We start from the raw sequence: 72,089 nt of genomic DNA, 5'->3' as shown, positions 1-72,089 counted from the left end.
TGCTGAGAAATCTTCTGCTTGCCTGATGCATGTTCCCTTATATGTGAATAGATACTGGTCTCTTGCTATTTTTAGGATTCTCTTTGTCTTTAACTTTTGATTATCACGTGCCGTGGAGAAAACTTCTTAGGGTTGTATTTATTTGAGAGTTTCTGAGCTTCCTGTATCTAGATGTCTAAATCTCTTGTCAAACTTGGGAAGTTTTCAGCTATTATTTCATCAAATAGATTTCCTATGCCTTTGGCCTTCTCTTAATCTTTTGAAACACTCAAAGTTTGAATATTTGGTTGCTTGTGTCCTATCACATAGGTCATTTCTAAAGACCTGTCTTTAAATTCTAAAATTCTTTCTTCTCCTTTAGTTCATCTTTTGTTGAAGTTCTCAAATGTATTTCTTATCTTATTCATTGAATTTTTCTGTTCCAGAATTTCTGTTTGTTTCTTTTTTATGATAGCTATCTTTTGAGTGAATTTCTCCTTAATATCTTATTGTATACTAAGACACTAATATCTAATGGTAACATACTAAGATATATTAATATCTTTAGTATACTAAGTATTATAATCTGTAAATATGGTATGTCTCTCCATTTATTTGGACATTATTTCATTACTTTCATCTGTGTGTGTAGTTTTTGTCATAAAAGTCTTGTACGTGTTTTGGTATATTCACACATAAGTATTTCATCACTTGTGATTTTAAATGGTATTGTATTTTTAGCTTTAGTCTTCACATGTTTATTGCTAGTATATCAAATTACAAGTGATTTTTGTATGCATGTCTTGTATCCGGTGACCTTGCTGAAATCTTTTTACTTTTAGGAGATTTTTGTAGATTCTTTGAAATTTTTGATGTAGATAATCATGTCATCTACAAAGAAGGACCCTTTTTACTCCTTTTATAATAGGTATGCCTTTTATTTTTTTTCTTGCTTAATTGCACTGGCTAGAATTGTAAATACTATATTGAATAAGATTCATGACAGCAGATAACCTTCTCTTATTCCCAGACTTAGGGAGAAAGTATATATTCTTTCACTATTAAGTATAATGTTTGCTTTGGCTTTGTAAAGACTTTTTATCAATTCAGGAAGTACTCTGGTTTCTATTTTATCTGAGAGTTTTTATCATATATGAGTGTGAAATTTTGTCAAATAATTTTTCTTTATTCATTGATATAATCATGTGATTGTTATTCACTAGCATATTAATATGGTGGATTACACTGACTGATTTTCAAATATTAAACCAGTTGAAACATTGTTGAATATACTGCTTAATTTAATATGGCTAACATTTTATTAAAGATTTTTGGGTATATATTCATAAGGAATATTTGTCTGTGGTTTTGGGGGTCTTTTGGATTTTGTTTGTTGTAGTTTTGTGTATGGGAGTTCTTTGTTGGTTGATTGTACTTTGTATGATTTTGATATCAGGACAACATTAGCTTTATAATATGTATTAAGAAATGTCTCCTCCTTTTGTATTTTCTGGAAGAGATTATATCAAATTGTTGTTAATTCTTCTGTAAACATATGATAGAAATCTTCAGTGAAGTTATCTGGGCCAGGAGATTTAGGTTGCAAGGTGCTTAAATTCATAATTCAATATCCATAGTAGTTATAGGCTAATTCAAGTTACTTAATATTGGATGAGTTGTGATAGTTAGTGTTTTTTAAGAGAATTGGTGATTCATTTCATCTAAGTTGTCAGATTGACATATACAGAGTTGTTTGTAATAATTCCTTACACTTTTGATATCTGCAAATTCTGCAGTGATATGTCCTGTTTAATTTCTGATATTGGTAACCAGAAAATTCTAATATTTTCTTTTTATCTTTATCAGCCTTTGAGATCTGTCAATTTTATTGATCAAAGAAGCAGCTTTTTCTTTAAATTTTCCTGCTTTCAATGTTATTAATTTCTACTCCTATTATTATTATGTTTGCTATTATGCTTATTCTTTCTTATTTCTTTATGATTCTTTATTCTTTACTATTCCTTTCCTAAGTTGTTGAGGTAGGAGTTGAGATTGTTGATTTGAAATGTTTCCTCTTTTCTAGTGTAGGCAATTAGTGCTATAAATTTTCCTTTCAGCATGCTTTATCAGTATCTCACAAATTTTGATATTTTATATTTTAATTTTTCTTCCATCTAGTGTAAATTTTATTACCCTAGAGACATCCTTTTTGTTTCATGGGTTCTTTAGATATATTCTTTATTATCATTTGTTTGAATATTTTCCTATCTTTCTGTTTATTGCTTTCCAGTTTGATTGCATTGTGGTCAGAGAACACACTTTGTGCGATTTTGTGTCTCTTCAATTTGTTGAGGTTTTATAACCCAGGATATCTTCCAACTTGGAACAAGTTCTGTGGGTGCTTGAAAAAGAATGTGTTGAGTTTTTCATCAGTTTTTGTTTTGCATATTTCAAAGCTCTGTTGGTTGGTGCATACATATTTACAATTACTATGTCTTCTTAGTGACTTGACTTTTTACCATTCTGTAAGGTTCCTCTCTTCTCTGGTAATTGTATTTTCTCTGAAGTCTACTTTATCTGATATGAATATAGCCATTTCTTTTTTTCTTTGACTAATGTTTACATGGTATATCATTTTAATCTTTACTTTCAACTTGCCTATGTCATTATATTTGAAATAACCAGGTCTGTCCCCCAACATTGGGGATTACAATTTAATATGAGATTTGGATGGGGACACAGAGCCAAACCATATCATTACTCCCATGGCCCCTCCCAAATCTCATGTCCTTCTCATATTTCAAAACACAATTATGCCTTCCCAACAGTCCTCCGAACTCTTAACTCAAAAGTCCAAGTCCAAAGTCTTATCAAGACAAGGCAAGTCCCTTCCACCTATAAGCATGTAAAACCAAAAAAAGTTAGTTAATTCCAAGATACAGTGAGGGTACAGGCATTGGATAAATGTTCCCATTCCAAAAATGGGGCTACAGCCCCCATGTAAGTCCAAAACCCAGCAGGGAAGTCATTACATCTTAAAACCACAAAATAATTTCCTTTGACTCCATGTCTCACATCCAGGTCACACTGATGCAAGGGGTCAGCCCCCAAGGCCTTGGGAAGCTCCAACCCATGACTCTACAAGGTACAGCCCCTGAAGCTGCTTTCAAGGACTGGCATTGAATACCTACAGCTTTTCCAGGTGTGTGGTGCTAGCTGTCAATGTATCTACTAATCTGGGGTCTGGAGCATGGTGGCCCTCTTCTCAAAGCTCCACTAGGCAGTGCCCCAGTAGAGGTTATCCATGAGGACCCCACCCCTGCATCAGACTTCTGCCTTGACTTCCAGGTGTTTCCATACATTCTTTGAAATCTAGGCAGAGGCTTCCAAACCTCAACTCTTGCCCTCTATGCACCTGCAGGCTTAGCACCATGGTGAGGTCACCAAGGTTTGGGGCTTGCACCTTCTGAAGCAATGGCCCAATCTGTACCTTGACCCCTTTTAGTCACAGCTGAGCTGGAGCAGCCATGATGCAAGGTGCCAAGTCCCGAGGCTGCACAAAGGAACTGGGGCCTGGCTGCTTCTAATAGCATACAGTCATATGCATGCACTAAGAGATTATCTGAAACTGGAACTTATATTTAAAAGGGAAACAGAGCATAAAAGTTTGAATAATTTGCAGCCTTCCCATGTGGTTTAAAAGAAAACTGCATTTTCTGGGGTAGAAATTAATGCCTGCTAAAGAAATTTGCATAAGAGGAGTCAAATGTTAATAGCCAAGACAATGGGAGAAATGCCTCTGAGTCATTTCTGAAATCTTTGCAGCAGCCTCTCTCATCATAGGCCTGGGCCTAACAGGGAAAAATGGTTTTTTGTATAGCCAGCCCTCATCTTGAATACTTTGCTGCTTAGAAATTTCTTCCACTAGATACCCTAAATCATCTCTCTCAAGTTCAAAGTTCCACAGATATCTAGAGTGAGGTGTAATGCCACCAATCTCTTTCTTTGCTAAAGTATAGCAGGAGTGATCTTTATTCCTTTACCCAAAAAGCTCCTTATCTCCACCTGAGACCTCTTTAACCTGGACTTCACTATCCATATCACTACAGCATTTTGGAGACAACCTTTCAACAAGTTTCTAGGAAGTTTCCAACTTTCCCTCATTTTTCTATCTTCTTCTAAGCCTGCCAAACTGTTCCAACCTCTGCCTGTTACCCAGTTCCAAAGTTGCTTCCACATTTTCAGGTAACTTTATAGAATTGCCCACTTCTCTGGTACCAATTTTCTGTATTAGTTCATTCTCACACTGCTATAAAAATCTACCTGAAAAACTGGGTGATTTATAAAGAAAAGAGGTTTAGTTAGCTCATGGGCCCTCCTTCTCTGATCCTTCCTAGGCTTCCATAACCTAAATGTTTGATCTTTTGTGACAATATCCACAGGTCCAAGGGGCTCTATTTGTTTTCTCAATTGCTTTTTTCTCTGTGGGTTACATTGGATAGTTTTGATTGTTCTATCTTCCAGTTCACTGATTCCTCTTTCCCCCCTGTTTTGCCATTGATCTCATCCACTGATATGGTTACTTTAGCTTTTGCACTTTTCAATGCTATAATTTTCATTAGGTTTTTTGTATCTTCTATTTGTTTGCCAAGTCTCCTTTTTTCACCTATTTTAAATATGTTCATAATTGCTCACTGAAATCATGGCTGCTTAAAAATCTTCATTAGAAAAAAAGTTGTTAGATATTTCTAACATCTCTGTCATCTCAATGTTAGCATTTATTGATTGCCCTTTTTCATTTGGTTCAAGATACTTCTAATTATTTTTTTTTTTTTTTTTTTTATAATTAAAAATATTTTATTGCTAAAAATTCTAGCAATCATTTGAGCCTTTAGGGAGTTGTAATGTTTTTCCTGGTGGAAGGTCTGGTCTCGATGTTGATAGCTGCTGACCGATCAGGGTAGTTGCCAAAGGTTGAGGTGGCTGTGGCAATTTCTTAAAATAAGACAACAATGAAATCTGCTGCATCAATTGACTTCCTTTCACAAAAGATTTCTCTGTAGCATACGATGCTGTTTGATAGCATTTGACCCACAGGAGAACTTCTTTAAAAATTGGAGTCAATCCTCTCAAACTGTGCTGCCACTTTATCAACTAAGGTTATGTAATATTTTTTTTTTTTTTTTTTTTTTTTTAATTATACTTTAAGTTGTAGGGTACATGTGCATAACGTGCAGGTTTGTTACATATGTATACTTGTGCCTTGTTGGTGTGCTGCACCCATCAACTCGTCATTTACATCAGGTATAACTCCCAATGCAATCCCTCCCCCCTCCCCCCTCCCCCCTCCCCATGATAGGCCCCGGTGTGTGATGTTCCCCTTCCTGAGTCCGAGTGATCTCATTGTTCAGTTCCCACCTATGAGTGAGAACATGCGGTGTTTGGTTTTCTGTTCTAAGATACTTCTAATTATTGACATAAAAAGCAATTATTATTGAAATGTAGGCATTTTATATTATGTTCTGAAATGATTTTATTTAAATTTCCTGCTTTATATGGCTCTCTTTGACACCACTCTGTCAAGGGAAGGGTTACTGCCACCTTGTTACTGCCAGGTAGGAGTAGAAGTATGGGTTCTCCACTTTGTCTCCATGACACTCAAGGCAGAAAGGGCTCCTCACTACTGACAAGTGGAGATAGAAGTTCTAACTCTCCCAAGGGTCTCCAGTGACATTGTGTTGGGTGAGAGCTCATTTCCAGTGGGAATGAAGGTCCTGGCTTGCTATTTGGCCTTTTCTGATGCCACCATGATGAGGCTATTGGGGTATCTAATTACAGCCTCATGAGAGTGAAAGTGTGAAAGTCTAAGCTCCCCATCCAGACTTTGCTGGAGTGGTTAAGAGCAAAGTCATTGTTTTTGCTTTGGTGTTTGGGTGGGGTAGAGTGAAATTTTGTCTTGCTAGGTTGCCCTGTTTCTGGTCCTTTGGTTAGAAACAGAAACCTTTTCTTGAAACTATTTTATCTGTGCCTAATGGTGCCCCCAGGTTACCAGTTTTTTCAGCTCCAATTAAAGGGCATATAAGGCAAAAAGAACATCTAATAAACTCACCACCACGTCATTCCTCAGGTGCTAAAGCCACCTTTCAGAGTCATCTTATGTTTGTTTTATATGTAACATCCAAGATACTTAATGTACTTACTGTAAGAAGAAGAAAAGTACATCTACTCCATCTTCTCCTGTATCATGTTCTTTAATTGGAAAATCCTTGAAAATGAGACCTGAGGAGATTTTAACATTTATATGAACTCATTTTGTTTTACATAAGTAAGAAGCTAGAGAGGTTGAAAGTTTATCCAAATTACACAGCTGGTCACTGCTGGATTTGTTTCTAGAAGCCAGGTGACCTGATGTTTAGCCAGAATTCTGTTATCTTTAAGTCACACCCTAAGATAGCTCTTCAACACCAGACATGTTTGTGATATGACCAAAACTTCTGTGCTGACCTCAGCAACTCCAATGAAGTCAGACTAAGGTGATCTGACTTTGTGGTACCAAGCTCTAGGCAGCCAAGCCAAGCAAAAGCCTGTCTACACTCAGCCTTAGATGCTCCTGGGGAGAGTCTTGGGTTGGAAGACCCCTGGAGAGGGGAAAAGGGAATCAACTATTAATTTTTCCAGAACAAGGAAAAATAGCTTCAATGTGTCCTGTGTCTCTACCAGCTCTAAGGGTATACCAGTTGGTGATTACTTTAATGGTCATAGATGCCAAAGGCAGAAAATTCAACAGATACTTCTAGCCTTGTAGAGATATTAAGCAAACCTTTTTCATTAAATTTCTATTCTCTGCTGTGGTCAGAGTTTTCAATATTCTAGTGAAACCATCTTAATTATTTTCAGACAGACAAACCACAAGCCCAAACCAAAGAACATGTGGGAAATGTTACAAGGGTGTATCTCTCAATAGCCCTCCCTAAAACTAGCAAGGGCTCTTGTTGGAGTGACCATTTAAAATTATTTCTGCATTAATCCAAACAAAATGGCAATGCCGAAACTTTCAAAGATGCAAAGTTGCTGTCCCCCAGAGTAGGAGTTTCAGAGAACCAGAGCAAAAATACAAAGCTTAGTTGTTCTTTTTGTACTTTATGGTTGTTCTGACTCAGATAATCATAGAGTTGTAAGGGTCAAGGGAGTCTTTTAACCCCCAACCTAGGGGTGAGGAAGGTGCAGGAGCACTCACCATTATGGCATGTGCAATGATTCCTCCCAATTAGTGAGGTGTTAATTTCTTTTTGCCCTTCCTGTCCCTCCCTTAGTCCAGCAGATAATAAGCTGATGCCCACAGCTCTTAATCCAGTAGATAACCAGTCACAGATTTGGGCAGAGCAAAGGTATAGCCCTTCTGCAGTGGTTCCCAGCAATTTTTCCCTAGGGATTGGAGAGTGATTCAGAAATAGCAGTGTCTTGACCTCAAGCATAAACAGATTTCCATGAAGCTGATCCAGGAGCAGTGGTGGAGGTGGCCAGGATATGAGGAACAGAAACCCCTTTGTTCTCTAAACACCAGGCAAGAGAAAGGGTGACTGAAAGTGTTTCTGGGCACACAGGGTCTCAGGCACCTCAGAAAAGTCCCAGTGTTCCTAACAGAAGCTCTGGACTGGAAGGTGCTTTGTACACCTGGATGGCAAATCATTCTCTTTTCCTCTGATTCCAGAGACCTGGTACCATTTTGGAAGGGGTAGTCCTACAAAGGATGATTGGATGAGGGATTAGCATAGAAATTGCTATTTTAGAAAAGGCAATGGTGCTTGTTACTTCTCCTCTGGGTTTGTGGCCTGTAATTTATACCACAGAGCACTTCATAGTATACTCCCATTAATCCTGACAGCATCCTGTGATGAGAAAAGTCAGATTCACAGAAGTTACATGATTCCCCTGAGGTCCCATGATCAGTCTGCAGAAGAATGGGATCTGTAATAAAATCAGACTCAAACCTACACGCTTTGCTCCACTCAAGTACCTTACTAAGGGGTCCTTAGTTTTTGCTGAGTTTAATCATTACTTCCTGGAGAGCTCCAGGGATACAGAGACATGTCCAAGGGACATGGGCAAAGAAACTCACTAGGTTTTTCCCTTTGCTCCCTTAAGAAATAGCTGCTTCTCCTAAGTCCCTGTTCCTTTTTATTGGATGAGAAGAGGAATGGTGTCTCTTTAACAATCTGTTCATTGCCTCAGCTCATTTCAACTCATATGCATTTGCATGTGAAAATTACCTTCCTCAGCTCCCAAATTGATGTTTGCATGTGCAAGGAGAGAGGCTCCTTTCTTTGAAGCTTGAGAAGACATTGGTATAAAAAATAATTATTATTTCCATTCTGATGCTCACCCTCTGGCCTCTTGTACCTCACACATCAGAGTGTGCCGACCAGAAACCACACACTCCAGCAAACATTTATTTTATTTTAAGTATGGGGTCTGAGAGAGAAGCAGGTATTGCTTACCTCGAATTTAGTCTGACAAAACCTATACCCTGCAACTAGTTTTCTTGTTTTGTGCCACTTTCTGATATCAGTGGTAATTTGATTTCATTTTTACAGAACCAATTTACCAAGAGGTGGTAGGATTCATCTTTTTCTATGTAGATTGAAATTAAAATGAGGCACGAGGTACAGAAAGAACTTGGCTAAAGTCACTGACACCATAATCTGCTGACTGATGCAGATGCAGAAGGCTGCTTCCTCCAGGTGCCAGAACATTCATTCAGAAGCCAATCTGGATCCCACAAGCTCCTGAGAGGTCCCAGCCTCTGCCTTCCCAACAGCAGGACCCCAGACCCTACCATTTGGCTGAACAGCATCCTGAAGCTTTGTTTTCCTCCCTGGTAACTAGCCATCTACTGGCATCCTCCTTTCCAAGACCTGGCTCTCACAACCTGGCTCTCTTGACCCACAAATTGCTCTGGATTTCACCCAGGCAAACAGAAAGGCAGGGACTAATTTGCTAGCACCACCTGCCTATGGTGATGATAACGAGGTTGATGAATCAATCACGTTAACAGGCCCTCACTTTTGGTTTTATAAAAATGGCTTTTAACCACGGTACTCATCTTCAGATTTAATTCTAACAACAGTCACTGGGTAGACATGGCTATCCCCATTGGAAATATGGAAAACCAAGGCTCAAAGAGTAATTTTTTTCAAGATTCACAGCCAGTTAGGTGTAAAGACATAATCTTGGCAAACTCCCCTGAGGATAATGCAACTAGGGGAAGCAAGGAGTGTTCATACATTCACCCCACACCCCATGCCTTCCCAAAGCAGGTCCAGAGGGTATTGAAGGCCCCATCCCTGCTGCCTTTCTGCCCAAGTCTCTGAAAATCATGGGGTACCAAAGAAAGGAGAATGACAAGCTCTAGAGATGGAGACAGCACCGAGGCTAAACAAGGGATCATCTGTTTATCACATCACATGTGGCTTCATCGCTTTTCTACTTTCTTTAAACTCCTTCTTTTGACTGGAGAGGCTGGGAGCCAGAGCCCAGAGGGGTCTTTGCCTTGAAGAAGGCTCTAAACATCCAGACCGTGTAGCCAACAGCCCCTTGGCCATGTTAAAATAATTAACTGGGAGGCCATTAGACTAAGGCAGCTCCAGCACCCTGGGTTCCTACATGAGCAAACTAAAACCTAATTCAGTATAAATGGTAAAACTAACCTTAAGCTTAATCACTCAGAAACTGCCAAGCAACCTCTCACTAGGGAATTTCCACTGGAATAATCCAAATAAGGCTATGGCTCCACATTAATCAATCAATAATTTTCTTTGACTCACTTCCATGTTCACCCTGTAAAAGTCTTCCCCTCATGCTCCTTCAGCAGAGCCCCCAAAGGCTTGCAGTCTGGAGCTGCCCAATTCATGAGTCAGTCTGCTCAAATAAAGTCTTTAAATTTTAATGTGTCTCAATTTATCTTTTAAAGGCTACCAAGAGGAACTGAGTAAGAATCAGTCTCTGCATAGAAGCAACACTCTTCAACTGGCATGCAACAGCAGCAACTGGGCACCTGTCAGACAAAAGCACTATGAGCTGTGCGGAACTCCAGAAACTAAGAGCAGCACAGAACACTAGTGATGCTGTGGGTCCCCCTAGAAGCATTTCCACAAGAGGAGCTTCACTGGATTCTCACTGAATGCCTCTGAGAAGTTTGTTGAGCAGAAACAATTACCCCCCAATTAATACGTGAAAAAAACTGGGGCTAAGGGAGTTTACATAAACAGGTAGGGAGATATCCTTCCTTCAGTATTCTCCATGGGACAGGCATTACAGTGTCCATTTCCATGAATAATCTTTCAATCCTCACAACAGTCCTATGGTGTCCACCTTAAAGAGGAAAAACTCAGAGGTTTGGAGAGATTATGTGATGTGCCCGAGGTCATTAAGCCAGCAGTGGTGGGATGAGGTCCCACACTCAGGTCTTCTGGCCTCAAGTCCAGAGCTGTGTCTACAATTCAGCAAAGGCCAAATTTTATCCCCAAGCCTCCTAGAGACCCCTAGGTAGTCACTAACACAGCATATATCCTTTATAGGCTTGTCAGAGCCCCCAAATAGACACAATGACACAACATGTTAAGTGGCAGGCTTCAAAGAAGAAAAATATGAGTCTGCATGTTAATTTGGGAAAGCCTATTCCCAGTAAATAAGTGTTTAGGGCCTGGACTTCCAGGAGTTTCCAGGATGGATGGTACATAGAAATAGGCAGGGGTGGGAGGTCAGACTTTCCCTTGAGTTGAATTTTTTCTTGGATATTTTGGTCCAATTAATGGTAAATTCTGTTTAAACACAAGGCCTTCTGAAGTGGATTTTAATCTCTCAAAATAATCTGGAGTTAGAGCATGCAGCAGCAACTGCTTTATAAACTGCAGAGGAAGTGAAAGATGATAGCTATAATATAACCATTTCATTCAGCATAATAGGAAATAAAGTGGAATGGGTGATTGGAGCAGATACGGCACAAAGTAAGTACCAAGCATTACTCACACTCTTGAAATCATCACAATTACATGCATCTCCTCATGTCTATGGGCAAAATAACCCATGAAAGAAAATCTGCTGAATGTGAAGTGGGGGGAACAGGAGGTTTTTAGGAGGGGAACAGGATTCATTACACTCTACATCTTAAAGACACAAATCCACTTGACCAAGGGATGTCTGTGCATTAGCTCCAGTGCACCTCGGAATCCCTGGAGGGTGACACAGCACTTCACAACTCAGCCATGGGATGAGAGGCTGGTCTGGATCTCTGTCCTGGACAAGAGAGCCTGCTGTACCCAGGCTGGTTAAAGCAGTAATCCTGGAGATGCCAGTGGGAACTCCCACATGGCCTCCAATTTCTTTACTCTTTATACTGAAAATGGGTCTGACTGAGTTATCTAAATGAAGTTTCTTCTTGGAAGATGCAGCAGTTGCTTTGAGTGTGGCTGCTGTAAAGGTGTAGATTTCCAAATCCACTCAATGCCTCCTGTTTTTCAGGTAGCGGTCACAATCCCTCCATGAAACTGCCTGCAAGCCCTACCCTCACGCACTCACTGTAAAGCGCAGCACCACTGTACTCCGGTCAAGGAAGGGCTCTGATTGGAGACAACTGCTATATTGCATCTATGGTCGCATAAGCGAAGTCTCTAAATTCCAGCAGTCCTAAAGAGCAGATGATAAGGTCACAGAAGACAGTGACTCAAGGCCAACGTCACACAAGTCACAGATCTTCCCTACCCTGCAGCCCTGAGCTCTAGGTCTATCCCCAGAAGTCTCACCTCTTATAAGCTTTACCTGGAGCCTAAAATCATGAGAAGCCTCAGGCTTCCTGGATAAAGACCAAGAGAGCACGCCAAAGAGGACACCGTTTCTCTAAACCCAACCTGTGAAGGAAGACCTGGGATAAATTACTTGACCCTCTGCTAAGGAAATATGTCATGTGGGGGGATATTTGTCACCTGCCAACTTCAAGCCCTTCAGAATCTGTCTACCACCTTGGGTATGCAGTGCACACCCAACCAAGCACCAACCCGAAGAGTGCTCTACTTCCAAAAGGCTCTGTGGTTCAACTTGTTTTACATGCACTCCCAGGTCCAACCTCCTCCTGGAGACTCACAGTGCATGCAAGCATTGCAAAGGCTCTAAGAAGTCACAAAGTACATAAATCCACTCCTCCTGCAACCTTCTTTTGATTTGAGCATCCCGTCATCAATTTTGCAGAGCACAGTGAGCTAATTTATTGAGAGAATCTGATACAATTCGATGCTGGTGGAAGAGTCAAATAAAAGAGAGCTCTGCTCCCCATCTTAGGCCACTGTGTTGCAGACTTGGGACTTCCCTTGTGTCTAAGGTCAAGTTTAAATATCTTTGCATTTTAAAAAATTAACTAGTAGAATGGGCTCTAGAGTTTGAAGGAGATAGACTTAAGCATCAAGCCCTAATGAGAGAGATGTTTCAAACAAGAAGAGGCCTCTAGCTTGGAGTTTGGAGTTTCCGTCTTGAGAAGGGGCAGTCTCTGAGTGAGGGGATGGTGGACATACAGGTCCTGTACATCTGCAGCTAAGCCTCAGGAAAGACTCAAATGGAAAAGTCTGGCTGGAAATGGGGAAGCTATCCTCCCACCACACACAAACACACACCACCACCACCATCAAAAGGGGTCATGCTGGCTTAGCAACTCAGCATGGCAGTGGAATTTAGTGTGCACCAATTACAGAAAGCCCTCTTCAAGCATTCCAATATGTGTCAGTTCCCTGCAACCTTCCCATGGTGGGTGAGTAGGAGGACGATGCCCCTTAGATAATTGTGCTTAAATTTTCTACCTCACAAGTGCATGGTAGTTCAGTCAGATTTAATTAGATTTGCAGAAACAGAGTAATAAGACTTTCCTTACACTTGAGTCTCACTGTGACTGCATATTCAAACTGTACCCCAGGAGTTACACATATCAACACTCCGTGGAACTTGTTTTCTGCATATTACTCATTAGGTAATGCTTGAGAGGTTTGACTTTAGACTTTTCCCCAAATCTTTACCTCCTTTCCGACCCTCTGTAAATAAGTTGAGGAAAAATGGTATTCTAGTAATTAAATCAATACGACCTCAAATAGAGCTTAATGTCAACATTCTTTCAAACATCTGGACCAAAAGTAAAAACCTGATTTGGCCATCTTCATTTCACATTTTGGAATACCCGGATATTTGACCTCTCACACAGACAGCCAAATTTTCTTCCATTAACTTCTTCACTACTTTGACCTGAAGGAAAATTTTTAAATCTATTCACCCTTGTTTTATGAAAGTAAATTACCATGAATTGAGTTTTTAAAATAATCTTAGGATTAAAGTCCTAGAAAAAAATGTTCATGATATATTGATAAGCAAAACGTAAGTCACCAAACAGAATGCTCCACATATACAGTCATGTTCTATAAAGTTGCTGCCAACACTGAATTAGCAAATATTGAACCACTGCTTCTAAAGGAAACAAAGGGTTAGGTTCCTGTGAGCCTCTGGTCACACAGTATTTTTGTTAATTGATCAATACATAATCTTTGTTTCTTGTGTTTCTGCTTAAAGACGCCTTATTTACATTATTGCTTCACTAACTGGAACTCACTACTGACAGCACTGTAACTTATTTATGTCTGAAGGAAACTTATCTAATACACATGACTTTCTCTGTGCCATACATTACAGCCATCCTGAGTGCAGGAACACTAGACAGCACTTCAGCACTACTCTTGGGGGCCATTTCAAATGGCAAGATCGCCAGCAAAAACACAGAAATGCAAAATATGTGGCCCTAAACAGAACATGAAAAGCACATTTGTTTACAATATGAAAGCTCCAACAGTAAGGCAGAGCTTCTCTGTGTTCAGCCTCAGCTGGGAATGTGGCCCTCGGAGAACTCAAATATTTTGCCTCTCTGCACATGTCTGTGAATGGCCATGACAACAGCATGAGTATTGATTTGGGGGCTACAAATACATTTCGATAAGTGAATTTGCAAATACAGAATTCACAAATAATGAGAAACAATGGTACTATTTTTACAATCATAAAGAATGTTATTAAACTTAAAAAAGTCTTAGCCCCCATGGGATGACAAGAATAGTGATTGTAGTATACTGGCCATGTACTCAGTGTGTTCTGAGCAGCTCAATTCAAATTTCTCTCCTTGAATTAGGCACAAATGCTCCATTTTGCTGATAATGAACACAACTGGATTTTCCCTTCTGATTCTGCCCTTTTCTATTGATCCTATAGACATCACAAGAAACAAATGTGGCCCCATTTCCTTTTACCACAAATTTATGATTATAAGAAGACACTCTCCCATTTTCCCAATGTGAACATTTTAATATAGCATCCTTAAATAATGCAAACAAGATTGTAATATTTTAGATCAAGTAGCCAAACAATGTAGTTGCACATAGATAATTTAAACTTTACATATCACAGAATAAGGTGTTATTTTTAAAAGATTGTTTTTTGTTGCTCCCCAAGTATTTCATACGATAATTTTACTCAAACTGCTCACCTCTTTTAACATCCATTTCTCTAGCATCCCTAGAACCAGATTTTTACCCATTACATGCCATTTTGCATTTGTGTCCATTTCCTTTCTAAGTTGTTATACACACTTTTAAAACATGTAAATGGCACAATCACTCTAATTTTTATCCCAAGCTTCAAGTATCCATTGGCGCATTAGGATAGTACTATGCCTCAAACCTTCTGTGACGATCTGACAAAATATTTCTTTTTAAAGTGTCCTTCAAAAGCTAATTTACAATTAATGACACTTGAAAAGCTGAACTCTTCTTCCTAAGGATAATTACTACTCAAGTATTAATATTCTCTCCCACTCCCACTCCCACTCTTCCTCTCTTATTCTTCCAGATGACCTATGAGTATCCTAAACTAGAATTGATTGAGATCAATTAAGGCTAAGTGTGTCTTCCTTACACAATACATATTGTTCAAAGTGAAACAACTAAGATTACTGTCCTATAATAGAAGATAATTTGTAAGGGTTTGAATACTGGGCAACTCCTTCCTTTCGGAAAAATAATTCGAGGGAGGGGAGGAGGGAAATTTTTCTTACATCTGGGCACATATTATAATTTTATTCCAATAAACTAACAAAGCCTCTCCATGGGCCATAGGCCCCTCCTAGAAAATCTGACCTCCTATTTCCCAAAGCTGGATGAACCATGGCTTTACCTGTATATCTGGTGGTGAGGAAAAGCTAGCAGGGAATTAGTATACAGGGTGATGGAACTGGATATTAGATTTTTGTCAGTTTGCAAATATTTTCTCTCATTCTGTGAGTTCTCTGTTTACTCTGTTAATAGTTTCTTTTGCTGTGCAAAAGCTTTTTAGTTAATTAGGGCCCACTTGTCAATTTTTGGTCTTATGGCAATTGCTTTTGAGGACTTAGTCATAAATTCTTTGCAAGGCTATGTACTGAATGGTATTCCTTGGGTTTTCTTCTAGGATTTTTATTGTTTGAAGTCTTACATTTAAATTATTGATTCATCTTGAGTTAATTTTTTTATATGGTGATAAGTAGGGGTTCAATTTTATTCTTTTTGGTTTCATGTGAATTTTAGAATCGTTCTTTTCTAATTCTGTGAAAAATGACATTGGCAATTTGATAGCACTGAATCTGTATATTGCTTTGGGTAGTATGGCCATTTTAACAATATTAATTCTTACAATACACGAGCATGGAATGTTTTCCCATTTATTTGTGTCATCTCTGATTTCCTTCAGCGTGTTTTGTAGTTCTCTTTGTGGAGATCTTTCACCTTCTTGATTAGATGTATTCTTTGGTATTTTATTTTTTGACTCTATTATAAAAGGGATTGGGTTCTTAACTTGGCTCTCAGCTTGAATGTTACAGATGGATAGATATGCTGCCATTGTCATTATATGTGGGCTTTGTATCCTGAAACCCTGATGAAGTCATTTATCAGGTCAAGGAATTTTTTGGATGAGTCCTTAGGGTTTTCTAGGTATAGAATTATATCATCAGCAAAGAGAGATGATTTGACATCTTATTTTTCCTATTTGGATGCCTTTTATTTATTTCCCTTTCCTGATTGCTCTGGCTAGGACTTCCAGTACTATGTGAATTAGGAGTGGTGAGAATGGGCATCTCTGGCTTATTTTTGTTCTTAAAGGGAGTGCAGCCAGCTTTTTCCTTTTCAGGATGATGTTGGCTATGGGTTTGTCATAGATGGCTCTTATTATTTTGAGGTATGTTTCTTCAGTACCAAGTTTGTTGAGGGTTTTTATCATGAAGGGATGTTGGATTTTGTGGAAACTTTTCTCTGTGTCTATTGAGATAATCATATGGTTTTTGTTTTTAATTATCTTTATGTTTGTGAGTCACATATATAGATTTTCATATGTTGAACCAACCTTGCATCCCAGGAAGAAAACCTACTTGATTGTGATGAAATAACTTTTTGGTGCACTGGTGGATTCAGTTTGCTAGTATTTTGTTGAGGATTTATGCATCTATGTGCATGAGGAATATTGGCCTGTGGTTTTCTTTTTTCATTGCGTCTTTGCATACAATCAGTTAGGGAGGAGTTCCTCCTCCTCGATTTTTTGGAATAATTTCAGAAGATTTGGTACCAGCAATTTTCTGTATGTCTGGTAGAATACAGCTGTGAATGTATCTGGTTCAGGACTTTTTATGGTTCACTTCTGTCTGACTGATTCGATTTTGGAATCTGATAATGGTCTGTTCAAGATTTTAATTTCTTCCTGATTCAATCTTGGGAAGTCGTGTGTTTCCAGGAATTTGTCCATTCCTCTCTCTACATTTTCTAGTTTGTATGCATAGATGTGTTCATAATAGTCTCTGAGGACCTTTTGTATTTCTCTGGAATTAATTATAATATCACCTTTGTCACCTCTGTGCGTATTTGTTTTTTGCAGTCTATCAAGCTTGTTTATTTTTTCAAAGAGCCAACCTTTGGTTTTATAAATCTTTTGTATGAAATTTTGGGTCTCAGTTTCATTCTGCTCTGCTCTGATTTCAGTTATTTATTTTCTTCTGCTAGCTTTGGGGTTAGTTTGCTCTTGCTTTTTAAGTTCCTCTAGGTGTGATGTTAGAGTATTAATCTGAGATATTTCTAACTTCTTGATGTAGGTATTTAGAGCTATAAACTTTCCTCTTAATACTTCTTTTGTTGTATCCAGAGATTTTGCTATGTCATGTTTCTGTTTGCATTTATTTCAAATACTTTTTTAGTTTCTGCCTTAATTTTGTTGTCTACCTAGAAGTCATTCAGGAGCAAGTTGCTTAATTTCCTTGTAATTGTGTGGTTTTGAGAGATATTCTTGGTCTCTTCTTCCTGGTATTCATTTCCACTTTTATTCCACTGTGGTCCAAAAGTATGGTTGGTATGAATCCGATTTTTTTAAATTTATTGAAATGCTTTATGGCTGAACATGTGGTTGATCTTAGAGTATGTTTTATGTGCAAACAAGAAGAATGTATATTCTGTAGTTGATGGATAGAGTGGTCGGTAGATATCTATTAGATCCAATTAGTCAAGTGTTAAATTTAAGTCTAGTATTTCTTTGATAGTTTTTTGCCTCAATGATGTGTTGAACACTGTCAGTGGGGTGTTGAAGTCTCCCACTATTATTGTGTGGGCTACATAAGATTTTTCGTTGGTCTGGAAGTACTTGCTTTATGAATCTGAGTACTCTGATGTTGGGTATTGATATATTTAGGTTAGTTAAGTCTTTTTGAATTGAACCCTTTATTATTATGTAATGCCCTTCTCTGTCCTTTTTTATTGTTGTTAAAGACTGTTTTATCTGATATAAGAATAACGATCCCTGCTCTTTTTTCTTTTTCATTTGTGTGATAGATCTTTCTCTACCTCTTTACTTTGAGCCTATGGGCACTGTTGCAAGTGAGATAGGTCTCCTGAAGATGGCAGATGAATGGGTCTTACCTTTCGTCTTTATCCAAATTGCCACTGTGTGCCTTTTTATTTTTTATTTTTTTCTTGAGATGGAGTCTCGCTCTGTTGCCCAGGCTGGAGTGCAGTGGCGCGATCTCGGCTCACTGCAAGGTCCACCTCCCGGGTTCATGCCATTCTCCTGCCTCAGCCTCCCAAGTAGCTGGGACTACAGGTGCCTGCCACCACGCCCGGCTAATTTTTTGTACTTTTAGTAGAGACGGGGTTTCACCATGTTAGCCAGGATGGTCTCGAAGTACTGACCTCGTGATCCACCCGCCTCAGCCTCCCAAAGTGCTGGGATTACAGGTGTGAGCCATCACGCTCAGCCACTGTGTGCCTTTTAAGTGGAGCATTTAGACTATTTACATTCAAGGTTAATATTGGTATGTGAGGTTTTGATCTTATTGTGGAGTTGTTAGCTGGTTACTTTGTAGTTTCTATTGTGTAGTTTATGTTTAGGGTCTATGAACTACCTACTTACGTTTCTTGAGTGAAAAACCCATTTTTTAAAAAATATGGAATGCTCCATGAATTTGTCATCCTTGTACAGGGGCCATGCTAATCTCTGTATTGTTCCAATGAAAACCCAGTTTTGAATGGCCAAAAAAATTACTCTATGAACAGACTCTCTAAAGAAGAGCTTTCTATGGCAAATAAACCTATAAAGAGATGCTCGGTGTCATGAGGAAAATAATCAAAACCACAAGGAGATACCACTATATACATATTAGAATGGTGAATATTTTTTAAGTGACAATACTTAAAGTTGGTGAATACATGAAGCAACTGGAACTCTCCTAAATAGTACTTAATATTGGTAGGGATGAAAAATGGTACAGCTACTTTAGACAAGAGTTTGGTAGTTTTTATAAAAGTAAACCTCCACCTGCCATATGACCCAGCAATCCCACTCCTAGGTATTTGCACAAGAGAAGTAAAAACATACATTCACACAAAGATCTGAATGTTAATGTTCATAAACACTTTTTGGAATTGCCAGAAATTAGAAATGACCCAAATGTTCCTCAACTGGTGAATGGATAAACACATTTTGATATATCCATGCACTAAAATGTTACTAAAATAAAAGAACAGAAAAGAACTTATGCTGAAACAACATGAATGAATCTCAAAGCATGCTATGTGAAAGCAGCTGGATACAAAAGCCATCATGCTATCTGATGCCATTTATACAACATTCTGGAAAAAGTAAAACTATACAGAGAGAAAATAGCTAAGTGGTTATCAGAGGCTGGGAATGAAAAAAGGAGGCTGACTGCAAAGAGGCAAAAGGTAACTTCTTAGGGGAGGCAAAAGGTAACTTTTTAGGGGATTCAGTGGTTATTACACAATTGAAAATTTTACTGTATGTAAATGATTCCTCAATCAGTATGATACCTCAAAGTTACTATGGGCAGCATGGTTGGCTATCTAAACCCTGTTTATCAAAGAGAGAAGAAAGAATAATGAAAAACTCATGACTTCCTGGAAACATTCCTGGCCATCTCCCTTCAAAGATGCTAAAGTCTCTACAAGTTCAGACAAGACCTTGGTTGAACTATGTTTCCTATGGGGAAAAGCATTAATATCATCATCCACCCCAAATACTAAGTGACGATATTATCTTTCCCTACTGGGGAGAGATATTTCAAGTATAAATATGATCTTAATTAGATGCTCCTCTTTCCAACCCAGTTATGAATTCAGTTTCACCTATGTCAGAAGTAGATGGGAGAACTCAATTAAAGCCAGTCACTGGGAAAACAGTATTAGCATAGATGTGGAACCTCAAAAGCATATGACAGGTATACTTCTATAACCTCATCCATGACATTGACCATTATGATCTCAATGGGCATTTCTATTTTGCCTTTTCAGTATGTTCATAATATACAACAAAAACAGTCCATTTGAATGATGTTCAATTTTAAAATATGAGCTTAAAGAAACACACAAACCTATTCAAATCCTGTGCTAAGTTGCTTTGTCTTCAATAATACTGAATTAATACGAGCTCTTGGCTATTGATTTCATTACTTTGACAGCTGAAATAACATGTTCATGCCTTCTGTCTGTCTTGACTGTTTGGGGTTAGAAAAAGAATGTCAGGTTATGCATGGTATTTTCTAAATTAACTTGAGCTCTGCATTTGTCTACAGGCCTACAACGTTCAATCCGTAGGCTTGGTACCTGAGGAGGTGGCAGGCACAAGTGGAAGTTTCCGCTTGGCTAGCTGGCACTGTCATAAGAAGCCACTGTCACCTTTTGTAATGTAAAGGAATAAAATAATTTAATCTTTTAAAACAGATTAAATAATGCATTCTGCCCTGAAAGAGATAAATTAATGCGTAAAGTACAAAAAGTAATCCCTTTGATAAGCATGCTATCATGCTTATCTATTTTCTCTCATGACTGTGAAATCAGAGTGAAAATTTAGCACTGATTATAAACATCTTAAAATTTAAAGTTGCAAGGAAAAAAAAAGAGGTAATGATGGTGATGAAAATTGCAATGTCATGGCTAGTTCAGAAAAGCTTCTTCAGAATGCAACAGCCTTCCAGGAACAGTAGAGGGAGGGGCTGTGCCTGTCAGACCAGAAATAGCAGCAGGCCAAGGGGCCTGTTGTCCATTCCTCCCAAACCTCCACCAACAGAAAACCTCCTGGATGATCCGAGTAACCAGAATATCTTTCCTTTATTTCACTTGTAAAAGAAAAGGCAAATTTCAACACAGGAAGTTACCCTGACCTCCAGGGATGGTGAATTGAATCCAGAAGATGGACTGCTCAAAATGGTATGAAAAGACTGAAATGATTTATTTTAAGAAAATGACAAAGAAAAAGAGAAGGAGAGAGGAAGCCACCATGGAGAAGAGAGAGTGATAAAATTTTGGAATTTGCGGAGACCTGGGCCAAAATGCAGGCACTCAATTTGGAGGGTAGCGGGCAGGAGCACAGCAGTTCTTCTCTCTGACCCTTCCTGAGGGCTCAGGGCCTGAAGACACCTGGCACGGATGGGGAAAAGGGCCTACGAACAGATGTGCATTTCAGCCCAAAACAGAGGAGTTGTGAACCCCAGGATCCCATCCAACCCCATGCAGTGACTACCACCCTCCAAGCCCGCAGGGCCCCAGGGCCCATTCTGGAACAGCTAAAACAGAGGTCTGATCTCCTGCTCTGGAGTTCAGGGAAATGGATACAGAAGTATAAGGCAGAGGACTGGAAACAGGGATCAGGGAATGGTAGTGAGATATGGAGTTCAGGGAATGGTAACAGATACAATGTATGTCAGAGTTATGAGGCATACTCACAAAACCAGTACCCCAGTTCAACCACCAAGCTTAGAAAGAGACCATGCCCAACACAGGGAATCCCCTTAAGACCCCCTGACTGCACCCCTCTGCCTCTGCCTCTGCCTCAGAGGGAACAACTATTTCTAGTTTTGTGCTTATCCTTCTCATTTTAAAAAAAAAAAAAAAAAAGGTTTTTTCTAGATTATGTCTGTATTCCTAAACAATATACTGTTTAGCTATGCTTGGATTTTAGCATGATAAAAATGGTATCATCTCATATTACTGACTCTGAAGTTTTGAGGCTCACTGTCACCCATCTATCTCCTGATGGTGGCAGCTTTGGGTCATTCATTTCCACAGTTGTATCATATCCCACTAAGTAAATATACCCAGCTTTTATTCATCTATTTTCCAGTGGTTGGACATCTACATTATTCTCATTCTGGCTACTACCAAGCCTGCTAAAAACATTCTGTTGTACATGCTTTTGTAGTACTCAGGGGCAGGAATTTCTCCCAGGTATAGAGAGAATTAGTGGGTTCATAGGACTCACTTATATTCAAGTTTATAAGACAATGCTTTTTGAAGTGCTTATATCAGCTTACACTCATGCCAACAGTGTATGTTCTGTTTTGATATTTCTGAGTACTTGATCTTATCAAATTTCTTAATGTTTATAAATTGAAGAGTATTTTAAAAGTATCATATGATGTCTTAATTTTCATTTTCCTGAATACTAGTATTTTCAATTAAAGGCAGTCAAGAAATTTTTAAGAAATGTAGTCAAGAAAATAAACTTTTCCTCATTTTTTTTTTTTTACTATTTATGTTTCCACCTATGAGAAATGTCTATCTGTATCCTTTTTTCCTCTTTTTCATTAGGTTGTTTTTATGAATTTATAATGGTTCTTTATATATGCTGGATACTAATCCTTTTCCAGCTATACATGTTACAATTACATCTATACGTTTTAGATTTGTCTTTTCCTATTTTATAGTGTCCAGTGTCTTCTAAAGAGTATCTTTTTCTTTTCCTTTTTTTTTTTTTTTTTTTTTTTTTGAGATGGAGTCTCACTCTGTCACCCAGTCTGGAGTGCAGTGGTATGATGTTGGCTCACTGAAACCTCCACCTCCAGGGTTCAAGTGATTCTCCTGTCTCAGTCTCCCAAGTAGCTGGGATTACAGGTGCCTGCCACCACACCTGGCTAATTTTTCTATTTTTAATAGAGACAGGGTTTCACCATGTTGGTTAGGCTGGTCTGGAACTCCTGACCTCAAGTGATCCACCTGCCTCAGCCTCCCAAAGTGCTGGGATTACAGATGTGAGCCACGCCCCTGGCCTAAAGAATATCTTAATAACTAAAAAAGTAATCCACATTCAAGGTGAAGAACTCTCAATATCATAAAAATGTCAAGTCTACTAAAAGCAGTCTATAGCTTCAGTCCACTTCCAGTCAAAATCCCAACTGGTTTTTAAGGTAAGTTACCTTGTAATTCACCTTCCTGTTTGAGTCAATAATTATTTTATGCAAAAATGAGCATGGAATGGAATAAGCAGCCTTTCCCACACCTGAATAGTGGAGCAGGCATGAGTCACATGGATGCAGGTTTGAGTCCGGGTCGTGTGTTCACCAGCTCCACACTTGAGCAGAATACTTCTCAAAGTGTCTATTTCCCTGTTTTTATTGGAGATAAGAATACCTAATGATAGCATTGCTAAGCGAGATAACATATATAAACTCTTCTAGAGTCATGGTACATAGTAGGTGCTCAGTAACTGCAGACTGCCTTCTTCCCCATGCTTCCTTTTGTCTCACCATCCTCCCTAGAAGCCTAGGGCTATATGGGCTTCCTGAGCCCAGCAGCCCAGCCCCTGTTAGAAAACAGAGGCTCCCAGAGGCCCTGCCCTTGGCTGGACACCCTGAAGTTCTCATGGGGGAGTGGGCTGCACACACCTGCAGGGACTGGGTACCTGGGCATGGAGGAGGCAAACAGACAGGCAGGGCCCACAGGTCCAGGTCATCCTACCCCCATCCACAGCCATTGAGACTGATGTAATAGTAATATTTAAAATAATGATAAGCAATAATAAATAAATAAATAATAATGCTATTTATTGTAAAACCACTTAGCAAAGTCAAAGTAGCCCCTGTCTAAGATTAGTGTCACTTTCATTATTGTTATTTTTACATGTCAGTTGCTTTACATGGATTATCTCATTTAATTCTCATGACCACGCTATGAGATCAGTCTTGTTTCTCTTTTTCTTGGCATTTGGCAGCCCAAGATGCAGAGGCTCAGAGGGGCCAAGGAGGTTCCTTGTGCAGGGTCATGTGGGTACCAAGTGTTGGAGGCAGGATGAGAAGCAAACAATCCACTTCCACTGAGGCTCCACCTCCCACTGTTGTCAGCTCAGTTCCAATAGCTGCCTTTTCCTCCATGTCATGGACAGTCTAGCCCATGGCACGCTGCCAACTGGCCTCTCCATCTTGACCAAACCTCCACAAGGCCTCTGTTTGCAGGGTCCTGTAGACACAAAATCTATGCCTCCTGTTCAGACCTGAGCCTTTCCCTGCAGGGTGGACACTCCACAGAACACCTGGTAGGAACAGACCCCTTTCCCTTTTCCTGGCCAGAGTGCCCTATGACTCTTCTGCCCTCAAGCCCAGTCCTGTAGTCCACAGTCTTCACGACCCATCACAGCTGAGCCTAAGCAGAGCAGACTTTTGCCAGGTACACACCTGGCCAATACGCAGCCTATCTTGTGGTATGGTACTGTGGGTCAGGAGGGGGACATGTAACCCACAGACTGGAGAAAATAACAATAGTGACTAACCAAGACAGGTGTATATAAAGTATTCAGTGCAACATTTTATAATAAACCTTCAAGTGGCTTCAGTGTAAATGTCATTGTTTCTCCTAGACATCTGCATCTGTATTTGTTCTGTGCATTAACTCAAAATGACTTCTGATGAGACTTTAATTGCTTAGTCATGCAAAGGCAGAGTGTACTAGTGCACCTTGCCATGGGCTTCATCTCTGTCATTCACTGTCACCTTCAGACAGTCATTCCCCTTCCTGGCTTTTCTATCTGTAAAAATGAATAATCAGTGATCACCAAGGGCCCTTCCTGGTCAAACATATCTCCTTCCATTAGCTTTCCAATTATGCATCCAGTTCAACCAATTAAAAAATATTGATTAAATGATGTTCCAGGGCCTGCCAAAAGTGAAAATGCTTTTCATCTCTGTGCTAGAACATGATATACATCTGTTTTTGTATCACGCAGAATGGAAAATACGGAGCACTAAGATCAAAGATAATAGCCAGAAGGCCTTGACTGTCTCTTCCTTTCCCCTGGAATGTGATACCAAGCAATACCTGGGTCCTCCCCTGAGCAGATAAAACTTACACTTCCGGGCATCTCACTTGCACTCACACAGGCGCCTTCCATGGCCTGGGGAGGGGATTCAGCAGTGTATGCACGTAGTCATATGTTTTTGTCCTATTTTCAAAAGTAAGACATTTTAACTGCAATCAGTGAAGGCTGTGTCTCTTCCCACTGATGACGCCCCCCTCCAATCAGGCTTTCCATCATGTTAAGTGGAAGGGGAGTGAGAGACTCCCCATGAGAACTTTTGGGGTCTAGCTAAGGACAAATTGAGTTGGGGGCACATTTACTTTGACTTGACTTGAGTAGAATATGTGCATGTGGTTCACAGTAACTTCCTCAGACAGCTGAGTTATTGCTGTTCTAGTGTAGGAATGATGCCCAGGGATACTTCTACCACCCTTCAAGCGGGCTCACTCAGCGTCATGACACCAAGATGCAGAGCCAGAAGTCATGTCCTGACATGGTCATGTGTTACTATCCACAACACTAGGAGCATGTGATTAGAGAAGGAGAAAAAAAAATAGATACAGAAGCTGGTCTGAAATATCCTTCCAAATCTCACAACTCATATGTGACATATGAAAGAAAATTGATGGAGGAAATTTAAAATTTGGCAGCGATTCTAAATATTCACCTGACATTAAAGTGCTTTTTATCTGTATAGCAGGTTGAGAAGCTAAAAGAAACATCTCAAATTATGAATAACATCAAAAAATGTTTAATTAACCACAACAGAGTAAAGACTCCATTATCTTGAGATTCTCTCTATAAAAAGCAATATCAAAAAAAACTCCTATCAAAGACGATGTAGGCAAAAGATCAAAAAAAAATTAGACTATTCCAGGCAGATAATTAATTTAAAATATTATGTTATTTTGTGATGTTTGTAGTTTTGTCAACTTAAAAATTGTGTAGCTTGTGATTTATCTTCTCTTCTACATATCCTCTTTCATACCTAATTTTATTAATTCACAAATTGTATTACTATTCTGAAAGTGGATCCTCCAACTACAGAAGAACAAAGCCCCCCACCACCAGTACCTGCCCCCACCTGCACCTGAACTTGACAATCTTCAGTTTTTCAATTTTTCTGAGTGGCCTGGGGCCTCAGAATGGATGTCACTTGCAGGACAGTAAAGGGGATGGCAGAGGGATGGCCACCAGACAGCCAATCCTAGGAGACATAAGCAAGCCAAGCATGGCAGTGGACCTGATCCAACCACTTCTATTGTCTTCATGAGACCAGATGCTGGGAGACACCTGATCCCTGCTCTCTTGCCTCATTGAGGGCAAATAATAAACGTGACACCACACACACACACACACACACACACACACACACGGCAAGTCAGCAGGGCCCATCCAAAGGCTTCAGGCAGGAGCTCTGCAGGCACTCCTCCGTCTTCCTCTTCTGTAGCCTTACAGCCCACCTCTGACAAGAGATTCGGACGCCTTGAGTTCCTGTGCTTACCAACACCCAGGCCAAGGAGAGTCCAGGAATACCATCTGCTTTCCATGAGAAAGGAATTTCTCACATGACACAGGGAGAGTATGTCCACCCGCTGGAACTGGGAGGATGACATGAGACAGAAGGGGTGGGAGCAGAGTTTCTAGAATGCTGAGCGTAGGTGCTTATAGAGTCCACACGAAAGATGGAAACAAAGTCCAAACCCTGCACTTAAGCTTCGTTTAACCAGTACAATTTATCTTTTCATCTGAGCAAGCTCCAGTTCTGCCAAGTAGTCACCACTCTATATCCCTGACCCAGGGCCACTGTGAGTATTAATGTTACCCGTCAGGGCTCAGAAATTATTGAAACTTGCAGATAGGCTACTTGAGTCTGCAAGGACTTGGGGTGCTGCAGCCAGAGAGGATGCAAACACGTTACCTCCACTATGTTCTCAGACTCTCAGACCATTTGCTTTGGTTCCCAGGAGCTTCTGCCCTGCCCAGCCCAGCTCCCCTGTTGGCCCCATGGAAGTTGAACTTGAGGCTCCAGAGGCAGGCTACGCAAGGAGCTCCTTGCTGGCATGCCTCCAAACGGTATCCATCAGCGCCTGCTCCGATTCACGCCAAGGTGACATGCACACATTTGAGTTGGTGAGATACTTAAGAGGCAGGACTTCTGGTTCATTAAGCAGCGCCCTGCAGGACTAGGTACTTGACAGAGGGGATAAACAACTCGGTTAGTAAAGACTGTCTGTCATCTCCAGCTTGCCAGGAAAACAACTATCAAGAGCTTCCTTCTGATGAAATATCAATTTCTGTGCATCACTATGCAGCAGTGACTTCCTCCGCCCACCCTCACCCCCCTGTATCCATCAATCTTCCTTACAGAAATGATTACAGATAAAGGGACAGTGAAAATCACAACTGCCCCAGGCAACTCTAACTCCCTGTTGCAGTTTTCACATGCAGCATGCAGTGTGAGTTTTGCCCTCAGAGGGGCTCTGTCTGCAGGCTGCTCTTGCCTTTCCCAGTGGGAAACAAGAGTGGAGCCTGCCTCTGTTATTCGCTAAATCTTTCCAATATGCAAGCCTTTAGCTTCACCTTCGACAATGCTGGACAACTCAATGTCAAAAATAGCCTGTTTCATCGCCGATACACAAGGCCAACCCTAGGCACCAACAATGAAGATGAATGCCAAATCTCAATTCCTGGTTCCTCACATCCTTCTTGATTTTTAAAAAAGTGAGAAAAAAAATCTGAAGTGGACAAGAAGTTTATTTGGCCTCCTGCTGAAAAGATACTAGTTTAATACACATTTTTTTAAACTTTATTTTCTTACAAGCATTCGGCACCTAGCATGTACCAGGCCATATACTGAGCATTTTGCACACATTACCTTCTTTAATCCTTGCAATAACCCTTGAATTAAGTAGTGAGCTAGAAAGAAAGAGGCAGAATGGGCGTCTTGGTGCATAATTTTAAGAATCGTGGGTATCTCCCTTCAAGAACCTTCCCCACTTCCACCACTTCAGAAGTACATCCTGGAAGAGACCAGGTAGAGGCAGAGCCAGCGGCTGGCTGCTGGGAGCAGAAGTAGAGAGGGCTACTTAGTACTCTCCTTCACCTCTTGGCAGAGATGATAAAAAGGAAAATTAAAAGTATAGACTTAGATAGTCCCAGGTTAAGAAAAGAGAAGAAAACCCAAAGTATATTAATATTAACCAAAAGGAATAAAAATATACACCTGGCTGGGCACAGTGGCTCACACTTGTAATCCCAGCACTCTGGGAGGCTGAGGCAAGCAGATCACCTGAGGTCAGGAGTTCAAGACCAGCCTGACCAACATGCAGAAACCCTGTCTCCACTAAAAATAAAAATTAGCTGGACATGGCAGTGCACGCCTGCAATACCAGCTACTCGGGAGGCCGAGACAGGAGAATCATTTGAACTTGGGAAGCAGACACTGCTGTGAGCCGAGATCCCACCATTGCACTCCAGCCTGAGCAACAAGAGCGAAACTCTGTCCCAAAAAAAAAAAAAAGAAAGAAAGAAAAGAAAGGGAAAAAACCATATACATCCCTAAATCTGGGATGCTTGGCTCAAATCCGCCCTACAAAATTGACCCAAGTTGACATTGTATCTCTTAAGAAAGAGGTCTTTCAGTGTTTAGAACCATAATATATACACACAAATACAAAAAGTACAGAATATAATGTAATACACACCATGCATTCCCCCTCCAAAAATGAGTAAGTATTGTTTCCACCTCTAAAAATCACAGGTTTACTAACCTCTTCTAAGAAACTAGACGAAGGGGCCTTCTAAGAAATGTTTTCGATGGTGCCACCTGGTGGATTCATCCTAAAAGTGCTATCTGCTCTTGCTCACTGTTAAACTGACTTAAGAGGACAAATTCTCATACATAATGAGATATTCAGCCCACTAATTTTTCCCCCCAGCTTTCCTTTATTTTCTCTCTGGGCATCCTCAGCCTCCCTTCCATTCCACTACAATCAACTGATCCTTGGAGTTCCCATTTCATTTCATAGCCTTTCTGCGGCATTAGAGCAATTTTACAGCAAGATTTACAACAATGTCAGGAATAAAGAAAACTGTTGTAAAATAGCCATGGACAACATTATAAACTGGCAATAAAATCAACCATAATGCACAGCTGGTATTTATGTAGGCCACCTGTTCCATTTTAGCTACTCCTGATCCCTCCTTTCATCCCATTCACTGTGCTTTGAAAGACTTTTTACTTGTCTCCTTCTCCTTTAAGGGTCTTTAGAACTGATAAGTTCCAGAATGTGCTCAGTCCTCATATTGGGGTACCCTTGCTCATCTATGAGCCCAAAGGCCCAACATGGCTGAATCTTGCTTCTCAGTCTTTGAACTCTGCCAAAACCTGGATATTGAACAGAAGAAATGTTTCAGCAAAACCCTCATGCAACTGCAAGATACATTTAAATATAAATACATATACTCATCCAAAAAAATTAAATAGTCAAGGAACTATGTACTGTTTACCCACTATGGAGAAAATGCTAGAGCCATAATTTGTAGGAGTGCTTCCCATTTAATGAGCAGCCTGTAAGTATGAGCTTAAAATTTTACACATTATCTCTAATCCTTGCAGCAACTCTTCAAGGTTGCTTGAACCAATTACTCACTACCTCTGCGACTTCAGTAAATAATTCCATCAACCTCAATTTAGAATTTGGCCTGTCAGGACAAGATGTGGTGGCTCACGCCTGTAATCTTAGCAATTTGAGAGGCTGAGGTGAGCAGATCACTTGAGGTCAGGAGTTTGAAACCAGCCTGGCCAACATGGTGAAACTCCATCTCTACTAAAAATACACACACACACACACAAATTAGCCAGGCGTGGTGGTGCATGCCTGTAGTCCCAGCTAGGTCAGGAAGCTGAGGCAGGAGAATTGCTTGAACCCAGTAGGTGGAGGTTGCAGTAAGCCAAGATACCACCACTGCACTCCAGCCTGGGAAGCTCTGTCGAAGAAGAGGGAGAGGAGGAAGAAGAAGAAGAAGGAGAGGATGAGTAAGAGGAAGAGGGTGGAAGAGGAGGAAGAGGGGAAGGGGAGGGGAAGGGGGAGGAGGAGGAGGGGGAAGGGGGAGGAGGAGGAGGAGGAAGAAGGAGGAGGAGGAGGAGGTGGCAGCCTACCAAGTGTATGGAATTGTAGTGAAAATTTAGAGTAGCTGTCATAAAGGTAAGATTCACCAAATGTTTATTCTGTACTAAGCATCCTTATAGGAACTCTTCACATATTAACTCATTTTATATAGTCACAACCAACCTATGAGATGAGTACTATTAATATGCCCAGTTCATAAAAGAAAGCTGATACACACTAAGTAACTTGCCAAAGGCCACAAACCGGTAAGCAGCAAAGCCAGGATGTGAATCCCCCAAAATCATATTCCAGAGCACTGTGTTCTTTATACAGAGAGATATGACTGTTATTTAGATCATTAATTTTTAAAAATCAAGAGGTGAATTCAGCATAAATGGTGGAATAAATACTGACAAAGCTTCTGTTCTCCATAGAAACAAGGATAAAGTTGGCAAAGATTATTAGAATCAACTTTTCCAGAACTCTAGAAATTGACCAAAGGCTTGTAGCAACTCAAGAAGCATGTATTTAAGAAAACCAGCCAATGCTCAGTAAGAACAGTAAGCTTTGTGGCATTTTACCTTGATTCACTCTCATGCCTCACTTTCCTTTCCTGCAGTGTCCTTGAAAAATAACACCCCACATTCCTGGGGCAGTATTGGAGCCACCAGAGTGAGCAGAATGAAGCTCTTTTTAAAGCCTCATTCCCAAAGATTTGTCCTTATCAGAACTGTCTGGTCAGACCTGTCTGGTAATAATCTGGAAGACTCCACATGCAAGATTGTCCGTATTTGACCTGACTTGGAGATTTACTGGTTTACAGTATTTACAGAAATCTCTGTCCTATCCTTACTCAACAACCAAGCTAACCAAATAGAGACTTCAGTTGCCACAAAACAAAGAGTACAGACTTTGTAGAATTAGTTCAAAAAAATACTAAATATACAAAGCAGCTAAAAAATTGCAGCACCAACAATATACTCTGGGGAGGGAGAGAATGATTTTAAGAGGTGTCACAATGTATTATTTTAAATAGTCATCAACAGAAATTACAAGGCATGTAAAGAAACAAGAAAGTATGGCTCTATAATAGGAAATTAAGCAACTAATAGAAACGGTTCCCTGAGGAAGTACAGACTTTAGACTTACTAGAAAATACTTTAAATTAGTTATTTTAAATGTGCTCCAAGAGCTAACAGAATGTGTGTCTAAACAACTGAAGTAAATCATGAAAACAAGGTCTCACCAAATGCAAATATTCACAAAAGGATCAAAATCACATATTTTTGAAAAATTGAAATTCTGGAGTTAAAAAGTACAACAACTAAAATGAAAATTTCACTATAGGGGCTGAGCAGAAAATCTGAAGAAGCAGAATAGAGTATCAGCAAACTTGAAGGTAGGTCAATTGATATTATCTAGTTTGAAGAACAGAAAGAAAGTAGAATGAAGAAAATGAACACAGTTTTGGAGGCCACTGGGACATCAGCAACAAAGCAAGACATGGATAAGAAGAACTTCAGAAGGAGGGGAGACAGAGAAAGGGAAAGAATATTTGAAGAAATAACGAATCAAAACTTCCCAAACTTGATGGAAAACATTAATCTACACATCTAAGATGCTCAACAAAGTACAAGTAGAGTAAACTCAAAGAGATACATAGCCAGACACATCATAATCAAACTGTTGAAAGAGAATCTTGAAAGCACAAGAGACAGACAAGTCATATTCAAGAATCCTCAGCTGATTTCTCATCATAAACCACGGAGGCCAGAAGATACTAGATGATATATTCAAAGTGCTGACCAATGTCAACAAATAATTCTATGTCCAGCAATATTATCCTTCAAAAATAAAGGAGCTTTCCGGTGGGCCGAGCCATTGAAACCCGAGACATGGGGAAGAGCTGTTGCGGTGCGCCGGGAGGGAAGCGGGCGGCCCTGTGTCTGGCCCTCCCCTTACCCGTGACTCCACGGGCGGCCTCAGCCCCGGAGGCTGTCCCTGTGCCCCTCGCCTCCTCCTCCCTCTCCCATTCCTCCCCCGGGGCTGCCCCCGCTGCCCGCTCCCTGCTCCCCGCCCCCTCCTCCTCCCCCAGAGTCACCACCGAACCGTCTTCCCTGCTACCAACCCCTGGCTCTCCAGACAGTTTGCAAAGAGCGTTGGCTCCACCTTCCCACCTGATTCACCGCCCCCAGGAGAATTTACTATTTCTCTTTCACTGTGGGGAGAAGAAACCGTCAACGCCCCCACGCCCCACTCACACGCACACCCTCGCCAGTGCCCCGGGCCTGAACGGGCACATCTCAACCCCTTCCCACGCCCCTTCACACTTCTATTATTTCTATTTCTTTGGACAAGAATTATTTGCGTTAACCCTTTTTGAAAATGTTTCACTCCAGTAAGCTTACTAGAAGGAAGGAGGAGAAGCAGGAGGAGAGGGAGGAGAGAGAGGAGGAGGACGAGGAGGAGGAGGACAAGGCAGCGGCAGCCGAAATTTACACAGTTGAAAAATAGGCCAAAGCACACTGAACCTGCAGGACATCCAGTAATCTTTTCTGCCCATTTCAGTCTTTCCCTGTCCTCACCCAACTATTATAAGCCCGCTTTTGCTGATACCTAACAATGTTATTTAGTAAATGTTCAGCTAGTATTCATTTGAAATAGAAATATACAACAGCAGGTAATTTTTTCTCCTGTATTTCTTCTTGGCCTGTTTCAGGGTGTTATCCAAGAGGAGGTGGAATGCAGTGGTGGTTTTAAAATGCCAGAAGCCTAGGAACCCAAAGGCCTCAGCAGGCTGGCACCTCCCCACCCCCGCCGGCGGCTCTTTGAGGCCAAAAGATTGAGGGTCGTGATCAACTCACTATACCACTGGAGGCCACGTGAGTAAGCAGCAAACTTTCTCATGAGAGCAGGGTGCTGGCAAACTGACAAAGCGTGTCTGCCGCCCAGAAGGACTGCTGAGGGCATTCACGACCCAGGCACAAGTGTTTTTATGATTAGACATAATTGAAGCCTGTTAGTAATGGGAACTGGTGATCAATCAAGCCAGCTGACCAATCTTATCGCCTCCTCCCTGCTCATTCTACCCAATAAATACCAAGGGCTGTGGAAGCTCAGGGGGGCTGCCTTTGCCCACTAGAAGCAGGGCGCTCCCTTCTTCTTCCCCATTTCCCCTTCCTTTAAAACAGTTTATTTTTTTATCATTTCTACGTTTGTCCCTTCGTTCAGTCTCGTAATGACGGTTTCAAGTAGTAAGAGTAATAACTGTCGTAGTGACAGTCTCAAGTAGTAACAGAAATAACTGTCGTAGTTATAGTCTGAAGTAATTGTGGCAGTCAGCCACAGGTACACAGGACTAAAGTTTCATTAATGTCTGCTGTAAAAATGTAAAATATATTTCTTCAAGGTATGAAGAAGTATACATTTTTTGGTGCATGTTTTTGTTACATTTTTTAAAGTTCTCTTGTTTTTAAAAAATTACATGTATAGGGCCAGCCGCAGTTTTTACGCCTGTAATCCCAGCACTTTGGGAGGCCGAGGCGGGTGGATCACCAGGTCAGGAGATAGAGACCATCCTGGCTAACACGGTGAAACCCCGTGTCTACTAAACATACAAAAAAATTAGCCGGGCATGGTGGCAGGCACCTGTACTCCCAGCCACTCCAGAGGCAGAGGCAGGAGAATGGCACAAACCCAGGAGGCGGGGCTTGCAGTGAGCCAAGATTGCGCCACTGCACTCCAACCTGGGCAACAGAGAGAGGCTCTGTCTCAAAAAAAAAATTACATGTATAGTGCCTGCACAGTTCTTTTAAAATATGTGTGTGTGCATGTATACAGTATACATAAAGAATAATGAACTGAAAAGTTCCCTGCTTCTCATTCAACTCCTATTTCCAAAGTAAGTATTAGTCAAATACCTCCTGTTTTCCTTTTAGTTTCCGAGTTTTGTGTCTCACATGAGTAACTTGAAACTACTCCAAAACTAGAAAATAATTCTTCTAAATTTACCTCCAGTATTTTTACTGTCTTGATTTTCAGATTTGAATTTTAATCCAATCAGAATTTACTGGCCTATATGGCATAAGGAATGGATCTAACTATTTCTCATGGTTCCCACACCATTAAATGGCATATTCTTTCCGCTACTAATTTGAATTATCTCTTTAACCATATATTAAATTCTCATTTACATTCTAGCTGTTTGGCAGTTTTTCTAATTCTACAACAATACTGCACTATTTTAATTACCCTAACTTTTAGCATATATTTGGATATCTGGGAAGGCAAGCCAGTTACATCTAGTCTTTAACATCAGTTTGCATTAACATTTTTAAAGTTTTGAATCTTCCCATTATAGAACACAGCATCCTTTGGTTTACTCGGGTTTTCTATGTATTTTTTTCCTGAAGTTCCAGTTTTCTTTTCTTTTTCTTTTTTTGAGTTTTTTTGTTTTGGTTTTGTTTTTGAGACCGAGTTTCACTCTTGTTGCCTAGGCTGGAGTGCAATGCTGTGATCTCGGCTCACTGTAACCTCTGCCTCTTGGGTTCAAGCGATTCTCCTGCCTCAGCCTCCCAAATAGCTAAGATTACAGGCACGAACCAGCATGCCTGGCTAATTTTTGTATTTTTAGTAGAGAACAGGGTTTCACCACGTTGGCCAGGCTTGTCTGGAACTCCTGACCTCAGGTGATCCACCTGCCTTGGTCTCCCAAAGTGCTGAGATTACTGGCGTGAGCCACTGCACCCTGCCAGTTTCACAGTTTTCCACAAAGGAATCTCATACATTTCTTGCCAGGTTTATTCCTAGAGATTTCTGATATTTGAAGGGTATTATGGATGGGCTCTTTCTTTTCTCCAATTACATTAGAGTTAGTTATTGCTGATATATAAGAAAACTCTTAGGCCCTGAGAGGTGGCTCCCACCTGTAATCCCAACACTTCGGGAGGCCAAGGCAGGAGGATCGCTTGAGGCCAAGAGTTCAAGACCAGCGTGGGCAACATAGCAAGACTCCATCTCTACAAAAAAGAAAAAATTAAAAAATTAGCCAAGCATGGTGGCACACACCTGTGATCCCAGCTACACAGAAGGCTGAGGTGGGAGGATCGCTTGAGCCCAGGAGTTTGAGGATGCAGTGAGCTCTGATAGTGCCACTGTACTCCAACTCCAGCCTGTGTGTCGTCAGAGAGAGACACTATCTCTTTAAAAAGAGAAAGCTATTAGCTTCAGTATATACCAGTCTCATATCCAACCATTTTGAAGAGGTCCAGTAGTTTTTAAAAATCAATGATCGTAAATATTATAATCAGATTGTCTATAAATAAGCTGGATCTCTAAGCCTTCCTCACACCTACTCAGCCACTTAGCACTCACTTCTGACACAAAAATTACCCTTGGCCCCAATCAAGGAAAAAAGAAAAATGCCTCTTATGTGTGTATACTGGAAAATAGGGGCCCCTGGAAGGCCTGGAGCATGTTTTAATATGGCCCCCTCCTTCCATTCCAGGAGGATATTAAGCTCTCTGCTGCACCCTCCATCTGGCCTCATTTGTCTACACAAGGATTTCCTCAGTGTTAAGAACACAAATGTTCCAGTCATTCCTAAGATATTTGTGAAATTTGAAAGAAAAATCCAGTATTTAAACAACAGGGCTAACAAGCTACTGGCTTTTAACAAGTAGAAAACTTCCTTTTGCAACAGTTGTTACTTTGCAGTCAAGGAGCTGTAGTCCCTAAAAAAAAAAAGTGATCAAGACTTAGCAAAAATCTAAGGGAAAAATATAAGACAGAAGAAAAATAAAGACAAGTCCTTCTCCTACAAAATGTAAGAGAAATATCACCTTGTGATATATCATAGAAAACTGCCAGGAATTTTATTTTTTATTTTTTATTTTTGAGACGGAGTCTGGCTCTGTCACCCAGGCTGGAGTGCAGTCGTGCCATCACGGCTCACTGCAACCTCTGCCTCTCTGGTTGAAGCGATTCTCCTGCCTCAGCCTCCCAGGTAGCTGGGACTACAGGTGTGCACCACCACACCCAGCTAATTTTTGTATTTTTAATAGTGATGGGGTTTCATGATGTTGGCCAGGCTGGTCTCGAACTCCTGACGTCAAGTGATCCGTCTGCCTCAGCCTCCAAAAGTGCTAGGATTATAAGTGCAAACCAGCATACCTGACCCTGCCAGGAATTTTAAAACATCCATTTTCAAAACTATTAATTCAGAATTCACAAGTGAAGCTGTAAATTCCAGTATCTTCAATATCATTTTCCTACGGGATGTTGAAGATGATCCCAGCAAACCAATTTCTTGATGGTTTTAAAACCATTTTGAATGGTTGTTTCAGAAAGTTATAAAAGTCTCGTCTTTTTCATTTTTATTTTTTATTTTTTTCATTTTTAGAGACAGGGTCTTGCCCTCCCATTCAGGCTGGAGTAGAGAGATCATAGCTCACTGCAGCCTTGACCTCCCAGGCTCAAGTGATCTTCTCTCAACAGCTGGGAAAAGCTCCTATGTAGCTGGGAATACAGGAGCATGCTACCATGCCTGGCTTCAAGTTTTTAATTTTATTGATTGATTCATTGATTGAGGCGGAGTCTCACTCTGTCTGTCGCCTGGCTGGAGTGCAATGGCACAATCTTAGCTCACTGCAACGTCTGCCTCTTGGGCTCAAGCAATTCTTCTGCCTCAGCCTCCTGAGTAGCTGGGACTACAGGTGCCTGCCACCAAACCTGGCTATTTTTTGTATTTTTTTGTAGAGATGGGGTTTCACCATGTTGGCCAGGCTGGTCTTGAACTCCTGACCTCAAGTGATCCGCCTGCCTCAGCCTCTTAAAGTGCTGGGATTACAGGCATGAACCACCACACCCGGCCTCAAGTTTTTAATTTTAAAAAGTAAATGGTGTAAGAATTTGAGAAGCATGCTTCAGTATAAAGTTTAAAAACATGAATGTACAGTGTCCAGTACCTCCAAGAAGATGAATTAGAGCTTCAGGTTCCTAACCTACCTGGGCACAGCAGCCAGATCCCACCTTGAACAATCAGCAAATTCACATCCTGGTTGGAGTGCTGGGAGGTGGGAGAATATTCTTACCAAATTTTTAACAAATTAATTGTACTAGGAAAAAATTGTTTGTAAAATAATTACTTGTAAAAAATTAATTGTACTAACTGCTTCTGTTAATTCCTAGTACACATCATAAATAGTATAATTTTGAAAACGAAACTTTGGCCATGCCTATTCTGATTGCTCTTCTAATTTAACACCGGATGAACCTAACAAAAAAGAGAAAGCAATGGGTTTTTTGATGAAATATTCAGAATCACTTTTAGTTCTTGTTTCCATTTTAATTATAATCTATTTACTCATTTTATTGAATATTTGTTAATTGGATACCATAAGGTCAGCATATCAGCAGCCATATCGTGTCCCCTAAAAGAGTGCAAGATTTTACAAATGACAGCTCACAGCCCCAATTTAGCCCATTGCCCGTTTTTGTACAGCCTAAGAGCTAAGAATAGTTTCGACACTTGTAACTAGCTGAAAAAATCCAATGAAGACTATTTCATGTCACATCAGCATTATATTAAATTCAAAATTCAGCATCTATAAATAATTATTGGAATTCAGTCACACTCATTCACTTACATATTATCTATTGCTGCTTTCACACTGCAATAGCCAAGTTGCACCTGGCCCACAAAGCCTGCAACGTAGGCTGGGTGTAGTGGCTCACGCCTGTAATATCAGCACTTTAGGAGGCTGAGGCAAGCAGATCACTTGAGGTCAAGAGTTTGAGACCAGCCTGGTCAATATGGTGAAACCCTGTCTCTACTAAAATTAGCTGGGTGTGGTGGTGTGCACCTGTAATCCCAGCTACTCAGGAGGCTGAGGCACGAGAATCGCTTGAACTGGGAGGCGGAGGTTGCAATGAACCGAGATTACACCACTGCACTCCAGCCTGGGCCACAGAGTAAGACTCTGTCTCAAAGACCCTCCTAAGAGGGTCGCACCTTGCCCTCTTAATCCTAGAGTCCAATCTGATGACAAACATTTTCCTCTCGGGAATCCAGCTTGTAAGGAAGATCACTGTGCTTTCTGTTAAATAAAACAGCTCCATTTAGTTGCCTTATTCGTTCTCAGGCTTACTGTATTTCATCGGCCTGAAGACTGTATTTGACATCAACTCTTAGAGACCATTTGTTTTCACAATGAAAAAAGAAATAAAAGTGCAGATGTTGAACCTCAAAATCCATACTTCTCGGAGCTATTTTCTTTCCAGAAAATAGGAATGTGCTGGGGGTTTCTCGTGTGGGAAGAGGGGAGGTGAATGAATACAAAAATAGACATATCGCTGTGACTAAGTAAAGTATTTTATATCTGTTGTTCTCTTTTTCTATTAATTTCAAAATTAGAGAAAGTTTCAGAACAGAAAAAAAAAAAAAAGTGAATTACAGGAAAGTGAAAACTCCAGGACAGATTCCAGTTTAGTTAAAATAAGAATAGCTCATGTCAAATCAAAAAAATAGTAATGATGAAAATTTCAACTTTGTTATCAGAAAAGTAGTATGGTTAAAGATGGGCAGTCTTAGCACTTAGGGAGTCTGCCTAAACATAGGTTCCCATTCCCAGATCCCATCGGTGAATGCTGACAGCGGAGTTGGACCCTAGCAGCAACCAACTTTACAAATGTGGGCATTTCTGGCCAGGCACTGTGGCTCACGCCTGTAATCACAGCACTTTGGGAGGCCAAGGCAGGTGGATCATGAGGTCAGGTGTTCAAGACCAGCCTGGCAAAGATGGTCAGACCCTGTCTCTACGAAAAACATAAAACATAGCCAGGAGTGGTGGCAGGTGCCTATAACCCCAGCTACTCGGGAGGCTGAGGCAGGTAATTGCTTGAACCGGGGAGGCGGAGCTTGCAGTGAGCTGAGATCACGCCACTGCACTCCAGCCTGGGCGACAGAGCAAGACTACGTCTCAAAAAAAAAAAAAAAAAAAAAAGTAGGCATTTCTTAATGACCCAATCTCTTCCTTTAACAGTGCAGGGGAAGCCAAGCCCCCATGATGGAACTAGGTAAATGATAGGAGCCAGGAGAGCTGCTCACCAGAGGAGGTTGAGACCAAGTCCACAAGTGCCTCAGGGAATGTGAGAAACTGGGTAACTTCCATGAAATAAGGCAAGTCCAAAGTCCTCTGCATCCCACTCAACACAAGGTGGGCCCCAGCTTCTCAGGGCAGGGAGTGGGAGACCAGTGGGAGCAAATGGCACTTCCCACCTGTTGTTGGCTATAAAGAAGCCTGCAGCCCACACCAGGAGCCAATTAAAGGGAACTGAGCCTGGTTCAGAATCCCAGAAAGCCATCAAGTGGGGTCTAATCCCTGGAGGTGATCCCAATTAAAAGGGAGCGCTTTATATCAGGAGGACAATTCAGAAGATGCAGCCACGTGGTCCTGCTGTCACACTGAGCTTTCTAGAGGCCGCAGGGTGCTTGAGAGGCTCTGCCTGCTTTCCTGAAGGGAGCTTCTCCTACCCAGGCCTAGATGGGAACAGAGAATTATGGCTCTTCTTCCTCTTATTATACAACTTTGGAAAAATAGTATTTTTCATTTAAAAAAAAAAGTTCTTGAGAATATTTTTAGAGACAGGGTCTCGCTCTGTCACCCAGGGTAGAGTGCAGAGGTACAGTCATGGCTGACTGTAGCCCCGAACTCCTGGGCTCAAGTGATCCTCCTGCGACAGCCTCCCTGAGTAGCCAGGACTACGGGCACACACCACTTTTTAAAAAATTTAATTGACGCAGTCTTGCCATGTTGCCCAGGTTGATCTTGAACTCCTGGCCTCAAGCTATCCTCCCACCTTGGCCTCTCAAAATGCTGAAACTAAAGGCATGAGCCAATGCACCTGGCCAAAAGTTGTTTTGTTTTTTTTTTTAATAGTATTCTCTGAAAGATCAAGATGTTGTATAACAGCTTCTTCAGTAGAGGGGATAGCCCCAAATGTTAGTTTTTTCGGTTATTCTGACACAAAAAGAGGAGGACTGTCTGCAGAGCCAGGTGGCATGCCACGGCTGTGGCTCACTGTCAGTGGCACATTTAAGGAGTCCAGCAGAGTGTCAAGCAAGCACTTTTCGCAGGCAGAACGCAGGGTGGTGAGTGCAGAGCTACCAAGCCTGCACAGACACTAACTAGGTGGCAAGCCTCTGTCCCTCAGGGCTGATGAAGCTGGGGACAGTGCCGGGGGCACAGAAAGAATCCATACATGATCCGGTGCTGTGATTCTCGTTTCCCAAAACAGGAAACCTGAGCACAGAGGTTAACCTCCCTGAGGACCCACAGCTCCTAGGCAGCGGTGCTTGCAATCAATATTTTAAAGGCAGGTGCCATAAGATTCAACTATGGTTTTGTTTTCTTTCTCTTTTCTTGTTTTCTTTCTTTCTTTTTTTTTTTTTTCCTGCTCACATCTCACATATTTTGTGGAATCAGTTTCCAGAGCAATCAAATTTTACCAAATCATAATGGCCAAACACAATGAGGGGCTCTGGCAGGGAGCGGGGATTACTAAAGAGGAAAAAATAAGTTCTAAATAAACGACGTACAGGGTAGCCCACAGTGCCCAGGACGGCACCCCTTTGAGCACATTCTAGTGTCCCGTCCCAGACACCCCTCCATCCCAGGCAAACCAGGACAGCTGGTGGCCAAACCCTTAGCTCACCTTTGAACCATCCCGAACAACAAACTGACCCACGCCCAAATGTCCAGAAAGTCCCTGCTGGCGCTCCGACCCGCTGTCCTAAGCTTCATAGTTCTGCTTTCAAGGGGCATCGCCTTAACACTCTCCCCCAGATCCTTGGCCTTTTCGGGGCCCAGAACGCTACGGAAGCCCGGCGGCCGGGAGGAGTTGGGCTCCCGCTCCATAGCGACCCCACGGCCAGCACGCGGCCAGGCCTGCAGAGTGCGCAGAGCCCGGCCACCCACCTGCCACCTGACCCAGGAAGCGTAACGCGAGCTCCCACTTCATCTTCTGGATTCCCAGCCCAGCTGCGTGGTGGTGACTGGTAAGACTATATACTTTTTTTCTCTATTTGTTGCTGCTTTTAGCCTGGTCTTGGAATGCGCACTGGCTTGATCCTGGGTCTTAAACAGTTCCCTGAGGGGAAAAAAGAGTGGCAACTGGTGGTGCTGCTAATTCCAGATGGAAACGAACTTCCTGCTGTGCCCCATTAATAAACAATCAGGAACACAGGCATTTCTGCTTCTGTGGCTCATTCGCTTCAAATAACTCTTGAGTGGCACGCACGAAGGTGCCGCTGGTGGCTTAGGCTCTGACCTTGCCTTTCAACCCAGCAGGGAGGAAGCTGAGGCTGGTACCTGCTTTCCCTGAGTGGGGCCTGAGGCACGTGAGGTATCCCTTGGGGGTGCAGGCTCATAGCAAGGAAGAGGAATCTGTAGGCCCAGAAGCCACAGGGCCCTCACAAGGCTTGCAAGCCCCTCTACAACGGCCACCTGCAAAGGAACACACAGGCCCCGCTCCCAGAATGAGAGCTTCCATTTCTCAGGGGGCTCTGAACCGCCCCCCCCGACAGCCACTAGCTGGAGACCCTGAGCCCCAGAAGGTCAACTTGGAAGGAATGGTGGCTGCTCACTTCTGCAAACACCAGTACATCCAAAGTCACCCCCACCCACATGTGCCTCACAAAGTCAGCATCCCAGCCAGTCCCTGGGGGCCTGATCTCCACAAAGCTCTTTATTTTTATTTTTATTTTTATTAATCTTTTTTTTTTGAGACAGAGTCTCGCTCTGTCGCTAGGCTGGAGTGCAGTGGCCCAATCTTGGCTCACTGCAACCTCTGCCTCCCAGATTCAAGCAATTCTCCTGCCTCAGCCTCCTGAGTAGCTGGGACTACAGGCACCCACCACCAGCCTGGCTAATTTTTGTATTTTTAGTAGAGGTGGGGTTTCACCATGTTGGCCAGGATGATTTCGATCTCTTGACCTCGTGATCTGCCCGCCTCAGCCTTCCAAAGTGCTGGGACTACAGGCATGAGCCACCATGCCTGGCCCTATTTTTATTTTTGTATTTTTAATTTTTCTGAGACGGTCTCCCTCTGTTGTCCAGGCTGGAGTGCAGTGACTCAGTCATAGCTCACCGCAGCCTCAAACTCCTGGGCTCAAGTAATCCTCCCACCTCAGCCTCTCGAGTAGCTGGGACAACAGACACTCACCACCACATCCCACAATGTATTTTGTTTTAGTTTTTAGTAGAAACAGGGTTTTCCTATATTCTCCAGACTGGTCTCTAACTCCCGGGCTGAAGTGATCCTCCCGCCTTGGCCTCCCAAAATGCTGGGATTATAGGCATGAGCCATCGTGTCCAGCCTTCATTTTTAGTTAGACACATTTGGCCGGTTTTAAGTTTTCTGAATTGTGTTGGATGAAGAGACAGGGTTTCCTGGATGAATGGAAAATTGAAAGTTATGTCGCTTAATCTTTTCAGACTGTAATTCAAACTCCTGTCGACCTTCTGAGAAAAAGAAAGTTATTTGGGAAACCTTTTATCTCCCTTGCTCTTATTTGTGTTATTTTGGTTCTGGAGATTGAATGGTTCAAATTACTCTTGAATTCCTAAGGAAACTGTATTCCTTATACATGCAGTGCTTGTCATGAATGAAATACGGACATTGAAGCACCATCTTAGAACCACACTGACCCCTGCCTTTGTCTTGTCAGCCTGTGGTTTGCTGGCAAACTGGAGATTGTTTGATGAAGTAGCTGATAATCAGCCGCGATTTGAGAATGCCCGCTGGATTCCAGAGCATGGCCTTCCTGTGTTAGAAATGCTTTGAGCTGCCAGGGGCAGTCTCTTCATTTAATTGGATTTGCTTCGTGTGTAAATCTTGCCAAGACAATTGGCATGTAGACAGATGGTGGGAGAACCAGGGCTCCGACAAATTGCTTCGAGATCAAGGTGTTCAGACTGGCACCAACAATAACAAGAGTGAGAAAACATGCATCCCTTCCGTGGGCCTCTCAGAATTCTAAGAGATTTCTCCAGCTCCTTTTGCAAGTTCCACTGGGGGGCCAACCAAGTTTAAAGTGAGGTTTGACCCTGCAACACAAGAGCTTCAAACCTTCACTTGCAGAGTTGATTTTTCTAATTTAAAACAGATAAGAGATGTCATATTTGCTGATAAAAATATGATTCTAAAGCAGAATGTGATTTTTGTGTGTTACTGCATTTTTATTATCCCAGGAGGTACCTGGCTTCTCAGTGCTTTTTTTTCTTAATCTCACCATTTTCTATAACTGCTCTTTTTTTTTTTTTTTTTTTTTTTCTGGCTGTTTCCAGAGGCAGCTGAAGTCTTATTTATTCTAAAGGATTTGGTCAAATCAGAGGACACCATGGGCTTTTTGGGATGTCCTGTCCAAAACTTTTTCATTCCCTGAGAAAGTTTTTACCCCCTCGTGAGCCAACCCTGTTTGTGGGTCCAGACCCTGCTGTTCAGGAATTGCAAAGGCATAATTCAAGTTTCTCTGCAGAACTGGTTCCCACTCTAAAGGCCTGAGGTCCAGGGAGCTGGGTTTTCAGAGACTGACATTTAATCACAGCCCTTTCCTCATCTAAGAGTTTGAATGAATTGAGAAATGTGTCACAGGAATTAGAGATGGAACAAAACCTCAGCTGTGCTCCAGGATAAAGCTGAGTTAGAGAATTCCACTTGTACCTGCAGCCCACTTAATTGAGCACCCCACTCCGTCACAGGCATATCTGGCACTGGCTAGTCTCCCACACAGGAGGCCACACAGTTTTTAAAACTTTTTATTTTGAAATAAATATTCACAGGAATTTGCAAAAAAAAAAAAGTGTACAGAGAGGTCTCCTGTACCCTTTACCCAGCCTCTCCTGATATTTCAATATAAAAACCAGGATATTGACATTGGTATAATTCAAAATTTGTATGCGCATGCAGTGTGTTTGTGTGTGTGTGTGTGTGTGTGTGTGTGTGTGTGTGTAGTTTCAGCTCGGGTTTAGCTTCCTATAACTACCACCACAATCAAGATACCTAGGAGTACCATCACCACAAAGTTCACTTGTGCTCCCTTTGGGAAAAGGAGTATTTACCCAATTCCTATACCCCCACTATATCTTGGAAGCAATGAACTTGTTTTTGATTGTTACAAGCTCATAGGTAGAAGGGACTAGCCTTGTCTCAGATGACTTCAGACTTTGGACTTTTGAGTTAATGCTGGAATGAATTAAGACTACGGGGGAAGGTTAAGAAGGCATGATTGTATTTTGAAATGTGAGAAGGACATGAGATTTGGGAGGGGCAAGGGGTAGAATGATATGGTTTGGGTTTATGTCCCTTCTCTAATCTCATGTCAAATTATAATCCTCAGTGTTGGAGGAGGGGCCTGGTGGGAGGTGACTGGATCATGGGGGTGGATTTCCCCTTTGGTGCTATTCTCATGATAGTGAGTTATCACAACATCTGGTTGTTTAAAAGTGTGTAGTACCTCCCCCTTTTCTCTCTCCCTCCTCCTGCAGCCGTGTGAGACACGCAGGCTTCCCTTTTGCCTTCTGCCATGATTGTAAGTTTCCTGAGGCCTCCCCAGCCATGCTTCCTGTACAGCCTACGGTATTGTGAGCAAATTAAACCTCTTTTCATTATAAATTACCCAGTCTCAGGTATTTCTTTATTGCAGTATGAGAACAGCCTAATACTACTGGCAACAGCTGACCTGCTGGGTAATACTCAGCTTCCCTTGCACAGGCCTCCACACTGCTAGAAGCCAGTTCCAGGCAGTTATGCAGCATCATCTCCTACCATCCAACCCGTCTGGGCTCTAGCCACGTTGGGCAACTTAATGATCTGCAAGGTTCCATGCTTCTGGCTGCCCCAGTGACATACCCATGACTTTCTCTTAATTGCTCCTCTCTCCTCCTAGATGAGTCCCCACACCCACTCCTTGTTGGTCCTCTGCAGAATCTCTGGCCAGTCCCCAGCAGAGCTGACCTCTCTCCTCTGAACTACCCTGGAATGCCCTTGGAATTTTATTAGCTCCTGTTCCGCTTATCCACTTATTTTTAGTCATTCAAGAAGCTCATGGAATTCAGCCTTTCCCAAATGTATTGGCCCTGGCTCCAGGGCAAGTGGGCTATGCAGAGCAGGCACCATGGTAGCACCACTGCGGGTACTCACTGCAGGGCCCTCACTGCAGGGCCACATGTTTCTCTTAGATAAGGCTGACAGGAGGGGCTGTGCCTGGCTTCAGCCTCATTCTTCTCTCCACCCACCATCTTCTCTCTCACTTCTTCCTTCCCCTGTGCAAGGCACCATGTACCACAGGCATGTTCCCAAATCTAGATCTGCCTCACTGTATGTGAACGTTATGTCCCATGCACCAAATGCTAGTGTCCTTAGCTACGAAGCTCTACCTCTCACCCCGTTCATCCTCCTGTTACCCTACATGGCCCCAACACCCCTCCCCTACATGGACTCAATGTCGCTTGGCTCCCACGGGGATACCCCTACCCCATGCTTCCAACACATCACTGCATCTGCCCCTAAGGCACCCTCCTGCGGCCCATCTCAATGCACACATTGAGGTGGAACCCCAGTAAGATTCTTCCCTGAAGGTGCTGTCAATCAGCATCGAGCCAATTAAGCCAATTACACCAATCCCCACATGTAAAAAGGTTCGTGGATCTGTGTCTGAGTTTCTTGGCAACTCAGGTCTTAACCAACAATGAACTTCCTCACCCAAGTGCTTGGGGATCCCTGTTTCTTACTGGATTTGACAGGGAGACCAATAGCTACTTTTAAGTACTAGAAAAGATCAACTAGAAGAGTAATTCATAGAAGATGAAAATCAAGAAAACAATGTCCAAACAGACTCCCTTCCCAGTGGGCTCTATCTCCAGTTCCTGGGGTTCTTTAAAATGTGCCATGAAATAAACAGAGCTAGGTGCCTTCAGGCATCTCTGAGGTCACTCAGATTTGTTCAGTCTGTGAGGGTCCATATGGGGAAGTGGCTGACAGTGGGAGGCAGCCACGCAGGGGCTACAGGAAGCCTTGCTGCAGCAACAGTATCTCAGGGCAGTCTTTGACCTTCAAGAGATGTTCTCTTACTTCTGAACTGGAACTTTGCCCTTCTCTTTAGCCTCCAGCTCTGATGGAAACAGGTCATCCTGTTGGCAGGGACCTCCCCACACCTGGCCTTCTCCTCTCCCTGGTCTGAGTTCAAGCTCCCACCAGCTCCCTTACAGCTGGATCAGGGGACCATCCAGGACTCTGCACCTCATGACAACCCCAAAGGCCAGGGTTCCCTTTGAAAAATGCCTGAGGCTACACAGCAGTATTTGGGCCCAGTTCACTTACAGGCACAAGCATCATGCCTTTAAAACACTTAGTGCAAGTTTTCTAACTTTCTTAGAAAGTTGGAAATCGTAGAGTAGAATGAATCCTAACGGATGGAGGCTGCATCACTGTAGAAAGTGAGATAACTTCAGTGGACGGTGACATGACATCAAATTAAGTCAACTTCATTTTAAATTTAAAAGAAATTAAATTACATGGGAGAACATTTTCAGTCCTGCTTATTAGGGCAAGAAGAAAGTTCCAGTTTGCTGGTGCTATTTCTCTAACACCCCCACACCACACACTGGTCTTCCTCTTCAACAAACAGGAATGAGGCTTCAGGCTCTGAACCTTGATCAGGTAACTACATCTGACCTGATGTTAAGGATACTTTCTTATTTTTATTTTACTTGTGTTTTTCAATATGTAAATCTCTCTATATATTTTTTCAATATATAAATTTCAATATATAAATATATCAATATATATTTCAATATATAAATATATTTTTTCAATATATAAATCTATATATATGTGTGTGTATATATATAAATGTATGTAACTTATACATTAGAAACTTAAGTAAAAGTATCCTAATGTCAGGTCAGATGTAGTGCCCTGATCAAGGTTCAGTGCCTGAAGCCTCGTTCCTGTTTGTTGAAGAGGAAGACCAGTGTGTGGTGCAGGAGTGTTAGAGAAATATATATATAAATTTCTCTATTTATATATATATAGAGAGAGTGAATATATAATATATATTTAAGCTTCTAAATATATGTTACGTGTGTGTGTGTGTGTATATATATATATAGAGAGAGAGAGGGAGAGAAAGAAAGAGGCTTAAAGGGAGAATCCACTGGAAGAAAATGTGCTGATTAAATCACGTGAGTGGTACACAGACAGTGGACATTGATGAGGAGCATTGACCACAGCTGTAGACATGGCTACACAGCAGAAGCATTATTTGAATGATGGACAGTTGGGAAACATGGGGAAGTAAAATATCCTTGTTTCAGAGATGACAAAAGCAAATCAGAGTGGGGCCAAGCATTTTGCTTCACGGAGGTGTGATGGCCCTATGAAGCCCAGGCACATGGCATAAATTATGTTCTTACTTTTATTAATAGGATATAATCTGTGGGGGAGTCACTGCTAGCTTCCTCTACAATGTCTGTCTTCCTCTTTCCTCCAGCTACTTGCCCTCAATGTCTGGCTGGATGCAATGCTATTCAGACAAAACACTCCCTCTTTGGTCACCTTCCACACTAAGTATGACAGACGACTATGTTCTAGTCAACAAGCTGAAAACAGAAATATTTTGTATAACTTCCAGGAAATCTCTTCACAAGACAAGCACATGCTCTCTTTTCTCCACTTCAGTCATCTTGCACTGTGGTACCAGGATGTGATGGCTGGAGCCCTAGGAGCTATCTTGGGCTGTAACGATGAGGCCACATGTAGCAAAGCTGGAAGCAGCCTGGGAAGCTGATGAATTTATGGACCTGCTGCACCTGCATATGAGAGAAACATTTGTATTGTGTCTAAGCCCTTTTGATGTAGGGATTTTCTTCTCCTATGTGCCACCAAACCTAATTTAAACTTATATATACACATATATGTGTGTGTGTGTAATTATATATTAAATATGTAATTATATGTGTAATTATATATTACATATGTAATTATATATTATATATGTAATTATATAATATAACCTTTGCCTCTCAATATAGAATCCTTTAGCATATACAAAAGCCTGTAACATCCACTGTTTTGTTTGATCCTCACAAGGCTTTAAGAAATAGGCACTTAAAATTCTTTTTTTAGAAGCAGATGTAAAGGCTAAGGCCCACAGCTGGCACAAGACCAGAGGGGTTGATGAGGTCTAGGACTTCTGGACTGGAGTCTCAGCATCCAGTATCCCTGAGTTGGTGAGGCTTACCCTGGGCCTGACTGTTCCTGAGACAACCCACTCAGGAAATCCCTCACCTCAAACAGCATCTGGATTCTCCAAGCAGCATCCTTGGGTGACTTAGGAGAGAACTCTGTACAATATTCAGTAAAGCAATCCCTCTTTACCTGCCCCCTTCCTGAAACACACAGGCCTTCCCTGAGTGACAGTTTAAAGCCACGCTTGTGCTTTCATTGAATATTAGAATAAGAAAGTGCCAAGTGCAGACTTTGCACCATTTATTTTTTACAAATCCACAATGGCCGCTTCCATACCAGTCACTAAGGTCATGGAGGCTGCTGTGTTTTTCTACCCGAACCAATGAACATAATTCCTGCAGCAACACTTCTGGATGGGTGAGGATGAATGGCTAGTGCGGGGCCAGAACAGCCCAATGATTGCACACTCTGGATAGAGCTTGAGAGCCCAGCCCCCTCTGTGTGGCTCACCAGGTATGGAGCTGCACTATTTTTGCTGCTAAGCTTGATAAAGCAATGAAAAGTTTGTAGATTGTTAAGTGAGACTAAATTCCAGGCAGATCTTTAAAAATAGAAGAGCTTCACCCAGACACATACAAGACAAGGCAGCCTGATCAGAATCCAAACCAAAGCGAGGAGGCCTGTGCTGCAGAATAGTAGGCCCATGAGTGGCACAGCAGTGAAAGCATGATGGGTTATTGAGGACCACGGTCTCAAAGCAAGGGAGCCTCCTAGACGTGACTTTAAAAGCTAGGATAAATTAGCAGCAGATGCAGGGGCCGGGAATCAATCCTTCTAATGGACTCCATATTGTTGCCTTCCTCATTAGGGTTCCTTACCTAGTCTGTGGCCTCTACATTTTAAGAGACATGTCAAGACCTGGAGACGGGCCAGGGAAATGCAATAAAAATGATTAAGGGGCAGAGAAATAGGTCTTGGAAAAGAGGAGTGAAAAATTAGTGACTGGAGAAGACAAGGCCACAAGTGACTCTAACCATGGCCTTTCCCTGAAAAAAAAGGTCAGAAGCATCTGAGCTCCAGAAAACTCACTCCACACCCTGGCTGCGTCCAATGAATCCAAATGTCTAGGCATTTTGAAATAGCATCTTTTAAAGCTTTTTAAAAATTTTTCATCCAGCTGGTGTTGTGTGAAGCCAGCCTGAATGTAAATCAAGCACAGACATTTGCCTCCAGAAAGATATCTCTACCATGTGTTGGTCTCTGGTTTGGGGTTTCATCAATTAAAACCAACAAAGGAACTCATTGAGTCTAACATTTTAAATAAAAAGAGCATGAAGGAGATGTTAGAATTCCCAGAGAGGTTAGAGAACAGGCTTCAGAGGGGACATAAGAGAAAAGGAGGGGAAGAAGGCAAAGTCAGAGGTTTTATGGGTCAACTGTGGTTGATGAGCTGCCGTCTTGGGTGGGCATGGCCACCATGGGTGAGTAAACTGTGGTGTCTGTCCTCAGGGGAGTCTAAGGGTGTCCAGTACAGAGTGAGAAGTGTCAGGATGGAGTCTGAAGCACAATGGCAGAGGGATGAGGATAAGAAACACCCAGCTCCTTCTGGGCAAGGACTGTCTCATTTAGTCCAATGAGGTATTTGCTTCCTCAGCCTGAGTTGTTTGAAATTAAGCCCCTTGCCCCAGGTTGCATGGTCAATAGACAGTGAAATGCCAGCTCCAGGGCCATGTTCCATATAGCAAGGGAGCCAGGATGAATTTGAGAAAGCAGCTTTAAAAATATCCCTTTTTATCCATTTAAAGTATCATCTCTTAGCTACATGAAGAGAAGCCTACATCATAGAAACCAACCAGAGAGCACTTACTAAAAACCAGCCTCATGTGAGATTGTGTAGATGCTCCTGGGGAAACCAGGACATGTGACCACAAGTGATGAAGATCCCCTTGAGGAGAATCAGACATGGAGCGTCACGAACACTCATGGCTCCAAGCCATCACAGAGATTCCACATCATCCACCTCTTCACCTCCACTCAGTTTTACAAAGGTCCATCTGGGCCCCAGAGAGGTGAAATGACTCAGCTCACAGCAGAACTTGTGAGGGAAGATCCTCTGCTCCAACTGCAGTCTTTTGACTCCAACTCCAGGGCTCTCTCCAGCACCCAGCATACCTGGTTACAGATGACAGGAACCAAGGAAAGGTGCCAGTCATGAGATAGAAGGCTGTTTCTACCTGGAGAAGGCACAGTGGCTCTGGGAGGAATATCAGAGGTGGAGAAGAAAAATTATTATACTGAGCTGATGAAAACCTTAGGGAATGAGGAAAAAACAATGTCATCCATGAAAATCTTTCCCTCTTGGTCTACACACATTAGAGTTAATCATTAAGAACATCAATATATGCCTTTAGAGAAATCAGCCATGATGAAAGCCACTATGAAACTGATAAAACACATACACATGCACATGCAGCTGTGATCTCTCAGGTTTGCTGGCACTAGAAGATGATGAGAACCCAATAATGCAACGTGTGCTATTAAAGGATGTTAATAACACTCTAATACAGCATTGTGAATAATGCAATATTGACTGTAGAAGTGGAGTCAGGAAACTTGAAAACAGCAGAAAAGGAGGGAAAACCTTCCCTGCAGATAATTCTTACCCATTGCCACAGGATCCCATGGGTGCTTCTGTGACAGGCCCTAATGCTTGCCTGCCTAACAGCCATTCCCCCGCCTCCTTGCTAGCATGACCCTGGCTTCATATCAGGGCCACACACTCTGCTGAGGGCATGACTCACCGTGATCTGGCCTAGGATGGCAATACCATTCCCTGTTGCTTGATGGCTAAGCCCCCAACCTCCCTGGTAATTAGGAGTACCCATGTGATCCGCTTCTTGCCAATGAGACTTATGGAAAAATTCTCCAATCTGGAGGGCTGCTTGAGGTGCACCACATAAGACTTGCCCACTCCTGAGTGAAGCATAAAACAGAAGTATGTTATTTCTCCTATCGTATAGATTGAGCAAAGCCCTGGCCAGTTTTTCCTCCATCTTTCCTTATGAGACACTGTGTTCTATTTACTGCCTTCTCAGCTCTCTGCATATTCACCCATCTCTGACACCCCCACTCTGACCATGCTGATTATTAGAAGAGTCGGGTGCACTTTGCTCTAATGGTTAAGCACCACTATCCAGCCCAGTGCTATCAGCAAGCCCATTTCTAGAACAGTATTTATCATCAACCATGGCTTACAGAAGACAACTACTATGGAGCTTACCAAAAATGCTGCTGCCTTCTCACCAGGGCACTCCTTCGTGGCCTTGTTAAGTAAAATGGCCTCGTGTTTGTATATCTGTTATATTTAAGGGCAGTTAAACTGGAAAATGTTTTTATTTTATAGACTTCCAAGTATTTTTTATTATCTAAGAAATCTTGATCTGTTTTCTTCTCTTGCATGGAAAGGAAAGATGCTGAAGGATGGGAGGTTGTTTGGAGAGGAAGATCTGTTCTCAAGCAACAGCAGTGATGCCAAAAGTTTCGTTATCAACAGAAGCCTTAAGATCAAAGGATGACAGTAATAAAAAATGTATATCTTTTACCTAATGTACTTTTTTTGGAGCATGGGATTTTGGAGTGGCAGGCCACATACATAGTATATTCACTCCAGGATGGCTGCTTCTCTGAGCCCCTTTTCTTTTCCTTGAGACGGAGTTTCGCTCTTGTTGCCCAGGCTAGAGTGCAATGGCGCAATCTCAGCTCACTGCAACATCCACCCCGTGGGTTCAAGCAATTCTCCTGCCTCAGCCTCCCAAGTAGCTGGGACTACAGGTGCCAGCCACCACACCCAGCTAATGTTTTGTATTTTTAGTAGAGATGGTGTTTCACCATGTTGGCCAAGTTGGTCTCAAACTCCAGACCTCAGGTGATCCACCCGCCTCAGCCTCCCAAAGTGCTGAGATTAGAGGTGTGAGCCACCACGCCCTGCCTCTCTAAGCCCCTTGATCCCTCTTGTCTTCCCCTGACATGGCAGTGCTAGGACACCTCCTTCACTTGGTGTATGCTTTTGCTTTCCCCAAGCTTCAGGCGTCATGCTAGCAATGTATTAGCACCATCTCCCAGGTTCCTAGCCAGAGGCTACTCTTGTTTCATGGACAAATGCTCCCCTGTCAATAAACCATTCCTTATTCAATTTTATGTTCTACATCTAAGCATCTGAGGATCCAGTCCCATACTCTCCTATGTCCTGCAGTTTCAAGTTGACTAGGTCCTGCAACTCCTTCAACTCCTTCAAAATATAGTTCCTCTCTTCACTTTGCTGGCCCATCCCTTAGCCAGTCATCTTAGGTTGTGACTGAATCCTATATATTGGTCTGAAGGACAAGACAGAAGGTGGAGGTAGATCTTGGGGGTGGTGGGCAGAGGGGACATTTTATCTGCAAGACAGAGGCCTCTGCATTATCTTGGAGTAAGGGAGGAGAGCTAATCTTTAACATGGAAGAGTGGGCTCATACAGGCCCAGAGGGTTGAGGGGATTTTTTTTTTCTTTTTTTTTTTTTTTTTGAGATGGAGTCTCACTCTGTTGCCCAGGCTGGAGTGCAGTGGCATGATCTCAGCTCACTGCAACCTCTGCCTCCCGAGTTTGAGCAATTATCATGCTTCAGCCTCCCCAGTAGCTGGGATTATAGGTGCATGCCACCATGGCTAATTTTTGTATTTTTACTAAGGATGGGGTTTTGCCATGTTAGCCAGACTGATCAACTCCTGGCCTCAAGCAATTCGCTTGTCTCGGCCTCCGAAAGTACTGGGATTACAGGCACTAGCCACTGTGCCCAGCCTAGGAAACAGGATTTTTTAGTACATCAATGCAGATGTCCCATCCCAAATCTCAGGGAGCCTAACCTAATCGGGATCCTGACTGTTGCACACCAGACCTGTCTTCTCAGTGGTTCCTCTATCTCATAACAAGTTCCAGGTCTAATCCTGGGTTTTGTTCTGCCCTCCACCTAGAGCAAGTAAGTCTCTTTCAAAGCTACCAGAGATGCCTTCCAGTTTCCACATTGAGCCTTAAGTTGGTGATGGATCACTCACAGCCTTTCATTGTCTTGCTCCAATATATTGATGGCCCCATCAATTGATAGCCATCCAATCCCATAGTCCTTATGATTTCTAACTTGTAAAGTTTGACTAAACTCTTTAATGCCTTAGACTTTGTGCCTACCATGCATCCCCTTCCTCTGGCAGCCCCAGCGAGGCCCCTACTCTCCCAGAACCACATGACCCCATGTCTTTGGCAGTCAGGACTCCATTTACCACCAGGAATGGGCTTTCATTACCAGCTGACTAGGGGGGATCCAGTTCCAAAATCCCATTTTATAATCTTCTTCCTCAGCCCACTGCTGGCATCAACTGCTGTTGCTCAGATTCCTAGGAAACAGGCTTTGAAATGGAGAGTCAAGCACACAGGCTTTGGGAGCAATTGCACTAGCATCCTCAGAGGATCTCACAAGGAGCTGTGAGGCTGGGGTGGTTGTGAAGCTGAGTTATCCTAAATCAAAGCAAGGTCACTGATACAGTTTGGCTGTGTCCCCACCCAAATCTCATCTTGAATTGTAGCTCCCATAATCCCCATATCTGTCATGGGAGGGACCCAGTGGGAGGTAACCGAATCATGGGGGTGGTTTTTTCCCATCCTGTTCTCGTGATAGTGAATAAGTCTCATGAGATCTGATGGTTTTATAAAGGGCAGTTCCCCTGCACAGACTCTCTTGCCTGTCACCATGCTCCTCCTTCACCTTCCACCATGATTGTGAGGCCTCCCCAGCCATGGGGAACTATGAGTCCATTAAAGTTCTTTTTCTTTATAAATTACCCAGTCTTGAACATTTCTTCATAGCAGTATGAAAATGGACTAATACAGCCACCAGGCCTTTGTGCTGCTCCATCCACCAGTCTGTGGATGCAAGCTGCCCCCAGGGAGTGGACTAGCCTCCCTTGAATGAGACAGCTCCCTTCAGACAAAGACAGGGCAACTCCAGCCGAGGCACATGCTATGAGTGGTCAGCAGGCAGTGGTCAGCTGGAGCGGTGAGTGCCTTGATTTTTCAAGGGAGACTCAGGCAACACACAACAGTATCCACTATAGCCTCTTAGTCTAAAAGACCTCGATGAAACACAAAATTCCATCCCATCCCATTGGGTGAAAATAAGTAAAGTTGATCAGAACTACAGGGAAATGAGGAAAGAGGAATAAAATAAAATCACATTTGGCACACAAAATTTACCCCCAAGGATGCTACACATCCATAAAACATGAGCCACAAACATGATTCTAAGATTCCCAGTGACAAGAGGGAAATGCAGTCATTTCCAAGAGTTACAAGATCCACAAGACAAAAACTTTCCACCCCCTCAAGCATATGTTTTTCTTGACACTAAGGTCTGAGAGGTGTTTGTTCTCTGGGTCCTGATAGAGTGTGAGCTTTGTGATGTGGACAAGAACACCAGCATCATCCCTGTGGTCAATACAATAGCAAGAATGTCAGAGCAACTTCTCAGAGCATACCTAGAAGCTCACCTCAGGTGCAGCCCCAAAGAGCAGCGGCTAAGCAACTTGAAAAGTCCATGCCTTCCCTGAAACAGCCTTCCTGTACGTGAAACATTTCCCAGGCAATTTCATCTTAGATTCCACCTTCACAGAGAGAAATGTATGAAAACATTTTTGGAACACCTGTCCATCCGTTGGTAAATTTTTTTTAAAGTGGGTACAATAATTGCAATAATCTATTGCATTTTTGAAACATTTGTTCAGCAAACAGTCTTTTTAAAAAGCAAATCATTTTCATTTGGTTGAAAAGCTGGTGATAAATTAAGCCTTTTATGCTCATAGAAAATTTTTTTTTGTTTTATTTCCAAATCTCTCCCTGTCGACATTCAGAGAGACATATTTATGGAGAAAGCAAAACAGATGATCTGGCCACATTGCTGAAGGAGGGCCACATCTGTCTCCAAGTACCCTGAGCCACTTACCAGGATAAATCTTTCTACCACAGAAACATTACAACACCAGGCTTCTGAGACTCCTTTCCAAATGGCCTGCATTTCCAGCTTCCCTTCCCTCCTAGAGACAGTCACCTGGGTCTCAGTCACTCTCCCAGCCCCCCACATATCATGACCCCTGTTCCTCTTTCTCCTTGAAATTCTCCAGAGCTCACTCACTTGCATCTGCTCTTACTTCACGATGAGAACATACCTTCAGTCCTTTCCAATTTGAGGTCAAGTTCCTTCTCCGTAAGCATTATTCTCCCAATATTTTGCTACTTTTCAAATTCGTATTTTCCTCCTTTTGAAGGACTCTGACCTCCACCATGAGTCCAAGTATGCAGATGAAATTTAAAACACTTCCCCATTCACCTGCTCCTTCACCTTTCAGTGACATCACATAAACGGCACTCTAGAGACAAGCCCAGGGCCTTACCACTCCCCATGTGCTCTCTCCAGGAGACAAGACCAAGGCCTGTTTTTTCCACTTAAGTCAACAGAAGAGCTGTCCTCAGGCTGCAGTCCTGCCCTGGCCAGTCAAATTTGGAATCCACATGGAATGCAAAGTCTGTTTAAATGAGACAGTCAGAGGGATCATCTTCAGGCTATATGGGGGAAAGGAGGGCCGTGTGGGTGGAAAAGAGCATGGATGGGTTTTGGATTTAAACAAAACTGATGTTGAAGTTTCCCTTATCTTTATCTTTCTAGGTTTCACTTTTCTAATCTGTTAACAAAGATGTTCAAGCCTACCATTCAAATTTGTTGTGAAGATTTAAAGGAAACCCTGTCTTCTTGGTTTGGGTCCTACTTTAGCAGATCATGAGACAAAGATTCATATGCAAGTAGTTTATTTGGAGATAAATTTGTATTTGCTTACTAGGGCTGCCATAACCATGTACCATGGATTGGTTGGCTTATACACCGAAATTCAGTGTCTCACACTTCCCAAAGCTGGAAGTCCGAGATCAAAGTGTCCAGAGTTGATTTCTGCTGATGCCTCTCTCCTTCCTCAGCTTGCAGATGGTCATCTTCTCTCTGGGTCTTCATAGGGTCCTCCCTCTGTCCTTTTCTGTGTTCAAATTTCCCTTATAAGGACACCAGTTCTATTGGATTAGAATTCATGACCTCGTTTTAACTTAATTACCTCTGCAAAGATGATATCTCCAAACACAGTCACATTTGGGGGTACTAGGGATTAGGATATCAACACATGAATTTAAGAGGACATGATTCAGCCCATAACAGCTCCCTAACCTCCACCTCCCCACAAACAAACAAATGGTAGGGAATGTGGAAATTAAACAGGGTACAGAAGGAAGCCAAATGGAGTCAGTTACTGCTCTCTGCAACTGGAATTCAATCTCACTGAAGAATCCTAAGAGATGGCAAGTCCATAATTAGCCTGAAAATTATCCCAACAACTCCCTGCTTCTCATGAGTTGAGGGTAGTGTTTCCATGTGGGAATTCCCTCCTGGAATTTCTCAGAAGGTTTTTATATCCTAAACCCCAAATCCCAAGAAAAATCATGTGAGAGTTCAAGGACATGGGAAACAATTGTAAATATGAACAATCAACAAAGAACCATCACTGGTTCTAACAAACCCACTGAGTCAGGTCTAAAGCAACAGCAAGGAAGGCTGCCATGGAGAGTGGAAGGTGAAGGTCACTTTTCCTGGAACCAGGACAGGAGCACACAGCAGAGAAACATCATATCTAAGCAGTCAGCAGTCAGCCTTGTTCATAGGGTGGCCATGTGACAAGGGTGTGTCCCTGGTCCTGGTTGCTGCTAATGCCATTCTTGCAAATACAGTAAGTATTACTCAGTTCTTATGCTTCGTGTTCCTCATTCAAAACATATGAGTGGTGCCAGTGTTTCAAAAAATAAGTTTAGGAAGCAATCAAAGAAGTCCTTAAATTGGCCATTTTGGCATGTGATTCTGTGTAGTGCTGTTAACCCTGCTAGAATATTGAATGTTGTGTTACACAAACACTACCCCATGTTTTCTAGCATTTGAATATTTGCCATAGGCTATGATTCTTTGTAAATACAACAAAAGCACCTTTAAAGATACTATTAAAATACTAAATACTACTTTCCTTTTGTAAATACAACTATAATGCAGAATAATTTATGATTTTAGGAGTTCCCAAGAATTTAGATGTCTCATCCTCGAATCCCTAAGATAAGTAATATGTCAGGAATTTGGAAATGCTGGTTACTGGATACTGGATATGCCCAGAGCCATTAACCCCCTGGCTCAGAGCTCATCCTGTAGGCAAGTCTAGACCTGCTCCAGGAGGCAGAGGGACATTCCCTGAAAGGGGCTGTGGCATTCTTAGGGAGCATCCCTAGATGGATAGGGGACTCTGGAAGAATCTGGCAGGGCACCAGCAGCATTGACTATAAGTGCCTAAGATGATACCAGGCACAGGTCTCAGGACCGCCCTGGGCAGTGCTCCATCACAGCTAGGTATCACCAGGGGATCCTAGGCAGTCCTTCCCCTAGGGCCCCCCCCACCCATGTTGTCCGACAGCCCAAACCTGTTTTGATGGGTTCACACTCCCCTGCCCCTATGCCACCCATATCTGACAATGTGCCAATCTGGTTCAGCCTGATAATCCTGCTGACTCTGGGCCCTTTCATCCTTAAATCTCATGCAAAGATGCTTCACCTTCACCTGCTCCAGGAGGTTTCGCGGGCTCAATCAGAAATGGATTTTTCTTCCTCATTTTTTCTTCCAAAATAAATCCTTCTTCACTCCACTTCTAAATCTAGTGTTCACAGCAGGGACTTCAAACTCAGGCACGGGAAACCTCCTCCTCACTTGTAAAATCACATTCCTAGGGCACAGGCCCTCATGAGCCCTGGAGCTGGCATTTCAGATACTTCTCCAGGTGCTGCCTGATCCTTTGAAAGGGCTTTTGGTGGGAGACCTTCCCTGAAGCAGGGGGTTGCATGATTTTCATATGATTCAAAATGCCCTTCGGAGGATTTTTAAGGGAAGATTGCTAGGGAACACTCCCAGTAATGCTGATTTAAAAGGTTTGGAGCATATTTAGTGTTTTATCGCACTGCACTGGTGGTTCCCAGGCAAGTGGCCAGGAAGCATATGGCCCTCCATGTGGCCTTCCTTTGGCAGCATCCTCGTTTGCTCTTGGGGAAATCGGCAGCCACCATGCCCAGTGCCCCTTCACCTCCCTGCATCCTCTCACTGCCGGCTCAGTCAATGCAGCTATGGATATTCTCTGCCTCTTCCTAAGGGACTTCCGCTTGCAGGTGACAAGCTTTTCCCCATCATGTGGATAACTCTGCCACAAACATTTATCATTAAAACCTTATCCTATGTATCTCTTAACTCTGAAACTCAGTGCATCAAGCTGGGTCCAAGAGGCAGAAACATGATTAGTAATGGGAAGATGCTGAGAAGATGGACTGTCCTGTATGGGACAAGGAGAAGTTTAATATAAAGAATTGTTCAGCTATGATAGCAGAGCAGCTGTAAATATGAAATGAGGACTCTAACGGGACCCAAGGAAGGGCAGACTTCCCTCAGGCTGGTGTTCAGGCCTCATAGGAGAAGGTGTGGCTGCAGCCAACTGGATGATGGAGTAGTTCACCAGGATGCCTAAGCCAGAGCTGCCCCACAGCTGCCAGGCAAGTGGGAAGCAGCCCTCCAGGGTGCAGGCTGGTGGATGGGCACAGAGGGGGTCACTATGCTGGCAGTCCACCCATAAGGAGAGAATGCAAAGCCTGGGCGTGTGTGTGTGTGTGTCTGAACTGGAAGTGCTCCGGGAAGGTGGTTGATGGGCCAAGACAGGCAGTGAAGGTGCCAGGGGGTCTGTGCACTCTGGCCGCAGGGCTAGGGCACCACCAGATGGCCCCCACAGCCACATCCCTGACCGATCCTTGCAGTGGGAGCCAGGAAATAACAACAAAAACGCGGCTAGTGGAACCAGAAAGAGATGCCCTTCCTCCTGCAATGGCCCTCCAGTCCCCTCTGCTGACCAGGCTCGCTATGGTGTTCACTGTGAAGGAAAAAACATCCATTATGGCCCAGGAGGGACGGTAGAGAGAATTTGCAGTTGAGAGGATGTAAGGTGATGATCTGCACAGTTACGAAAACACTGGAGGAATCTGCGTCGTGGCACTTTGAGAATTATCAAACCCTAAAATGTTTGATTTTCCACTGTAAGACTGCAGACCGCATAATGCAAATCTATTACATGGAGAAAATAGAATTCAGCAAAGGATTCCTCTTCAAGGAGGGCTCTGGTTTAAAAGGGGTTCCTCGGCAGCTGTGCCAAGACATAATTTTTCTCTCTAAGATGGAGAATTGTTTTTTGTTTTTGTTTTGTTTTGTTTTGAGACTGAGTCTTACTCTGTTGCCCAGGCTGGAGTGCAGTGGCACAGTCTCAGCTCACTGCAACCTTAAGATGGAGAATTTTAATCAAAATATTACCTCTCTCTTCTCCAATCTCTCTCTCTCTTTCTGTCTCCTCCCACTTCCCCCTGTTCCTCCCCAGTACCCCACCTCACACACACACAGCACACACACCACAGGTAAGCCAGGAAAGGAGTCCTGGGCCTAGAAATAAGAAATTTGCTACCCTCTCAGTGAAACCAGTAGTAAATCCAGAGGGTACTGAGCCACATTCTCTCATTTGAAATGCAGGTCTGGCTTCAAACACCGGATGGTTGGACCCTGTGATCAAATGTACACATTAGGCAGCTGTTGGTTTCAAGTAACAGAATACTTAACTAAGTGTGGCTTGAAATCCAGAGATCTGAAGGCAGGCTCTGGGAGGACTGATTCTGTGACTCAAAAATATCAGAGCACTGGGTCAACATCTCTGGAAAAAAAAAAATGCCTTATTCCTCATGTCACAAGATGGCTGCAGATCTCAAAGCATTACATCCTCACATATGATTGCTCAAAACAAAGAGGATGGGAGCAAGGAGTGCCTTCTTTTGGATTGCTTTATTTCCTTAGGAGGAAGAATTTTACCCGGAAAACCCCAGCTGACTTCCCATAACATCTCATTAGCCATGATGGGGAGGTCACATTTTCACTTCTACACTGATTGCTGGCCAGGGGCATGACATTGTCATGATTGGCTGACACCATTCATGACTCATGACTATTTACTCCAAACAGAAATACAGATCCATTGGTAAGCAAGAAAAGAATCAGCGGACAGGAGGCAGCCAACAAGACCTTACACACATTTTTGGTTTGTTTCTTGAGATAGGGTCTCCCTACGTTGTCCAGGCTGGTCTCAAGCTCCGGGGCTCAGGGTCCATAGCAAATATTTTATTATACCCTCTCCTCTCCACTCTACATTGTGGAAGTGTTAAGAGAGCAATTATGTGTGGAAAGTCAATGCCACATTTTAAAAACTGAGTTTTCAATTACATGAAAATACTGCTGTTGGAAATTAGAAATCAAACTCCCTTCTGCCATCCAGATAAGAATCCCTAACAAGCTATAAATAGTTGCTCATAGTAGGGCTGTGAACTGCATACTGTAGTCAGTTTTTTAAAAACAGTACTTAATTCTTCAATGAATTATAATAACTCTCCCCCAGAGATAAAGACGAAAGGCAGGAGAAATCAAAATAAGTGAGCTCAAGAGGGGCTCTCTTGCCTCTTTCTACAGTGTCCTTCCTGGGGTTCCTTAATTCCTTTGAGATCACAGTCACAGTCATCTGCCCATCTGTCTAGTGAAGGAAAGCCCTGGAGAACTGGGTCCTTGCTTTCCTCTGTTTGAAGGACTGACTTGTAGAGTATCTGCGTCCTTCCTAGCAGAGATTGCAGCAGAAGACATGGCCTCGCCACCTCCTCTCCCACATACTTTAATCCTCTCCTTGGCTTCTTTTCTTTACAGAACTTGTTCCCTCTCCCCTTGCTTTCTCTTCCTCATTAGCATTGGTCATTAGCATTTTCCCTTCAGTTCTGAAATACTGCTCTCCTCTCAAGCCTGAGGCCCCCTGCGGCATGAGCGATGACATCGGTGTCCCTTCACCCAGCAGGAAGTTGGCACTGGCCCTTCTCATTGCCCCACCCTGACACATTGTGGGGTGTCATCTCATAACACTCTTGCAGCTGCCTATCTATTTGCATGGTGACCTGGGGTCCTGCTCATAATTAGGAACCCTGTGGCCATCATACACAGGATGCTGGCAGAGACAAAGCAATTTAGGAAAAAAGCAAGGATTTTGAAGTCAAGCAAATCAGCTCCAACTCCCAGTTCTGCCTCTCACTAATTATGGGTATGGTAGATTAAAGATAGTTGAAATTTTTGCTCTCTTCCCATTGAGAGATGAAGTCTAATAACCTTCCCATCACGTGTGGGCCAGCTTGAGTGATCAGCTTGATCAACAGCTTACGGTAGATGTGATTGATGATCTCAAACTTCTGAGGCCAGGTCATAAGAAGTCTTGCAGACTTTTGCAACTCACACTCTGGGGGAAGCCAGCTACCATGCAAGAAGTCTGATTACCCTGAGACCACCATACTGTGAAGCTGTAGGGAGAGAGATTGAGGTCAGAACAGCCCAAGCACATGTGTGAAAAAAGTGCACTTGAATTCCAAGCCCGGCAAACCTGAAATGAAGAAAACCAGAGGAATCTAATAGGCATCCAGAATCAAGCCACCAGATAAATGGTGACACCTCCAGGCATTTGAGCCAAACTAGCTGAGGCCTCAGTCACTGTGGAGCAGAAATCAGCCACCCCATTGTGCTCTGTCTGAATTCTTGATCCACAGACTCCTGAGCACAACAGAACGGTTGTTGTTTTACACAGTTAAGTTTGGGACACACATTTTGCTGCAGTAGATAGCCAGAACTAGGGGCACTGGGCAAATCCTCAACCTTTCTGAGCTTCCATTTTCTTCATCTATGAAATGGGGCCAAGGATAGCACCCACGTTACTTGTATTACCTATCTCATATGGATTAAGTAAAACAACGACCCTCAAAGAGCAACCCAGTGCTTAGTATATGACAGGCAATGACTCTACATTGGTCCCTTGACATAAGACAAAAACATATTCTAGGCACTATGTGTTAAGCTCCTAGTTAGGAGCTATGAATGACGGCTCATAATGCCTCTTACATTCTTGGGAGCTGACTGGCTTATGAGTGTCTCCTGAGATGCTGAGCACCAATCAGGCTGCCCAAGATCATTCAGCTTATAAAAAATATCTCTGCTAAACTGGAAAATGAGATCAACAGGAAGTACAGAGGATGACAACATGTATGAAGTAGCATTATCTACAACTTCAAACCCTTTAATACTGTTTATTATGATGGCTAATTTTACATATTCACTTGGCTGCATCATGGTGCCCAGATATATGGTCAAATGTTATTCTTCATGTTTCTGTGAAGGTGTTTTTTGGATGAGATTAACATTTAAATTGGTGGACTTTGAGTAAAGCTGATTGCCCTCCTTAACATGGTGCATGTCATCCAATCATTCAAAGGCCTTAATAGAACAAAGACTGACCTTCCCCAAGAAAGGAAGACTTTTGCCACCCGTGGCCTTTGGAGTCCAACTGCAACATCCACACTTCCCTGGGTTTCTACCCTGTTGGCCTACTCTGCAAATTTTAGACCTTGCAGCATCCATTATTGCATAAGCAATATATATATATAATGTACATATACACATATATTATGTATAATGTGTACATACACACACACATATATATATACACATGTAACGTACATATAATGAGTCTGAAAGCAGAGGTGGAAAAAGCATTTAAGTCTCAGGAATAGCATATGGAAAGGTTTGGGACCAAGAGGAAGCAGAGCATATTCTAAAACCTTCTGTGGTTTAATAGGCAGCTGGGAATGGCAAAGATGATGCGGGAAAAGTAGGTAGAAGGCAGATAATAGAAGCCCTTTTGTGGCAGGTAGGGATTGCAATCTTCAGTGCCAACAGGGATCAGGCAAGTCATGAAGAATTATACTGAAAACAGGAAAGATTCATGAAAACTGTAACCAATGCACTGTTCCCTTTTAATGAAAAGCTTCCAAAATTCATATTACAAATGAATATCGACCAGGTGAAATAACAGACATCTACTGGTCAGAATGTATCTTCAGGCCACCAGTTTAGGTGATGAGAAATACTGGAAGTTTTTGAAACAATAGAATCATATGATCAGATTTGGGTTTTGGGAAGACCACTCTGGCAGAGATTGCTAAGATAGAAGCAGAATAGGGTGGGCTTAAAGGGAGGAAGAGCCACACCAAGAAGGGGCTATTGAGACTTCCAGGTAACAGATGCTAAGGTCTAAACCAAGGCAATGGTGATGGGCATGGAAATGAGGGACAGATTCTACAGCTCCTTCGAACTTAGAATCAGTAACCGCAGAGGAAGAAATGTAATTCTCATAAAGACTTCTATTATGACCAAATTTGCAGCATGTCATTTGAAGGAGTCATAGGCATATTTCTTTATATATGTCAAAAGCGTTAAGAAATATAGCCATTTCTGCAGTTCAGCCTGAATAAAACAGGTTGTTTTTAAAGATCCAACATGTAAAAAAGAATCTATCTTTTGAAGCAATAAATCAGATTATAATGTAACCAACTCTCTTCTCCAGCTTCTAGTTTTCCTAACCCAATCACTGCTTTTCTGGGTGAAACATCTCCATTAAGTCACCCATTTCTCAGCCTGGAGATGCAAGAAGTAGGTGGTAATCAATGCTGCATAACTGATGAGTGTAATAACAGAATGAAGAAAGGAATCTCATTAGCGGGGTCACCTCATTAGCATTCATTATGGCCAACAATATCATCCTTCTCACCTCCTATTTATTAATCAGTTAATTTAAGGCCATCAGCCTGCATATATCATTGCGTGGTAGCTTTCTGTAAGGCACAGCTAGCTCATTTTTATCATCTGACAAAAGTTCTTCTAGTGGCAATAAAGTCCCTTTGCTGACAGCCCTTGTGTTTCATTAAGGCAGTAAGCATTGGCAGACACATGAGGCTGGAGTTCTATGCCCAGTGCAGATCACAGTAAGATAGGCGCCAGGCCAGGCAGCAGGCCCCAGGCTCATCTCCTGCAGGACACTCAACCAGTCATGGCTGAGCCCCATATGTAGCCTGTACTTATCTGCCACCCCAGCTGACCTTAGTGACCTGAGATATAAGCATACTATTAGAGCTTTACCTCCATAGTCTCCTTTTAAAAGAAAAAAATCAAAAAAGCTATAACATATTATTTGTATCTACCTACATCCCCCCAGCACTCACCACCTAGTATATGCCCAGGAATTCTTACTGTTAGCACCTTTGATTCTCTGCATAGGGCTTTCCTTGGCCACGGGCGCTTGCCACCTGATAGATCTTAATCTTCTTACTAATGGAACCTGTTTACGAGGGGAAATGTGTCTAGCTCTAGGGCAGAATGGAAATGTTATGGAACTAATGTTCCTCCCTGTGAACAGCTCTCAACAATCTCACATGAGAGTTGGAGGATAAATACCCCAGCTCTCTCACCCTTTGGATGAGACAACTTGGGGGCATGTTCTACACAGTATCCCAGAAGACCACAGTGGGATGAACTCTGGCTGCCCAGAGTGGTAATTTGCTTCTTAAGGTACCCTACAGTGGATTCCTTCCCTTTCCTGTCTTACTTACAGTTAGGGGAGGACTTGGAGGTCCTAACCCAAGGAAATACTCTGTGCTTCCTGAGATCTCCTCCTAAATGAACAACTTGCATCCAAACCTTCCTTTCAGTGTCTTCTGGGGAAGTCCAATGACTAGAGCTATGAAGAATTTTTCATTGACTTCAGATCCATTCTGCCCTACAATTTTCCTTCCTAAATATCTCACAGATGTGTCTCCTTCTCTACCAGCCCACTGTTTCTGAGTTCAGAACCTCATCCTTTCCCACTGTGACACAACAATGGCCCCTTAGTTTATCTAACTCTCCTCTTCTATGGTCCCTTCCCATTTACCTACTCTACGGTTCCAAGAGTGGTTTCTCTGGCAAAAATAGAGTAGATACATGGTTCAATCTTTCAACATTTTCCCACTGACTATGGAAAGACTTTCAGACCCCACAGCCTAGCCTACAAGAACCTCGTTGATTTGGTCATACCTTCCATGTCCAGCCATCATACTCCCATAAGCGAAGTTTGGAGTCAGATGTTCTCCACTGAGCCCTTTATTTTTCCCCTGTTGACACTGTCTTATGATCCCACTGGTCATTATTTATTGAGAGCCAGCTGGGAACATACTGCTCACTGCCTACATTGTTCTAGAAAGCTTTGCCTTTCTCCTAGTTGCCATGTAGGTTTTACGGAATGCTGAGCATTTGTTTGGTCTTTTGCTGTTAACCCTAGGAGAAGATTCTACTCCAAACTGTCCAGCTGAATGATGCAAGATGCTGAGTGTCCCCACGGAGAATATCAGAAGGAACATCATGAGACAAGCATTTCTCAACAGGGGCAAAGTTCACAGTGGAAGTCTGTCAAGGCTCCCCTGTTAATGTCTAAGGAGGTCATAGTAGTAACAGAAGGCTGACCTTGGAGAAAGAGTTGTAAAATGCTTTGATGGGTGAGGGCTTTTTTCCTCCTATGATTTCTTTAAAAACACAGTAGAAAGGATCAATCCCTTGCTCTCAGAATGTGGCAGACTTGGCAATATCAACACAATTACTTTAAGACTTTGTAATCAGGCAAATTTTATTTCTCTTTGTTATCTTGGAATCTAAAGAGTCATGGTTCTGAACAGGGAGTCCTGAGAGCATATTTTACACACACACACACACACACACGCACACAAATGCACATGCACACACACACACGCACACACGTTTCTTTTCGTTGCACCATCACAATAACTTGTTGAGGTACTTTACTCAGTTTCCTTGTCTCTAAAATGGAGAAAAATATCTAACTGGGGCATTTTGAAGATTAAGTGAATTAATGTAAAACACTTAGAGCAATATCAGGCACATAAGGGCTATAGCTTACCTTTTTTATTTTTATCATCATCATCCTCAGCAGCAACATCCCAAGTTCTAAAATAAGGAAACTAACACATTGAGAATGAAATAATTTGACCAAAATCACAAAGCTGGTGAGTGTCAGAACAGGAATGAACACCCACACCTATGCCTGTCTGTGACATTGCCCCTCTAACCAGAGCTGAGCTTGCCACAGGCCAATGGCCTCCCAGCCTTTGGCACCTTTTCACGAGTTACTCCCTTTGTCTGGCAAACTTGTACTGATCCTTTAAGACAGCTTTACTGTGTTCCCACAGAACCATGGTATCTGATTGACTACCAGCAGGTGAACTCCTTTGGAGTCCTTCCCTGCTCTTTCTTAATTATCTTTCTATTCCCAGGTCATTGGATAGTACCGAGCATATGGTTAATCTCCAAATACACATTGGGTAAATGTGTATATGAATATATAAGTATATGTATTTATCTCATGGTGAAGATGTTGGCTTCATCCAAGAGAATGAGATGAAAATTTGTTTCATTTAGGAACCTTGGTGGAAACTCAGGATTAAACTACTCTAATGCCCACAATTTACCTCATGACTTGAGCTGTTGAGTGTGGAGAGCCAGGAGTAGGGTGACTTGGTGGCAATGGAGGAAAGGGTTTAGGGCCAGTCATTCTGGAAGGCTCTATAATAGATTATTGCTAGAGAAGAAATGAATATTTCTACAGAAGAATTAATATTCTATTCATTCATTCACTCATTCATGTGTTTATGTTTATTCGATAAATATTTATATCTCCTTCTACAGTTAAATCCTCCTAGAATATCTCTGCCCTTCCTGGTTGCAGAAAAGGCTTGGTGAAAAAAATAAAAGAGACAGACTTTGAAATAATTTGAGACATGGAATCAGGTCCTTGGGTAAATCATTTAACCTCTTTAAAAGTTGGCTTCTGAATAACAGCTTCCATCTACTGGGGGCCCATGAAATGGTCCTTGGGTATTTGCATACCAGCTCTTTGATCCTCTTAAGCCTTGATGCCCACCTATCAAGGATATTTGTGCAAGGACTAGGGACAATGAACTTACAGCACTTAGAACCAACCAGGCAGGCAGGGAGTATTCATCTCCTATGATTCAGAAGGGATGTCAATCCGTATACAGACTGTGTCTCCAGCCTACCACTAGCTTGCACCCCAGAGCTGGTCTGTGCCATGAAGGCTTGAGGGCCAACACCCACCCCCTACTTCCCACCAGAGAACCTTAATGAAATCTAAATTGAACTGTCCCACACACCTGCTCACAGAGCACTCATTGGCTCTGTTCTCCCAGGTTGGGCTTCTATTGATCCTTGGCAGCTTTTGTTAAATGTTTCTCCTCAGCTCAGGTGGATAAAGAATTGGATGCAACAGTTCACAAGTTCGTGGTTGCTTGAGGTCAAGTCCAATGGGAAGGGCAGAAGTTCAGGAAGACTCAGCAGGAGGAGATTCCAGGCAGCAGAAATTCTCACAAACCCAAAGTGGGCAATGCCACAGAGCTCACGGTCCTGGGCAGAGAGGAGACCCAGGCAGGGGCTGTAGATATGAGCTTCAGGGTCCAGACCTACATCTCGCCCATGAGCCCAAGAGTCTCAGAGAGAGGTTTCCAGTGTGCCACAGGGAAAACCAACTAAGCTTCGAGTACTGACTATATGCCAGTCAGTGGGTGAGATGCAATACGTGCACTACATTTTATTCTCCTTAACAACCCAATGAGTCTAAGTTTATCACTTTACAAGGACCACCCCAAAGTTCAGAGAAGTGAGAAACTTGCCGAAGTCCCACAGCTAACAAGTAACCATGCTGGGAGTAAATCCCAGATCTGCCTGACTCCATACCACATACATTTTCCACTGCACAAAGTTATTTTCTGGACAGGCTGGTTAGCATTTGGGACAGAATTCCATTCTGAATAGGGCATTTATTGACAATTGAGACATAGTGGGTATTCAATAAGTGATAGTCGCCATGGTCACTGTTGTTGCTTCATTAGAGTAATAACAAAATTACTATTCTGGCCAGTCATGGTGAGTTATGTAAATGTACTCAAGCTTCCAGGATTTAATTCAAACTCATTTCATCACCCATGAAAACTAAGATAATGGGAAAGATGACCTCACCTTGAATGGCTGCCCCAAGGATAAACCCTGTTGGAACAGCTCTCCTGCAAAGATACACAAGATTATTTTTTACGAGTGAAACAGTGAGCCCTGATCCTGCAGTTACAGGACCACATGTGCAAGTGAGCACTGTGGCAGATCTGAGCTTTAGTTAAGACTCTACAAGATGCATAATGTTATAGGCCCCCAGAGGCTGTGGCTTCTGACCTCCTTTGACTGCAGACAAGCCACTGGCTCACTGGAGGAAGACGATTTATCTGACAGCATGCAGAGCCAGCCCTGTATTGCCTTCAGGCTAGGGTGGGCTAACTTAAGCCAGAAATGTCTAGTCAGGTGTTTTCAGTGCAGGATTTGTTTGGGGAATATCCACATCTACAAGAATGTGAGATCCAAGCCAACCTTGTTGTCTTCTTTACTTCCTTGCTCTTAAAACCTAGTATGGAGCCTGACCCATGGTGGGCACTCAGTGAATATTGGCAGAATAAATGCATTGCAACCATTATTGAGTGACCCCATGTGCTGAAGCACCAGAGACACAGACATGAGTGAGTCAGAGGACAAGCCTAGCCCTGTTCTTCTAGAGCTCCTGGTCAAGGAAGTGTATCAGAAGGAAGCAGACGATTCTATTGCTTGCACATCAGCAATAGTGAGGAAAAGTGATCCCAGGGGGTGGCTTTGAAAAAACAGAGAAGGGACTCTCACAAGCCCAAGAGGTCAAAGAAGATCCTGGAGAAGATGAGGTCCTATCTTAGAGGGTAAGTGTGAGTAAGGCCAAGAAAAAGAAGAGTACATTGAGGCAGTAGCAAAAGAGCAAAATGGATCACAGAGAGCACAGGAAAACTCAAGTGGCTCACACAGGCTGGAGCACAGGGTATGGAAGAAAGAGGCCAGGATGAGGTTAGAGGCATAGGAGAAAACGGACCGCCAAGGGCCTCACTGTGTCATTTACAGGGTGTTCTTTTTACCTAGAGTGGCACTTCCCAGTTAGTTCTCTGGAAGACTTGTTTAAGTGGGAGCTGAACAATAAGAACACATGGACACAGGGAGAGGAATAACACACATGGGGGCCTGTTTGAGTTGGGGATTGGTGTGGGGTGGCGACGGAGAGCATTAGGATAAATAGCTAATGCATACTGGGCTTACTACCTAGGTGACGGGTTGACCGGTGTAGCAAACTGCCGTGGCACACATTTACCTATGTAACAAACCTGCACATCCTGCACATGTACCCCAGAACTTAAATAAATAAATAAATAAATAAATAAGTCTCACAAACTAAAAAAAAAAAAATAGATGCTTGGCAAACATAAGCCTCTGTACTCAAACAGATTAGAGAAGCAGTGTGTTTAATTCCCTCCCCTACAATGCACATTAAACTTCAGAGTTCCAGAAGAGGCCTGTGGTGAAGAACCCTCCATAGTGCCATGTATACGGTCATAGTCCAAACCCTGCATGCACACTGCAAAATGTTTCCCAAAGGTACTCAGGAGTGATGGAAATGTTTTAAGCAAATCAGTGAGCTGATTTGTCATTATTTATATGTTACAAATGATCATTGGCAACAGGCAACAAGTGAGAACGCTGAATTCATAGAATACCTCCTTTTAGTAATGGTAGACTGTATAGTCCTCATCAACCCTCTCTGAAAGTATATAGAAAAAGGTGGGTGAAATAAAATAACAAGGTATCTTCTTGAAAACATCAAAGAACTACCAAGGTAGTAAAGAATTACAGGCCAGGATAGATGCCCAGAGAGAGGCAAGATTAATATTCAGAAACACTTTGGTGGGGGGTGGGGAGTGGGGCCTGGAGGAGGTGGGCAAGGAGGTATCTGCTGATTTCCATCAAGGCTGAAATGCTGAAATTTGGCTATTCATGTGGGAAACAAAAGAAATTGACTCCTGCTTCATAACATGTAGAAAAATTCCATGTGAATTACAGATCTAAATGTGAAATGCAACATAATAATTAATCTTAATGACTTCAAAGTTGGGAAATGTTTCTTTAAAAGACATAAAAGGTACTAGCCATTAAGAAAAAGGTTGTTATTTCACTGCACTAAAATCAACAATTTCTGTTTATTGAGAGACACCATTAAGACAGTGAAAAGGAAGATGGTAAAGAGATATATGCAACACAGGTAACTGACAAAGGGTTTATATCCAGAATGAATAAAGAAATTTTGCAAATCAATAACAAAAAAGACAGTCAAATCAATAGAAAAAAATGTATAACAGGAACTCCAAAAGAAAGGATATCCGAATGGATATTAAACAAATGAAAATTGCTCAACATCATGCGTAGTCATGGAACTGCAAATTGAAGCTACAATAAAATATCACTCACATCACCAGAATGACTAAAATTGAAAAGACTGATGAAACTACGGCTGGCAAGCACATGAAGTAATGGGAGCTCTCAAATGCTACTGGTGGGGTTGTAAATTGGTACAAGAAGTTTGGAAAACTGGGCCAAGCATGATGGTTTACACTCATAATCCCAACACTTTGGGAGGCCAAGGCAGGAAGATCTTCTGAGTCCAGAAGTTCAAGACTATCCTGGGCAACATAGTAAAACCTTGTCTCTACAAAAAATTTTGTTAAAAAATTAGCTATGTGGGCCAGGCGCAGTGGCTCACGCCTGGAATACCAGCACTTTGGGAGGCCGAGGTGGGTGGATCACGACGTCAGGAGATCAAGACCATCCTGGCTAACACGGTGAAACCCCATCTCTACTAAAAATACAAAAAATTAGCTGGGTGTGGTGGCAGACGCCTGTAGTCCCAGCTACTCGGGAGGCTGAGGCAGGAGAATGGCGTGAACCTGGGAGGTGGAGCTTGCAGTGAGCCGAGATTGGGCCACTGTATTCCAGCCTGGGAGACAGAGCAAGACTCCATCTCAAAAAAAAAAAAAAAAAAAGAAAAGAAAAAATTAGCTATGTACAGTGGCACATGCCTGCAGTACTAGCTACTCAGGAGGCTGAGGTGAGAGGATGAGAACCTGGGAGGTGGAGGCTGCAATGAGCCATGATCATGCCACTGCACTCCACTTGGGCAACAGAACAAGACTCTGTCTCAAAAAACAAACAAACAAACAAAAAGTTTGGAAAACTGGAACTAGCTACTAAGATTGAAGGTATGTAGACCCTACAAATTATAAATTCCAATCTGAGAAATAGGCTCAACCAAAATCTGTGCACATTAGCACCAAGAGACTTGCGTAAGAATGTCCATAGCAGAATTATTCAGAAAGGCCCCAAACCAGAAGCAATCTACATGTCCATCCACAGAAGAATGGGTAAATAAAATTGTGGCATGTTTATACAGTGGAATTCTAAATCATCAGTACATGTAAAATATGGATAAAGCTCTTGAACACAGCATTGAGTGAAAGTAGCCAAACACACAAGAATGCATACTGTATGAACCCATTTATATGCAGTTAAATTAAAAAGGTAAAATCCAACCATAGTGTCAAAATTCAGATTATTGGGAAAGGATTGAGGACATAATGATTGAGAGGGAAGGGAAAGTTTCTGGGGTCCTGGCAAGGTTCTACATGTAGCACTGAATGTTTACTTGGTGATAATTCATGGAGCTTTACAGGATGCTTTGTGCCTTTTTGTATGTGTTCAATGTCAAAATAAAATAAAAGATTTAAAAAAGTACTGAAGGAGAAGTGAGACTAGAATTAGGAAGACATCGCCATTACCTAGACCAAAAATGAGCCAGCGGCAGTGAAAATGGAAAAGGAAAGTCAATCTGTTCGATAACAAGAGTTTTTTTACTTTGAAAGCTAACATTGAGGAGAACTGCCACAATTTCAGTGGATCTAACCCATCAAGTATTTTTACATCCGTAAGTTCATAATGACTTTAAGGGAAAATAAATCACCCTCAGAGGCT

At 42.3% G+C, this 72,089-nt stretch overlaps 2 long non-coding RNA genes and 1 pseudogene across 8 annotated transcripts; 1 reads left to right on the top strand and 2 right to left on the bottom strand.

Annotated features, from left to right (window-relative positions):
- Positions 1–18,508: 18,508 nt before the first annotated feature.
- Positions 18,509–18,605, bottom strand: LOC112426273 (U6 spliceosomal RNA; annotated as a pseudogene).
- A 12,799-nt stretch (positions 18,606–31,404) lies between these two features.
- Positions 31,405–51,629, top strand: LOC139364363 (uncharacterized). Of its 4 annotated transcripts, none has more exons than XR_011626075.1 (5): positions 31,405–31,679; positions 32,485–32,647; positions 38,807–38,943; positions 40,610–40,821; positions 51,480–51,629. It is a non-coding gene; the product is annotated as an uncharacterized lncRNA (long non-coding RNA). The 4 variants fall into 4 exon arrangements; XR_011626076.1 differs by lacking the exon at positions 31,405–31,679 and adding an exon at positions 40,062–40,139 and having other exon boundaries at positions 31,837–32,647; XR_011626074.1 differs by lacking the exon at positions 31,405–31,679 and adding an exon at positions 31,842–32,310.
- LOC139364365 (uncharacterized) lies at positions 47,070–65,323 on the bottom strand. 4 transcript variants are annotated; one of them, XR_011626079.1, is made up of 3 exons: positions 64,715–65,323; positions 61,392–61,579; positions 47,070–47,635 (listed from the first exon to the last, which is right to left on the bottom strand). It is a non-coding gene; the product is annotated as an uncharacterized lncRNA (long non-coding RNA). The 4 variants fall into 4 exon arrangements; XR_011626078.1 differs by lacking the exon at positions 47,070–47,635 and adding an exon at positions 55,078–56,157 and having other exon boundaries at positions 64,715–65,322; XR_011626077.1 differs by lacking the exon at positions 47,070–47,635 and adding an exon at positions 55,085–56,157 and having other exon boundaries at positions 61,444–61,579; positions 64,715–65,311.
- Between the last annotated feature and the right edge of the window lie 6,766 nt (positions 65,324–72,089).

Source organism: Macaca nemestrina, chromosome 7, assembly GCF_043159975.1.
Source record: "Macaca nemestrina isolate mMacNem1 chromosome 7, mMacNem.hap1, whole genome shotgun sequence".
NCBI lineage: Eukaryota > Metazoa > Chordata > Mammalia > Primates > Cercopithecidae > Macaca > Macaca nemestrina.
This window is presented reverse-complemented; position numbering and strand designations above follow the sequence as displayed.